Source organism: Garra rufa, chromosome 13, assembly GCF_049309525.1.
Source record: "Garra rufa chromosome 13, GarRuf1.0, whole genome shotgun sequence".
In the NCBI taxonomy this organism is placed as follows: Eukaryota; Metazoa; Chordata; class Actinopteri; order Cypriniformes; family Cyprinidae; genus Garra; species Garra rufa.
In genome coordinates this window covers 30,994,053-31,055,000 of record NC_133373.1, presented here as the reverse complement: position 1 = coordinate 31,055,000, position 60,948 = coordinate 30,994,053, and the positions used below count along the sequence as shown (strand labels likewise).

The 60,948-nt window shown below is 37.4% G+C and overlaps 2 protein-coding genes and 1 long non-coding RNA gene across 3 annotated transcripts in view; 1 reads left to right on the top strand and 2 right to left on the bottom strand.

Annotated features, from left to right (window-relative positions):
- Positions 1–730: 730 nt before the first annotated feature.
- Positions 731–16,587, bottom strand: emilin1a (elastin microfibril interfacer 1a). Its single transcript, XM_073816884.1, has 8 exons — positions 16,093–16,587; positions 8,456–8,575; positions 7,486–7,616; positions 4,378–6,414; positions 4,164–4,280; positions 3,450–3,467; positions 3,213–3,347; positions 731–3,127 (listed from the first exon to the last, which is right to left on the bottom strand). The coding sequence occupies exons 1-8, from the start codon at positions 16,242–16,244 to the stop codon at positions 2,796–2,798; spliced, it is 3,042 nt and encodes a 1,013-aa protein (XP_073672985.1). The 5' UTR covers positions 16,245–16,587; the 3' UTR covers positions 731–2,795.
- A 34,956-nt stretch (positions 16,588–51,543) lies between these two features.
- On the bottom strand, positions 51,544–58,467 carry LOC141283462 (uncharacterized). Its single transcript, XR_012338154.1, has 3 exons — positions 58,359–58,467; positions 53,203–53,336; positions 51,544–52,474 (listed from the first exon to the last, which is right to left on the bottom strand). It is a non-coding gene; the product is annotated as an uncharacterized lncRNA (long non-coding RNA).
- The window catches only part of LOC141283460 (stathmin-4-like), a 7,578-nt gene continuing 5,067 nt past the window's right edge, over positions 58,438–60,948 (top strand). Inside the window, exons 1-2 of the mRNA XM_073816746.1 lie at positions 58,438–58,559; positions 59,601–59,656. Of these exons, the coding sequence (XP_073672847.1) occupies positions 59,644–59,656 (13 nt within the window). The 5' untranslated portion in view covers positions 58,438–58,559; positions 59,601–59,643. The remainder of the gene's footprint in view (positions 58,560–59,600; positions 59,657–60,948) is intronic.

Sequence of the window (60,948 nt, the reverse complement as noted above, 5' to 3'; positions counted from 1 at the left end):
ATCTGATAAAAACGTTTCACAAGACTACATTCAATGTAAAACATTCAGATTCTCTTACCTACCTTCGGTTACTAAAATCCACAGTATGTTAAGTAAATGTTCCGTTCAACATGTTTCCAAGCGTGTCTCTTTCTGTGCTCGCTGTGTGTCTCTATGGCAACAGCACGCCATGAACTCTTATACAAAGCTTCTTCAAGAAGTAAATTCCGCCTCATTGTCCCCGCCTCTTTTTTGTATTTAGAAGCGGCCCAAGATAGAATTACCACACTTTTACGTGATCACTTGACCTGGGTTGAGTAGCCTGAGGAGAAACGGAGTATCAGTTCTCATGGAAATGTCTTCAAGCGTGTGAGTAACTTTTTGTATGAGTGACAGTAAGTGACATCTATCACAAAGAGAGTCTTCCTCAAGCCATGCTCATACGGGATATGGTTCTCTCACCATTAAGTCGAAGTCATGCATAATTTAACATGTTATCACTATATCCCGCGCTCATTCATTTTCAAGAAAGGGGTACGGTTCAACAAGAAAATATTAAGATTGTCCATTAGAGGGCGCGAATTCAACATAAGTGGTAGCCCGCGCTTTTTTAGCCAATGAGAGAACACAATCTGCTTTTTAAGTTTTGTGATTGGCTAGTGTGTCTTTGGAGCTTTTGGTTACTGGGAAGGGTAGCAACTGCATAAGCTGAAAAGCAGAAAATAACTTATTAACACAAAAGAGATTTGTGAAAAACATTTTAATTAAAAACTAGCATTGCAAACATACTGTATATCCAATATATAACATTCAGCTTTGAAGACGTTATGATTATGGAAACATTTTGTGCTGAGAGGACTATTTGGATTGCACAGCAGTCAGATACACTTTATTTGCATAATTATAATACTGTTTTGTAATGCCTGTAGTGATTAGATGAAACCTAAAAATGTCAGATTTGAACATATGTGACCCTGGACCACAAAACCAGTCATAAGGGTCAATTTTTTAAAATTGAGATTTATACATCATCTGAAAGCTGAATGAATAAGCTTCCCATTGATGTATTGTTGATTATGATAGATAGGAAAAATTTTTACTGAGATACAACTATTTAAAAATATGTAATCTGAGGGTGCATCAAAATATTGAGAAAATAGTTTTGATATATTTACGGTACAAAATATCTTCATGGAACACGATCTTTACTTAATCGATTATAAAACGATAATTTTGACCCATACAATGTATTGTTGCCTATTGCTACAAATATACCTGTGCAACTTATGACTGGTTTTGTGGTCCAGGCTCACATATGGTTCAGGTTATGCCTAGACAGCTGATATAACCTGGTCCCAATTAGAAATTAAGAAAATCAGCTGTCTTACCACAAAATGAAACATTCTGAAGTAAATACCTTTTAAGGAATTCCTCTCTTCTGAGGGTTAAAATGGACTAAATGGTCTCACAGTACTAGACTCAGTGCAAAGTCCTTTAAAATCCCTTTGTATTAAAGAAAACATTAGGCGTAGACCACCAAGACAGCTAAGGGCACACAAATACATGTCTGGCAAAGATACAGATTCGGAGCTGTGAGATTTAGTCTATTTAGAGAACATCTGCAGTCCAAAGAGACTAAATAAAAATCCATTGACAAAAAGATGGCCGGGATGAAATCTTTTCTGCATCTAGCACAAACAGCTTTGAGAGTTTTCTTTGGAAGAGTCACCAGAGAATGGGTTACAGAAGCTTCCTGATCTATAGCCTCTGGCATGTCTAAAAATGTCCCTCTCTGCACAGCCTGCTTGATTTGAATTCATCCTTTTATAGTTGCTTTTCCAAATTTGGAGATTAAGTGAAGAAATGTGCCCCAAATATGAAACGCAGTGAGGAAATGGGAAATATTAGAAAATATAATGTGTAGTATTTATTGTATCATCTTTAAAAAACCTGAATGGAGCCTATGAGGGGAAAAAACATCTTTCCTCGTTTTAAATTGAAACCACACCAATAGTACACATAGATGTTTTCTTGTGGTCTCTGGATTCCTTCTTCTTGAGGTGTACTTTAGCAAAGCTTGAAAGGTAGAAGGATAATGGTATACATAGCGATATGATTTATGCTTTTCACATACAGTATGTTGGCTGTGGTTTTTGAGCATTTACTGAGAGCATAAACATAATTTCTTAAAAAAACAAGAAAAAAGTAGTGATTGGATTCATTGAATAACAGATAACAAATCCTAGTTTGACAGTCACTCATTCTGATCTTTTCTGGGCCAACAGGTGATGTGGATGTACACATGGATATGGTGTTAGTTTTTTAGAAATATCTTCACTGCAAAAAATAATTTTCTTACTTAGTGTTTTTTTTGTCTTGTTTTCTAGTATAAATATCTAAACATTCTTTAATCAAGATGCATTTACTTGACAAGCAAAATGACTTGAAAAAGAAAATCTAAATTTTGTTAGTTTTTAGATATTTAGATACTAGAAAACAAGACCAAATACTGATTAAGAAAAACATTTTTGCAGTGTTTGCCATCCTCAATTGCATTTTAATATAAGCAAACATAATATGAAAATATATGATTTGCCATTCAAGAATAAATGTAAAACATAACCCTATAAAAAAAATCTCAGTCCATTTTTCTGATAATAGACAAAAAATATATCCATCTTGTGTTTTCTTATGGCCTGTTATAAAAGAAACCTGCATATTATTTGTATCATAAACCTTATTCAACACTGAATATGTAGAACTGTTCTTCAAAAAAGTTTTTACATCTGACATTGTCCATGAGTCTCAGATGGGTCTTACAATATGTCGTCTGTTTCCTCATAGAGCAACATCCCACTGAAGATCGTAAGGGGCTCCACAGAGTGGGCAAGTTTACCTGTGACCAGGTCAATGCAGACAGTATCTCCCTCCTGGAGAGGAAGTATAATATTGAAGATGACCAGGGAGCCAGGAGTGTGCCGTGCCTCTGCCATGGGTTTCTCAAGCCCCTCGGGCTGATAGCCTGCTGAATCTCCACGGGCAATTCCATAATTGGATTTAGACAAGACTGCCTCGATCTTGACGTTCTTGTGACCTGTCAGGACTGCACTGAAGAAGTATCGCCCCTTCACAGGTGCAGTGAACATACCTGTCAAAATACATATAGTGAGAGAATTGTATGATTATGACAGTCCTTAATTTACATATAGCATGCTTGTCTTTAACGTACATACCTGTCTTTGGATTGTAGGCCTTTCTTTCATTGACAAAGACCTTGTTGAAGACAATAGTTCCTGCATTGGGTTGCGGTCGTGTGAGTGCTGCTGAGAATGACAGTCTTGGGACGTTTGCATCCTCTCCAGGAGGTCCTGGTAAGCAGGAGATGAATAGAGATATAATTATTTACTTTTAGAAATAAAATTTTATTAGTAGAACATTTTTGTGGCAGTATTAATAGTAAGAACACTGACCTTGTTCACCTCTGAGGCCTACATAAGAAAAAAAAAAGAAATTTGTCATTTGTAAATATGTTGAGGTATTATTGTGTAAAAAATATATACACTGCTGTTCGAAAGTGAGATTTTTAATGTTTTGGTTTAAAGACATTTCTTATGCTCATCAAAAATCCACAAAAAGCAGTAATATTGTGAAATATTATTTGAATGTAAAATAATGTTTTCTATGTGAATATATTTTATAATATAATTTATTCCTGTGATGCAAACCTGGATTTTCAGCATAATTACTACAGTCTTCAGTGTCACATGATTCTTCAGAAATGATTCTAATATGCTGATTTATTATCAATGTTAAATATTTTGTTGGAACCTGTAATACTTTTTTTCAGGATTCTTTAATAAATAAAAAGATAAAAAGAAGAGCATTTATTTCAAATGGAAGGGTTCCAAAAAAATATTGATAATGAACATAATAAATCAGCATATTAGAATGATTTCTGAAAGATCATGTGACACTGAAGACTGGGGTAATAGCTGATGAAAATTCAGCTTTGCATCACAGGAATAAATTATGTTTTAAATATATTAAAATAGAAAACCATTATTTTAATAATGTAATAATATTTTACAATATTCTTTTAAAAACATGAAAAATCCTACTGATCCCAAACTTTTATATATAACTATAACTATATATTTATTTATTTTCTTGTGTCATTCATTTACCTGGGGGTCCTACTGGCCCCACTTTTCCTTGAGGTCCTTCTCTGCCTGGAGGTCCTCGTGGCCCAGGTGGTCCTTTGGATCCCTTCTCTCCTTGAGGACCAGGCAATCCAGGAGGTCCTGAGAATTGGTCCAGAATACATTGCTTGGTTTTTTACATTCAAAAACAACTTAAAGTGGATATATTTTACATATTCATAACACAAATGTAACATACCAATAAAGTCCTGTTCAGTGAAGCTCTGGAACTCCTTGAGAACATTCAGTATGGAAGAGTTGAGGTTGTTCATTTTGCCATGAATAGTCTCTAAGTGAACTCTGTGAATGCTGTTGATGGCCTCGCCGTGAGAGATAACTGTGGAGTTTAGATCATTAACACATGTCCAAAGCCCAGAGACATGCTTACCCAGGCCATCTTTGATTGTCTGAAGGTTCACAGACAAGGAATCCAGTCTACCGCAAACATCCTCCATCTTCGAGAGCCTCTTATCCAGCCCTTCTCGAGAAAGTTTGCATTCTCCCATTTCAATCATCAAATTGCTGTTAAAGCTACTGATGCCATCGAAACGCACTTTACTGTCTTCTTTGTGCTTGTTCAAATCATCCTGAATCTCATCTAATTCTGAGTAAATTCGTTCCTTAGACGAGTCTAGATCTGAAATAGAGTTGCCATGCCCATGTATGGTGTTCCTGAGGCCTTTCAGAGTGTCATTGATGGAGCTGAACGTTTGGATTATGTCTGTGAGCTCACCCTGAATAGATTTGAGGTCTTTGCCAAGCTTGCGAGTTATGGTATTTTGATTATCTATGTTCCTCTGATGGTCAGCCATGCTGATCACGCATTGGCCTGTGCATTTCTCAACCTCTTCTTTCAGTTTGCCCACTTCCTCCTGGAGGTTTGAGCACACCTGCGAGCAAGCATACTCATCTGCATCTACCTTTCTGCGTAAATCTGTAAGTTCTCCCTGGAACGTGTTAAACGCATGGCTGGTCATGTTCCTTATTGTTTTAAGTTCGCCGTCTATCGAATTGCATATGTCACAATCACGTAACATATTTTCCACATCGGTGACGACTTGGTTAAAGTGCTCTCCATTGTGTCCTGTCAGATCCTTAATTTTTTGAACGTCATTGCTTAGATCGATAATACGGTCTAATAAGGAGTCACCAGACACACTTAAATCCTTTAGTTTGGTGTCAAACCTCTTAATGTCCTCCTCATTGGCAACAACCTTCCATTCCAGGCTTTTCACAGTATCCGCTGTCTCACTCCCTTTCGAAACGCACGTCTCTGTGCATAAATTAATCGCTGACTTAAGCCCGCTGTCGAGATCATTTGTTTTGTTCCCCAACCTGTCCAGATCATTTTTGTGATCATTAATGAAACGCTTCAGGTCTTGGACATCAATCTCCACTGTAGATATTCTATAACCATGATCATCGTTTCGATTGAGGACAGAGTTCTTTATCTGGCTGATCTCTCGCTGGACAAACTCCTTCATACTTGTCTCAGTATGGGAGCATTTTTGCTCAGTTTTTCTCACAGTCCCATTCAGTCTTCTCTCCAGCTCTCTAAGACGGGTGTTCATTTTTTCATCAAGCGCTTTCCCCCGACCGCCATTGCCATTACCCGATCCTCTCAACTCTTTCTCAAGACGTCCTCTAAGGATATCATATGTCTCCGCAGTTGAACTGACCTTCCTCTCAATGGCGCCAAGCCTCCTGTCCAGATCGCTCAGGGAATCACAGCAACTCTGATAGTGTGAAAGCTCCTTCTTGAGCAAGTCTTCAGTTTGTTGGTGGTGCTGCTCCATCACACTGATGTGTTTCTCCAGTGCTCGAATCCTCTCTCGGTCTTCTTGCTGCTGCCTTTGAATGCTCTCCACTCCGGTTTGGCATGACGAGCAAGACAGCACCACCCGCCGTTCCAGCTCTCTGAGAATCTCCTCTTTAAGTGTGCTGTACCGACTGTCCAACTCATTTCCAATTCCATTGCTGCTCACAAGGTGGTTGTTGATGCTCGTTAGGGTTCTGTCATGGACCTGTGTCATGTTGTCCAGCAGGTCCAGCTTGGTTTGGATGCTGTGAATGGTCTCTCTCATTCCTGGCTGGGCAGCATCGGCCAGATTGTTGCCGCCACTGATGCCTTCCCTTTGAGATTCCTCATGTATTTTCTTGTTCATGTTGTGTAGGGTTGTCTGGAGGTTGTGAATTTGTTCCTCAAGTTGTCTCATCTTGTCGCTGTCACTTCTCCCTATGAAGGACATTGATTGTACAAGTAAGTTATTTGACATTTACTAATTCAAATTGAGACCTGTACCAGTCATTCAGGTATGTTAAAATTTTTGACTGGGAGTGCACAGTTGAAGTCAAAATTGATCTTGCAGAATCTGCAAAATGTAAATTAGAGGGATAATACAAAATGCATGTTATTTTTTATTTAGTACTGACCTGAATAAGATATTTTACATAAAAGACATTCACATAATGGTCTACATGAACATTGATTACACCATTACTGTTTTTAATATTTATACCATATGTACGTCGACTTAACATACAGTAGTCACCACTAATAAGCTACTAAATATATTGTAGTAGCCTACTTTTTTTTTGTACAGCTGCTTTGAAACGATTTGTATTGCGAAAAGCGCTATAAAAAAAAAACAGTTAAACTGCCCGCTTTTCTTTAGAAAAATCCTTCAAGTCCCACAAATTCTTTGGTTTTTTTTTTTGCATTTTTGTGTATTTGAACCCTTCCCAACAATGACTGTATGATTTTGAGATCCATCTTTTCACACTGAGGACCACTGAGGGACTCATATGCAACTATTACAGAAGGTCCAAACATTCACTGATGCCCCAGAAGGAAAAACGATGCATTAAAACTTTTAAACAGAATAAATATTTTGCTTAAATATCATAATCTTTTTCATTTAGTACTGCCCTTCAGAAGCTACAGAAGATACTTACATGTTTCCCAGTTTTCACCCCCCGGTTCTTAATGCATTGTGTTTCCTTCTGGAGTATCAGTGAGCGTTGTTGAATAAAGTCGTTATTTTGTTTTCTTTGCACACAAAAAGTATTCTTATAGCTTATTATAATTACGGTTGAACCACTGATGTCACATGGACTGTTTTAACTATGTCCTTACTACCTTTCTGGGCCTTGAATGTGGTAATTGCGTTGCTGTCTATGCAGGGTCTAATTTGTGTTCTGAAGATGAACTAAGTTCTTTTGGGTTTGGAATGATGGGGGTGAGTAATTAATAAAAGAATTTTCATTTTTGGGTGAACTATCACTTTAAGATGGTGTAACGCCATACCTTCTTCACCAGTAGTTCTGCCTCTGCCATCACTGCAATCATCTCCTGAGTAACCGTGACAGCACTTCCATTCCATCTCTGTGACCATTTTATAGGCAACCTTGTACCGTGGTTTTCTATAGGTCCGATACCTGTGGTGTGAGATATTTCATCATATACAGTTCTAGCAAGAGCTGAAACTATGAATACGATCTTTATCTATAGTGTTTTTGCCTTTAAAAGTAAGCTTTTACATATCTGTGACATTTATGAAACTTTCCACTTAAATGTGTCAAGCTTAATTGAGTCATCTTTCAAGACTTTAACCAGAGAGTCTCTAATGGCACTTCTCAAGTAGGCAGAAAATATTTCTTTTCCGTTCTTATCCTTGGCTATGTATCACTTTTTGAAAGCCCACAACTCTGCTAGGCAACAGTACAATAAAGGCCTGTTCTTCTTTTTCTTTGAGCTGTTGATTCTTGGCATGTTTTTGTTATTTTATTCAGTTCAAGCTTTCAATACGTCGTTAAAATCTTTGAAAGTATTTGCTTTGCTCTGGCAAGCCTCTTGTGTGTCTTCTTAACTTTCAAGTGCAGTTGTTGCTATTATTAGAACATTGTTTATACTCCATTTATACTTGTGATGTGGCTTCTGTATTTTATAGGGGACTAGCATTATGGACTTCTTTGAAGATCTCGGATAAATCTAAGGTTTATCGAGACCTGAGAAAAAGGTCAACTTGATCTTGGACTTATGAGTGAATGTGTTCTCTAAAAAATTAGTAAAATAACATTATAACCAGCTTTTTTGGTACATTAGCAGTTTCATCTGAGACAGATTTCTGTCTCAACTTCTCTCATTCCACACATAGTTTTGGTGGACATGCGTCCAGTTGAGTGAGGGACATGTGCCAAACCTTTCCCGTTTGACACTGTCATAACAGCAAGATTAAATGAAATGCAGTTTGTGTTTTTTTCTCATGAATACTTACAAAACCACATGGGAACATTGGCCCCAAGGACAGCGCTGGTATTCAGGTTTCACATACGTCTCCACTCCATCTTCCATTACACAGCTTACAGTCTTTGTTACTACGTAGGCACACCAGTTCCTGTTTGTGTACAAAGCATAGGCAAATTATACTTATTAAGGCATCAATTGAAATGATTTTAGACAGAGCCTAATTAAAAGGCACCCTGTAATTAAAGTACAAAAAATTGCCCTTCAGAACCAAAACTTTCTTCCAGTGACACCCACAAAACCCAAACTTTTCTTCCAATGACACCCACAAAACATCACATAAGTGCAACCAGTTAGCAAAGTCATGGCAGTGTTTCTTATTCAAATTGGCTTTCTGTTCTTTTAGACAATGTGCATTCTTCCATCGACGTGGGTGGAATAGCCTACTAAAATAATCAGTTTCATTTTAGTCAGTCAACAAAATACAGCGCAACCAGTCTAGTCCAGTTTCCAAACTAATGACCCTAATGATCAGAGAATGAAACATGTGTGATTATGTAAGGCTGTGATGTAATTATATAAATAGTCTATAAATAATTGAAATAATCCTGTGATTTTAGTGTCTCAGAGCAGCTTGGTTTACAGTAAATGCTGCTCCGCACAAACTCCAACTCTGCTACTGCTGAAATTGCAACTTATGACAACCCTCTTCCCAAATTTGTAATGAGAGTCTCAATTTTTATTCAGTTGTAAATAGAATTTTTACTTGACCTTATACTATATGGTATATTTATAGATGAATTTGTGCTCAATTTATAAATCTGTCAACAACAGAGAAAAATACTACTACTACTAATAAATACTTGTTTTTATTTTACAGTACAATCATAATATATTTCTATTACTTTGTTTAATTTCTATTTAATTTACTTATGTTGTCCTTATTGTAAGTCGCTTTGGATATAATGTAAAATGTAAATGTAAAATCTTTAATATTTATCATTTAAATGATAACAAAATAGAAAACCATAATTTAAGTAATACTAGTAATAAATAAATCCGCTTAAGCACATAAGGAAAAAAGACATTACGTATTATTTAGCAAGCCTGTAACTGTCACGGATTGGCCAGGTTCCACACCCTCAATCACACCCAGATCACCATCACCGGAATTCTAATCACCGGCACCTGCACGTCATCATCACAGTCACCTACAAATACTCACGCCACACACCACTCTATGTCCGGGCTCGTTCCACGAAAGCGGACTGTAGTGTCACTCTTCCCAAGAGTCTCGCTATCCTATCGTTACCTGAAAGTACTTACCTGAACTCTGTCTCGTTCCAGTTTTCCAAGTTCCTGTTTCCCAAGTTCCAGTCTTCTGAGTCCAGTCCTCCGAGTGTTCCCATCGGCAGTTCAACGTGGTGTGTGCCGTAAGTCATCCTCTGCTCCGTTCAAGGAATCAGCATTCCCTTCTCCGCTATCTGGATCCTGCAAGGAAGGATTTATTCTCATTCAGTACCAAGTTCACTCAGCTCCAACCTCTCATCGTCTGCCATACTCACCTAGGATTGGGTCTTCTCACATCTTCGATATCGCTGCTCTCAATAAATAAATATTATTGTTTCACTTACCTTGTTGTCCCGTCTGCTTCATAACAGTAACCACCTAAATCAATGATTAAAAAAAAAAAACATTTTTGACAAATCCAGGTAATTTATCATAGATATATTATGTTTATTAACATTTCTGACTGTTATAGCACCAGCTGTGGTCCGATCTCCTTAAAACTTTGCACGCTTGTTAAGAATCACCTGTCGCATGTGCCAGGTTTTGTGAAGTTAGGGTTAGGTTTCATTTAGACTTTATAGGCTTTTGAGTATATTTGAACAGGCCCCATTTCTAAATGACCCCATTATAGCTTGCCAAAGGATTAATTAAATTATTTTTTTTATAATTATTGACCTAGAGAGTCCAGAGAACTGCACTGCAGTGGATTGAGCAAAAAACCTATAGGACTAGTTTGCAAAAGTAGTTTTTTTACAATTTCTCAATCATTTACCAAATGGTTTGATTGACTGCAGTGGTTCTAGAAACAAAGTTGTTCGGAATGAGGAGGTCTATTGTATGATATGAATATTTACATTATTTACACCCTTGAAAAATGCGATATCGCATCCCCCCTCTCACCCCCCTTTTTCAAATTTCTCACAGACCTTTAGAACCTGAGTCAAACAGGTCCACCAAGTTTCTTTCTGATAGACGTCCGTTAACCCTAATTGGCCAATTGGCAAATGTCCTTATAGACACTTGTTGCACTTGGACCAAGGCCATGCATACTGATTTTCAGGTCGATAGGACAAACGTTTGTGTAGTTATGGCTGTTTTTATGTTTTTCAGCTCTTACATATGAGTTGTGAGTTTGGCAAAGATATCACATTCCATTCAAAAGTTATAACCATTTTAATAAAGGCAGTCCTGCCCCTTTTGAACATTGTGGTTTGTCAAAAGACAAACATTTATTAATAAGCAAGAACACCCATGTACAAAAATATAAGACAAATTGAATTTATTTGGGTGAATACAGGATAGTTTATAATATTACATACATTTAAACTTGTATAACAAGCATTTTAAAAACAAAAGTAACAGCATAAAATATACAAATGTTTTTTGTTACTTGGGCTTATTTGATGTTTATATCTTAAACATCCACCCATCCTGTGAGAGAATGACTGGAGGGATATCCCCATCCTGCTCAGAGATATACATCTACTCAAGTTCATTCATACTGTATAACAATGGATAATAAAATAGGATAATAATAAAATTAATTTTTTATTCAAGTGAAATTCTAGTGTGACTTCATATGTTAAAGTTAAGTAAGTTTAATGTAGTTTCCCCAACACCTTGGAGCGCTGTATGATTTAAAAACTCATTTTCTGATTAAAGTGATAAATGATACTGTTTTCTCAGGGAGCTTGTTTAGATGGATTGAAACCAGGCTGGAATCCAATGCTTCTGGTTCATCACAATAACTCATTGAGCCTGGTTAATCATTCGTTATCGTGAGCACTGCTGAGACAGGAATGTCTCGATGCATCAACTGCAAGTGCTCTCACACATACAAACAAATGGGGCCTAGACACTGAGAGTACACAAGTTCAACACGGACATCTTCACCACACACAACCATGCTTTTCAAATTCTACACCCACTCAGATTAGGCAGATTAGGTATCTGTTTAAATGTTGAAGTTTTGATAATGTATATTGAATGGAAAATGTAATGTTTGTTTGTAAAACAGTGTGAATATATTTAGTGCACTTGTATCCTACTGTGTATGTGAGGTAGCATTAAGGATGCTATGAAAGAGAACTAAACCAATACTAAAAGTACAAAATTCTGGATGGATTCATGAAAAACAGAATGTGTGAAGAAGCATTAAATAGGACACACATATAAATTGTGGTTTGCGGTATACAACTAAAAGTGTGATGGTGAATAGAACACTGAGCCATTGTTTCAGCTTTATTCTGTGGGGGAGGTAAAAAAAGAAGGACAAAGGCATGGGTCAATGTATACCAATAGGAAAAAAGGAAACTGGTTCTCGGCTTTATCAAATTTGAGAGAGGAAAAGTAAACAAAAAGAGTCACAATGGCTTCTTTGTCTCATATGTACACAAATCCATTTTGGTTTTGTACGAAATCACTCTTAAGAATGCATTCCAATGTCCAGCATTCTTGTATTATGTATTTTTGCTCTCAGTTTAATTCACACACAATGGTTGTTCAGGATTAAATCAGGGTTTTTTTGAGTGTGTGTGTGTGTGTGTGTGTGTGTGTGTGTGTGTGTGTGTGTGTGTGTGTGTAAGAACTCTCTTTGTAAACACTTTCAGTCATCTAATTATTTTACAACACTTTGTCACTGCAACTGTCAGCATTTCATTTTATACCAGAATAAAATTTACTGCTTTAGACATATAAACATGAAGACCCAGACGCAACTGTCAAGCCTGTGCCACTCCAACTCAAGAACATCCAGCTTAAGGTGGCTGAATATAAACACTTTCCCTTGACAGGATAAAAATCCACAGAACCCAATTTGGCAAGGAATGAAGTATCTCTTCAACATCTCCAGTAGAAACAGAACTTGGACTGAAATAATAGTGCACACAAGTACACAGTAACAGTAGGGCAATATATTGCTACACTCAAAAGAGAAACCGTGGGTAGGCCTAATTGAGTTATGCATACAAACAAAGTTCAAATATATCTAAGCAAGCTGTCTAAAGGCAAATTAGTAAATGTTTTCCTTTTGTTTTAGACCAACAGAGGGAATACGTATAATCTAAAGCCTACAGGCCAGCTTTGAAGATTTGCTCTCACGGTTTTCTTCTGCTAGCCTTTTTCATATTGAATGAGGCAACATATCCTTAACCCTTAAAAGCCTACTGTATTATATTTAATACATTTCTGAGGCCTCTAAATTGTCAACATGATCAAACTACTGTACACAATCTACTATATGCCTTCTGTCATCTGATATTGATAGTTTTTTTTTTTTTTTTTACAGCCTTTTAACACCCACCTTTAGTTTTTGATAGATTTGTCTTTGTCTTTGTCTATTATATTGTCATATTGCAAGATGGACATTTACTGGACTGCAACAATGTGTGTTTTATTGCATTATATGTTTTGCACTCCACAATAAAACTATAGAGCTTTGATCATAAAACTAGCATTTAAATAGTATCATAATAAGTCATATTACTGGGAGATAAAGAATGACAACTGATATTTACATGCATTTTTGATTTAATTGATTTACATTACAAGCCATCAGAATTATATCTTACATTTTGGGTATATTCACTACCAGTCAAAAGTTTTTGAACAGTAAGATTTTTTATGTTTTTTTAAAAGAAGTCTCTTCTGCTTACAGATCCTGCATGTATTTAATCCATAGTAGAGCAAAACAGTAAAACTGAAATGTTTTTTTCTATTTAAAACAACTGTTTTCTATTTGAATATATTTTAAAATGTTTATTTCTGTGATTTCAAAGCTGAATTTTCAGCATCATTACTCCAGTCACATGATCCTTCAGAAATCATTCTAATATTCTGATTTGCTGCTCAAAAAACATTTATTATTATTATGTTAAAAACATTGGAGTAGAATTTTTTCAGGTTTCTTTGATGAATAGAAAGTTCTGAAGAACAGCCTTTATCTAAAATATAAATATTTTGTAACATTATAAATGTATTTAACATCAGCCTTTGAATGGTATATAGTGTATAATGTTACACTTTTTATTTCAGATAAGTGCTGATCTTTGGATCTTACTATTAATCAAAGAATCCTGAAAAAATGTACTCAACTGTTTTAAATATTGATAATCATAAATGTTTCTTATACAGAAAATCAGCATATTAGAATGATTCCTGAAGGATCATGTGACACTGAAGACTAGAGTCAAGATGTTGAAAATGTAGCTTTATTCACAGGAATAAATTACATTTTAAAATATATTCTAATATAAAATAGTTATTTTAAATAGTAAATTTTACTGTTTTGTTGTACTTTAGATCAAATACATGCTGGCTTGATAAGCAGAAGAGATTTCTTAAAAAAAAAAACAATGAAAATCTTACTGTTCAAAAACTTTTGACTGGTAGTGTAAATAACATAAAACAACAATTTTAATTGTATTATGTCTATTTTTACTTTCTTATATCATATTATATAAAGTATGCATTATAATTTTCTTCTTAAAGTTCAATAATAATAAATAATAAATAATAATATAATAAATAATAATAAAGTTCAATCTTAAAGTTCAATAAACTGTCAGTAATAAAATAACACACTGAAAATATATATAAACAGGGTTATTGTGCAGAACCACAGGAATTCATATCCAAAACCACATACACTTTCTCACAGTTAAGACTGTTCAAAATATCTCCACACAGAGATATTAGCATTGGCTTGGTCAGTGTCCCTACATTGCTTCCGTATCATATTGACTTGTTATATCCAATATCAGAAATGTTTGCAATTATGGTTTAGATGTATGAAAGTGTGTATTTCCTATCTGAAATCTAAATGATTTAGATAAAAGCTGAGCTCAGCAAACTGTTTTGCGAGATGCTTACACATACTCCCAAAAAGCAAACACTGTGTGCACATGTTTGCCAAGACCACTTACATACATGTTTACACTTTATATCAATCACAAAACTAACAGTTTCTGCAACATCATAAGATTTGTCGTAGCAGGAACTACTTGTTTATGATTACAGGTAATGCACTGCAGTGAAAGATAAGCATTTGAAAAAAACATACTTGTTCAAAGGCAAGTTATGACGGCACTATGTATATATATATATTAAACAATTTATTTTAAAGCATTTGAAATGCATTTCATATTTTGGACTTTGCTCTTGTGAGTAAAATTAATATGAACTATGGGACAGTTAATATCTGTTTTAGACTCGCATCTGTTTTGCAGAAACAGCTTCGCAACATATTCGTCAGCAAAAAAGATTTATTTTACTGTCAACAGACACGTTTGTTCTATTGGATTGAAAGCATCTGTGAATACCAGCTGTTTATAAGGTATAATCTGGACTGGAAGTTTTAATACAACTCAATCAGAAAACTAGAAGGGCAGCTAATATCATCCAAGATATCGAACAGACAGGAAACACGCTGTGAAGGAGGATTTCAGCTACCACAAGTTGTCTAATATTTCACACATCTGTAAAAACAAAGCAGAGTTCAAACAGACGGTCTTAAGCTGTGGTGCCAGCAGGGGCCAACACATTCTTTCCCAAACCAGTGTAGTGCAGAACTTCTTTACTCCACTGGGCTGTGCTAGTGCCAGGATAAGTGCACTTAAGGTCTTCACCGTTTGGCCTCCGTCCCATTGCACATGCATTGACGTCTGCTCGGTAAAGCCAAAAAAGGGAAGACCTGTCCAACAGTAGCGCACTCACCCAGGACGAGAGTCTGCGGTTCCATATTGACTAGAAACTAATAAACTCAGCACAGTATGATCTTAGATTTGCAACATCTGCATAGCCAGCTCAGTGTAAGACAGGTGTGACACACACCACGTGATCTTAAATAGCAATGATACATGACTTTATAAAATGCTGTGAGAGTTTACCATATATGATAAGCATACGTGAACACCATGAAAAATAAAGTCTCTACAGAATAGCCCAAACCAGCCTATTTAGTTTACAAAACAGCACAAATAGCCAATAATGGTATACATAATTAAGAAATAAGTAATAATGAAATAATTAAAAATACACTACCTGTCAAAAGTTTTTGAACAGTAAGATGTTTTTAAAGAAGTTTCTTCTGCTCACCAAGCCTGTATTTATTTCCAAAATAACTGTTTTCTATTTGAATATATGTATGTAATTTATTCATTTGATCAAAGCTACATTTTCAGCAATAATAATACAAATCTTACTGGTATATATTTTTGTAGACTATAATAGATAATCGAAATATATCTCTAAATCAGTTCATTTATATGTTACCACAGAAAGGAGTAGATTCTAGTTTGCATGACAAAACATTTTTATTGTATTATTATTTAAATGATTAAATGATCAACTCTGACTTGTGTTGCTAAAATGAAAACTTACCTGTGTCTGCTGGTCACCTTAGATCCAGCTGATACAGCCTGACTTTCATCCACATGTTGATTGTATCGTGACGCGTATGTTCCTGCTCCCCATTTATCTCCGGGCAAAATGAGCGCCAATAGAGTTAATAAGTAAACAAAATATAGTGCCATGACTTATGAGTAAAAACAGGTTTTTTAAAAAGCGACCGTTTGAAAAAGTACATCCAACAGTTTCGACGTAGAAAATGCGCTGAGTGCGCACTGAGTGCAGTCCAACAGCCCCGCTAACTCTCCACTGATGTAGGCTACTTCATAAAGTTCTGTGTAAGTGTTGTCTAAGTTTATGCACCTTTGTCATCATTTCGCAAAGTGTTCATTAATCTTAAAAGATGCCTTCAGTTCACCCAAGACACACGGTCCGCAGTCAAACGCTAATGAGAAGCGTCCGGTTTTTTTCTTCATCGTCTGCGCAGTCATAATGTGAAAACTGCCTTGAAATGATGCGGATCCAAAACTCCCGTTACTCTCTCTCTCGCTCTCTCTCGCTCTTTCGCTCTCTCACTAGGACACTCCTGGATTTTTACTCTTGAGTATGAATTCGTCTCGAATCATAACAGGCCGACAATAGTTATCTATTTAAGCCTTCTGTTGTCTTTTAAGTAAAAAAAAAAAACATACTATAAATATTACACTGTTTTTGTAACCACCAGACTTAAACTTAAATGACATTATCAAGGCTATATTGGCTATGCAAACGCATTAAAAGCATGTAGCCTACTTAATAGAAAATTATTTTTTTATTTTTTTAAGTGTTTATCTGTGTCCTTCAGGCATTGAAATTTATGAAAGCCTGGTTCCGCCACTGAATAAAAAAAGGTAATTTCTCGCAATTGAGAGTTTACATCTCGCAATTCTGACTTTTTTTCTCTGAATTGCGTGATACAAATTCTCAATTCTGACTTTGCAAGTTATTAAGTCAGAATTGTGAGATATTGTGAGTTTATGTCTCACAATTCTGGGAAAAAAGTCAGAATTGTGAGTTTTTAATGTTCCAATTCTGACTTTTTTTCTTGCAATTGTGATTTTATATCTCACAATTCTGACTTTATAACTTGAAATTGCGGGTTTGTATCTATAAAAATTGGCAGTAACCTTTTTTACCTTTTATTCAGTGTTGAAAACGTCTAGGTTACATATGTAACCCCGGTTCCCTGAGGACAGGGAACGAGACGCTGCGTCCTGGTGGACACTTTGGGAACTGCCTCCAGCATGACCGGTTCTGAAGCAAGCTATAGAACAACGACAGTGAACTTGACACTGGCCGGCGCTAGCCCATGACGTCATCAACAAGGCGCCTACTAGTATAAAACGGGCGCCTGTGAATACATCAACCATCTTTTTGTCTGATGGAGACATAAGCAGGGCCCGAAGCATGGCTACGAGACGCAGCGTCTCGTTCCCTGTCCTCTGGGAACCGGGGTTACATACGTAACCTAGACGTTCCTTTCCGGGAACTCTACGCTGCGTCCTGGTGGACACTTTGGGAACGTCTATACCAACGCCGCGAAGAAGGAACATCACCCCTGCTTCAGCGAAAATTCGCTTGGGCCAGAGCCCGAGCTCAACCTCGCAGGTCAGCTCAGGGCGTCATAGCTAGCTCGGCTACCCAAGCACGGAACTCTCAGAGTGGAGGCCCTAAAGGAGAGGACCTACTACACTCAACGCTACAGAAAGTAATGAAGTTTAACAACGAAACCTTCATACTAAGCGGAGTTCTAAAGAACGGAGGCTTCAGCAGAATGACTCTCTAAACGAGAGGAAGCCTGACAACGTTCTGTGCCAACAGGTAAATAAATCTAAGAGTGCAGATCTAAGACCTAACTATACTCAACACTGGAGGTAATCAGTGAGGCTGAATAGCCTATACGACAGACTACCTGAGTGGAGTTTCTGGAGAGTGGAGGCTTCATCGAGAGGAAGCCTAGCAACACCCTGTGCTAGCAGGAAAAAGCTCTAAGAGTGGAGGTCTCATGACCTAGCTACACTCAACACTGGAGGTAATCAGTGAGGTTCAACAACCTATGCAACAGGATTACCTGAGTGGCGTTTCTGGAGAGTGGAGGCTTCAGCAAGAACACTCTCTAAACGAGAGGGAGCCTGGCGACACTCAATGCTGCTAACAGTGCTACCTGGATTGGAGTTGAAAAAACTAGAGGTTTTGGAACCAACTCGAAGATGGGAACGAAGGATTTCCCTGCGTAACCCACACCGTATAGGACTTCAGAAAAGGACCCGACACACAGGGGGGACCTTTACCATAAATATGGATTTCAGAAAGTGCCTAAGTAGTGCACTTACCACTCATGTGGATTTTAAGGAGTGCTCAACGACTTGCGTGAGTAATCACCACTATTGTGGGTTTGAGGAGGTGCCCAGGCATAGCGAGGGAAATCACCATCTTGCAATCTCTAGGCGGTAGCAGGGCCTGAAAGCGGAGCGAGAGGAAGCCTACGACGCTCAATCCTATGGAAACTCTTAGAGTGGAGGTCTCAGTAAAACCCTCTAAAGGAAGGGAGACCTGACTACACTCAACGCTTGAGGTAATGTTACAAGACTCACAGATGAGCTCAAATGCTGAAAGCAGAGCTTGTATAGTGGAGGCTTCGAGATTGCGTCTCTAGAGAGAGAAGCCTACGACACTTGGTTTTTGGTGAGTGGAGAATTAGCACTCCCCCAAAAACGGTCAGCGAGGCACACAGGGGCCTACCAGCTGCCATACTGTGAGAGTGAAGGTCTTAGTACTGTGGCTCTGACAGAGAGGAGACCTATTACACTGTGCTATCAAATGGAGTTGAAAAAACTAGAGGTTTTGGAACCAACTCGAAGATGGGAACGAAGGATTTCCCTGCGTAACCCACACCGTATAGGATTTCAGAAAAGGACCCGACACACAGAGGGGACCTTTACCATAAATATGGATTTCAGAAAGTGCCTAAGTAGTGCACTTACCACTCATGTGGATTTTAAGGAGTGCTCAACGACTTGCGTGAGTAATCACCACCATTGTGGGTTTGAGGAGGTGCCCAGGCATCGCAAGGAAAACACCATATATTTTTTCGGGCGATAGCAGAGCCTGGAAGCGGAGCTTTTGGAGAGGGGAAGCTTCAGCAGAACGGCTCTCTAGAGCGCGTAGAAGCCTATCGACGCTCAACCTTAAGGAAACTCTTAGAGTGGAGGTCTCAGTAAAACCCTCTAAGGAAGGGAGACCTGACTACACTCAACGCTTGAAAGTGACAAGGCTCACAGATGAGCTCACATGCTAAAAGCAGAGCTGTGCATAGTGGAGGCTTCGAAGTTGTTTCTAGAGAAACAAGCCTACAACATCTGGTCTTGGTGAGTGGTTGGGTTAGCACTCCACCAAAATAATTAGCGAGGCATAAAAGTGCCTACTAGCTGTATGACTGCGGCCTGCATTTCTGGAGAGCGAAGGCTAAACAGAAACACTCAAACTAGAGGGAGCCTGCGACACTCAATCCACTGGAAAAAGCTCTAAAGAGTGGAGGCCTTCACCTAATGACTCTCAAAGAGGGGAGACCTGGCTACACTCTACGCTAAAAAGTACTAAACTCACATAAGAGTCCACCAGCGGGACTCCATAGAGAGGAGGCTTCAGGAAAACATCTCTGAAAAGAGAGAAGCCTAACTACACTCAGTTTTGGCAGAGGGGCTTAGCACGATACCAAAAAATAATGGTTAGCGAGGCCCAATGGGGCCTACCAGCTAAGTACTGTGAGAAATAGTCTACTAAAAAGCGGAGCTTTAAGGAGAGCGGAGGCTTCAACGGAAAGCATCTCTTACACAGAGAGGAGGCCTAGCAACGCTCTGTTCGCCCTAGAACCGAAACTCCCAAGAGTGGAGGTCTCACTTGTATGATACAAAGATACACAGGGAAGGGACCTGACTACACTCATGCCTAAGGGAAAATCTTAGCAGGGTTTCAGAGAGCGGAGGCTTCAGCAGAGCTATCTCCTTCAGCTCGAAGAGGCCTAACAATGCTCACAGGGCTTCCTGTGGGAAACATTTCTAACTATGTATACGTATGTATAAATAATGTCTAAGCCGAGCTCAACATAGCGGAGGCTTCAAGAAAACTCGAGAAGGCGAGGAAGCCTAACAACGCTTTACCCCATATGGGAGTATTACAAGTGGAGGTCTCGACACACTGGCTAAAACACGAGGGGAGACCTGGCTACACTCGACACTTGAGGGCAGTAGAGCCCAATAAGGGGCTCGAATACTACAATAAGTCTCACCCAAGCGGAGCTGGTAGACGAACAATACATACATATACACATAAAAGTTTTATTAAAACGTATATAGTTCACATACCGGGCCATCAGACTGAGTATCAATCTCATCATCGGCCCAGCCCCAGAGTCTTTAGCGAGGGGAAAGGGGCAGGCAGCCGAACAGACGTGAGGGGAAAACAGGAGAGGAGACCCTAGGTACCCGATCCAGGCCTGCCGCCACGCCTGCGCTGGATCGTTTCCCTTAGATCCCCCCTCCTATTACGCGCATCACGCCTCCTCTGAGACCGACTCCTCCCAGGGGGAGGGCCTTGAGTGGCCACACTAGCAACCTGGCCCTGTCTCTGGCCCGTAGACCAGGACGGGCCGGGCTTTCCCCTGTGTTCGGGTGAGGGCGTGGACCGACGAGGTATATATGATCTGAAAGCCGCTGAGCGCGCCTTCGCCTCCCTGAATCTATCGACCACCGCCTCGACGGATGTGCCGAACAATTCGGAAGGCGAAACCGGCGCATCGAGGAGAAAGCACTTTTCTTTCTCCCCAATGTCTGCCAGGTTCACCCACAGATGTCTCTCTGTGGCCACCAAAGCCGACATGGACCTGCCCACCGCGGTCGCTGTCTGTTTGGTGGCCCTCAGAGACAAATCCGTGGTGTGGCGCAGCTCAGCCACCTCCTCCGGGGAAAGCCCCAGACCTCGGTCCAGATCTTTCAGTAGATCAGCCTGGTACGCCTGCAACACTGCCACCGTGTGCAGAGCAGCACCAGCCTGACCCACTGCCGCGTATGCCCTGCCATTCAGCCGAGGTGTTTCCCTCAAAGGCTTGGATGGCAGGGTCGGAGCCTTCAGCATCGATGTCCCTCCGGCTGAGAGATAGTTCACAAACGTCTGCTCAATGGGAGGCATCGACGCATATCCGTGCTCGCGCATTCCCTCGACATCAGCATAATTCACATGCTGATACCTGTGAATGCAGGCCGAATATGGTCTGTCCCATGCCTTCTCGATCTCATTATGCAGATCGGGAAGGAATGGGAGGCTCACGGGAGTTGGCTTGTTATGGCCGGGAAGAAACCGCTCATCTAATCTACCCTGAGCGGCTTCTTCCCTTGCGCGCTTCCACTGGAGATCCAGTCGGGCAGCCGCACGGTCCATAACAGACATCAACTTGCCAGAGCGCGCGTGCTCTTCACCCAAACAAAACACACAAAGGTCGTGTGCGTCATCTGGTGTCAGATTTCTCTGACACGGATCCGCACACTTCCTAAACAGTTTCTCTCTAGGCATCGCTGTACTTACTCGCTTAGAACAAAGACTCTGAAGACAAAAAGATGGTTGATGTATTCACAGGCACCCGTTTTATACTAGTAGGCGCCTTGTTGATGACGTCATGGGCTAGCGCCGGCCAGTCAAGTTCACTGTCGTTGTTCTATAGCTTGCTTCAGAACCGGTCATGCTGGAGGCAGTTCCCAAAGTGTCCACCAGGACGCAGCGTAGAGTTCCCTCCGGAAGGGAACTGGCTTCCATGGAAATTTGACCCATATTTGGGGGGAAAACTTTTCAAACAACTAAACAACCTTTCACCTTTGGCTGTTTTTGCAGTTTTATTTATTATTTAATTTATTTACTAGTAAATTAAATATTTACCTGGGGTTTTCTAAACTATTTGACGCCTAAGGCCCCACAGTATGATGATCCCCTTATACAAGAGGCTAAAATATACAGACAGATGTATTTTTGTGTGCATAAACTCATTTTGTGTCATTGTAACATTTTTCTAATAATGTATAGAACTGAAGATAAACATTTTCAATTAAATTCATATTTATTTGTAAAGCCTGTATTGTGCCTATATATATTTATATACACTGCCATTCAAAAGTTTGGGATCAGTATTCTTATGCTCATCAAGGCTTAATTTATTTGATCAACAATTCAGAAAAAAACGGTCATATTGTGAAATATTATTTCAATGTAAAATAACTCTATGTGAATATATTTAAAAATGTAATTTATTCCTGTGGTGCAAAGCTGAATTTCATCATTTACTCCAGTCTTTAGTGTAACATGATCCTTCAGAAATCATTCTAATATGCTGATTTATTATCATTTTTGAGAACCATTGTGCTGCTTAATATTTTGTTGGAACCTGTGATACTTTGTTTCAGGATTCTTTAAGTTAAAAAGAAAAGCATTTAAAAAAAAATGTAAACTACCTTTCAAAATTTTGTGGTCAGTAAATTTTTATTCTTTTTTTTTTTTTAAAGAAATTAATACTTTTATTCATCAAGGATGTGTTAAACTGATAAAAAGTAATAGCAAAGACTCATATTGTTAGAAAATATTTATATTTTGAATAAATATTGTTCTTTTTAACTCTTTATTCCTCAAAGATGAAATCCTTCTGAAGGATCATGTGACACTGAAGACTGTATTGGCTGATAAAAATTCAGCTTTGCATCACAGTAATAAATTATAAATATATTTTAAAATATATTAAAATTAATATTAAAAAACATTATTTTAATAATATAATATTTAATAATATTTAGTAATAATATTTCACAATATTACTGTTTTTTTTTCAGTATTTTTGATCAAGTAAATGCAGCTTTGAATAGCATAAGAGAATTCTTAAAAAAAAAAAAAAAAATCGTACTGATCCTAAAATTTTAAACAGCGGTGTGTGTGTATGTATATATATATAGATAGATAGAATTTTCTGACCCCAGTTTGAAATCCCTCTGAAATATACAAAAGGGAAAGAGGAAACCCAAGCTGTCCCAGTTCTTGCCTTGACTTCACTGGATAGTTTCCTCAGATCTCAAGGTTGCTGAGATAGCATCCCATATAATTGCTGTGATCTCAAAGCAATGCCGAAGGGAGGATCCAGGCTTCTAAGAGACATGACCTAACCTAACCTACCCTAACCATCAAAGACTGTTTCGGTCTACTGGACCAGAATAACACCCTCAGCAAATTTTCATCTTTAGCATCAGTCCATGTCAGAGTTCATCTGGTGAGTCACACTATACATCAGCATTAAGGACTATAACCATTTGTAGGTGTTTCAGTTGTGACGGTGCTAATGTAAGAACTCTGGCGGACAGAAGTTCAAGGTTAGTTTGAGTGAGGTCTTTCTTCTTGGCCAGACGTGAGGAAAAAGTGTGTGAATGCATGCGTGGTGTGTTTCGAACTCCATTCCATGGTTTGATCTCTGTACTTAAAAGTATTTTATTTTTACCAAACTCAATTGCGTCAGATAGATTCAAATCTCTATTCATCCAAGTCTGTCTACCACAGAAAGCTGGAGACACTTGTGATTTTTTTCTGAAGAATGTTAATATTCATTGCATTTTAATGTCATCCAACCTCAAGACAGCATTTTCCAGTTTCTATTTGACTGTTGTCTGCCTTATAAGCTTATTTTAGCCAGTATTAAACTTGTTTTAGCCAACACTGGATCTTCCCAACTTTCATTTTGAAACTGAAAGCACTGTTAAGTCCCTGGACTTTGTACAACATTAAAATTAAAATTCCTGAGGGGACGGTTTATTTGCAATCAGTGAACAAAAGCAGTGGTACACAATATTTAACAAACTGTGGGTGTTGTGGCAGTCACATACTTCTTATGGTTTCACAGAGACTTCTGAGAAATGCTAAAGACACGGGTTATATGGTAAATTTAGAGACTTTGCATCTTAAAGGGATAGTCCACCCAAAAATGTTGATCTAATCACCCCTCATATTAATCTAAACCTGTATGCATTTCTTTTCTCTGTGGAACACAAAAGAAGATATTTTGAAGAATGAAAACCAATTTTTTATTTATTTTTTTTTTTTTGGAAAAACCAAATGGTTTTTGGACCTGCTGACTTCCATAGTATGGACACAAACACACAGTGGAAGTCAATGGGACCCAAAACTGTATTCAGAAAAATCCTTCAGGTCCCCCAATTTCCTTAGTTTTTCAGCATTTTTGCGTATTTCCAACAATGACTGTATACTTTTGAGATCCATCATTTCACACTGAGGACAACTGAGAACTGGGGGGTGAAAACTTTTTGAATTTGAAGATCAGGCTAAATTGAATTTATTTTGTCTTCTGGGGAACATGTAAGTATCTTCTGAAGGGCAGTACTAAATTTAAAAAAATATGATATTTAGGCAAAAATAATATACACATCCTTGTTCCATTCAAAAGTTTACACCCCTGGCTCTTATTGCTCTTATTTTTTTATTCTAGAACATCAGTGAGCATTTGAATCAGTTGTGAAAAGATGCATCTCAAAATTATACAGTCATTGTTGGAAAGGGTTCACAAAAAAAAAAAAAGAATTTGTGGGACCTGAAGGATTTTTCTGAAGTGGGCAGTTTAAATGTTAGGACAAACAAGGGACTCATGAACAACTATCACAACACAAAAAAGCTGTGGATCATTCAGGTAACAACACAGTATTAAGAATCAAGCGTATGTAAACTTTTGAACAGGGTCTTTTTTATAAATTCAACTATTATTTTCTCTTGTGGACTATATATAAACATCTTTTATGTGAAATATCTTATTCAGGTCAGTACTAAATAGAAAATAGCATGCAATTTGTATGATCCCTCTTATTTTGGTCAAATAATTAACATTTTGCAGATTCTGCAAGGTCTATGTAAACTTTTGACTTTAACTGTACATTGCTACTCATCTCGTGCGCTCTCATGAATGTGCAAAGGATAGAGCAACATATACGTGAATAAATTATGACACCATTTAATTTTTGGAATTTCATTTCATTTTCACAAACCCATTAATCAAATGGGTGTAAATTCTACACAGCAGCCTCCTTTCCCTGAATCTGCTTGTTCTGAAGTTCAAGTGTGTTTACATTCTTTCTGTCTTGACCTGCCATCCTAACACCTTGTCTTGTTTGGTTTAGTTGTATGTGTTCTCTGTATGTTGTTATTTTACACTTAGAAACACCCCAAGAATGCCAGTGATTGCCACCCACCTCCAGTATACGTTTTACAAGATCACAAGAGTTTCAGTATTAAAAAAAAAAAAAAAACAAGTTTGTGGCTTCTGAGTTTAACAGGAGGCATTAAACCCCAGTGCACTGCTCCTGGAGTCCCTACACACATTCCAAAACTTAACATAAATACATTCAATCAACCTCAATGACAGCTGCACTCCCCTCAAGAACACGGTCCCATTAAAACCAGTCTCTGGGATTTGATTCGTTGCTTCTAAGATTAGCACCATGTCACTGTGTCTGTCTTTAGCTAGAAAGGATTTTCACTGTGTCATGACATTGCTGCTCGCCTCCTCAGACACTGGATAATCCTCAACTCATGATTTAAGTAAGTAGCCTTAAGTGTTTACATATAGACTTCACTGAATGTCAAATAAGTAAGACTCCATATAAGCCTACCCATATTTTTACTTATTTACTGTACTTAAAGTACTATAGTTCACCCAAAAATGAAAATTACCCCATGATTTACTCACCCTCAAGCCATCCCACATGTAGGTGTATATGACTTTGTTCTTTCAGATGAATACAATCAGAGTTATTTTAAAAAATGTTCTTGCTCTTCCAAGCTTTATAATAGCAGTGAATGGCTGTTGAGATTCAATAATTCAATAGTCCAATAAGTGAATCCATCCATTATAAAAAAGCACTTCACATGGCTCCAGGGGATTAATAAAGGTCTCCTGAAGTGACTTGATGCTTTTTTTTAAAGAAAACTATCCAGAAAGAGCAAGGACATTTTTTAATATAACTCAGATTGTATTTGTCTGAAAGAAGAAAGTCATATACACATAGAATGGCTTGAGGGTGAGTAAATCATGAGGTTCCTTCATGAACTATTCCTTTAAGTAGCCTACATTTTAGTATCTCAATATTATTTTAAAACTGGGAAACCTTTAATTTTACTTTACTATTTTAATGCATAATATTCTATGCCCATGTGTTATTTATTAGTAGATGTTTAATTAGAAGGATAATTTACAGTCAGCTTACATTATAAAATACAATTCAATCCAATTTTGTGGAAATACTCATCTCTGAGACATTGCTACTACAAACAAAACTACAGCCACCTTTAACATATGCGTGCTGTATCCAGCCACACACATGCACCAAGATCACATTAACCTGTTTAATTGGCAATTACATACACTGCATGGTTTACATGTGAAGGCTTAATAGAAAACCGCTGTGATAAAAACAACTGTTTTCATTTATGAGAATGCTATATTGCTTTTAATGTTTACCATCTGCACTCAGGAGCAGTCACGCGGTTAGTGGTCACAAATGTTGGTTGTTGCCATTGTTCTCATGTGGGAAAAGCAAACCTTGACTATGTTTTTGCTTTAAAACAAGCATACGGTTTTCTATTAATGTTGGAAACGCAAAGCGAAACATTTCCAGAGTATTTTGTGGCTTACGCTTATACGACCTTCTAATGATCCTGAGAGAAGAAATACACAACTGTTGATTCTGGAACTAAATAAAAATGAAAACCACCAGCTCATGTTAATAGTCTCCAGTGAAGATCTTGTTAAACGCTGAAAAACTCTCATGTTTTGTTTGCGGTCTTTCATTGTACCTTTCCACAATGCATTTTTGCCAGGGTCAAATTTACCCCCAACAGTTGGTTACTCGCCCTCATGTTGTTCCAAACCTGTAAGACCTTCATTTATTTCCACAGCCCAAAATGTAGGTATTTTTTATGAAATCCGATAGCTTTCTGACCCTGCATAGACAGCAAAGCAACTGCTACGTTCAAGGCCCAGAAAGATAGTAAAATAGTACATGTGACATCAGTGGTTCAACCGTAATTTTATGAAGCTACAAAAATACTTCATCAAAAATATCTTAAAGGGTTAGTTAATGAAAATTAGCCCATCATTTACTCACCCTCCAGGCATCCTAGGTGTATATGACTTCCTTCTTTCAGACAAATCCAATCAGAGTTATATTAAAAATTATCCTGGCATTTTCAAGCTTTAGAATGCCATAGACAGGAGTTTCTCTTCACCAGTCCAAAACAAGTCCAATAAAGTGCATCAATCCATAATAAAAAGTGCTTCACGCAGCTCCGGGGGAGTGAATCAAGGCCTCCTGTAGTGAACTGATGCATTTTTGTAAGAAAAGAAAAATATCCATATTTATAGATATCCAAACGTAAGAATCACTTAAAGCTAGGTTGCGTCGGAACGCGCGAATTACATAAGACGTAGGCTTTGCACATGCGCCGTTTGGAAGTGCCGAACGCGAACCCACCGTGGAGGTAAACTCAGCACCGGTCACAAAATAGAAAGGATTTGTAAAGAAAAATGTTGGATGATTTCAGTATAAATCAATAGGAGACTAGTTTTCCTTTGCTACACTAAGAAAATTTTCCTTCCTTTGCTCCTGTAAACAAAAGTTGGTTTGTGCGAGACTCATTGGAACAACGACCAGCCGGCGCAAGCTAGATTAAAGTGATTCTTACGTTTTAAATATGGATATAGACCTTTTTCCTGAGTAAACGATGAGCGCCTCCATTACGAATTCTAACGTCAGATTGAATGCTTTTCTGTTCCGGTTTCCATTGGAACCCATTCAAATAGCGTCCATCTGTTTTTAATGTAGCTAACGTCCGCTGCTTCGTGTCATCTACACACTCATTAAAGTGAGGCACTGACAAATGACGGTCATTGCGACATTGCCAAGTGATGGCGCTATGGAGCCATGTGCTTTTTAAAAACATTTTAATAGGTTTAACATCAGTTTATTAGCTCAGAATATACCCTAATTTGACTAGAAACAATGCAGACCGGAAATGCAAAGCATTCTTTCAGTTAAGAGTCGGACTTACTTCCGTGTTCAGGAAAAACGTCTATAAACGCATCGATTTGCTACAGGAGGCCTTTATTCACCCTCCGGAGTGGCAGAACAATTTTTGATATAACTCCGATTGGATTCGTCTGAAAGAAGGAAGTCATATACACCCAGGATGCATTAAGGAGTAAATTTTATTTTTGGGTGAACTAACCCTTTAAATTGTGTTCTGAAGATGAACAAAGGTCTTACGTATTTGGAATGACATAAGGGGGAGTAATTAATGACCAAATTTTAGGGTGAACTATCCCTTTAATTATGTACATTTTACCAGAATGATTCAGTTTTGATCAGATCATTTGACATGGCACAGAGGCGAAACACTGGTTTGGTGTGGTCTGCTGAGTTCCTCCGCATTTTCGACGGCTGTGTCTTTGAACCAACCAGAGCAGCGGCGCTCCACTGGTGTTCACTGTGTTCCCAATGAACCATAGAGGGCTGGGGGTTTAATGGCGGTATGAGTTAAGAAAGCAAAGGGATGAGGAAAGAAAGCCCTCCTTTGTGCAAGTGGATGAGGGGAAAGACCATCCACGACCTTCTACTTCCACCCCCGCCCCAACACCAGTTCTTGCTTTACTATCGTTTTGGCCTAACACAAACAACCACAAGGTAAATTGAGGAATGAGCACTGAAACCCTTAAAAGCCAAACATGCTTCATTTTGGGTTAAGTCTTAAATGAAAGGAAACAATGCATTTATTAAAAGGAAAATATTCGCAAACCAATCTCAAACAAGATGTTTTTGAGTAAAATCCAGTCCAATTCAGCAGAGTGCATTAAAAATTATTATACCAGTTGAGGCACCCAAAGCAAAGAGCCTTATATTAGAAAGACTTGAATGGCCTTCATTTGCAACAGGACACTGCAGTCACAACGACCATGTGATACTTTGTTTTCTTTTTTCCTCCACCTTAAATTAAAAGGTGGGAGTTGGCTGTACTCCACTGCATGGCTGGTATAAAGGCCAGTATTCATAAGCTCACACACACACAAGCTGTCAAGAAGTGTCAACATCCTCACGAAACTGCATAATACTGGGTGTGAAAGTGAGAAGTGGTCCCCAGTTCATTACAAGTAACTGTAGTCGTTGTGTGTCATGACTAGAAAGTATTTTGCAGCTTAAAAAAAACGCCATCTTTTACTCACGCTCACCGTAACTCTGTACGCCTAAAAGAAGTTCACTTTCAGAACAAAAATTTACAGATAATTTACTCACCCCCTTGTCATCCAAGATGTTCATGTCTTGCTTCAGTTGTAAAGAAATTATGTTTTTTGAGGAAAACATTTCAGGATTTCTCACCATATAGTGGACTTCTATGGTGCCTCTGAGTTTGAACTTCCAAAATGCAGTTTAAATGCAGCTTCAAAGGCCTCTAAACTAAAATCCCAGGGTCTTTTCTAGCGAAACGGTTATTTCCTAAATTTTTTTTACAATTTATGTACTTTTTAACCTCAAACACTTATCTAGCTCTGCATGAACTCTGTGTATTCTGGTTCAAGACAGTTAGGGAATGTCGATAAACTCCCATCTCATTTTCTACCCCAACTTCAAAATCGTCCCACATTGCTGTTTTACCTTTTTTGTAAAGGGCGTTTGATATTCTTTGCACATTCACTTTGTAAACACTGGGTTAGTACTTCTGCAGCGATGTAGGACGATTTTGAAGTTGGGGGAGAAAATGAGATGGGAGTTTTTCAACCTACCCTAACTGTCTTGAACCGGAATACACAGAGTTCAAAAATTGACCTTTATGATGGTTTTGTGGTCCCAGATATTATACTTTGTTTTGGGTATTCGTATTTTATACCCAAGAGTGTCACACTAGATTAAAACCAAAAGTGCGCTAGTAGTGTCTGTCCCAAATATTTATTAACATTCCCAGAAGGGAGAGGAGTGTATAGCGCTCGAGCCTGAATTTATCTTGCTTTATCGTCCTAGTTGGGCGTTCTGCCAAGGAATGGCACATCCAGCCTTGTAAACTGGAGGAGTTGTGCACCTTTAGTTTTGATATGTTCCTGACAGCATTCCAGCAACAAATCAATACACTGGCTATAGAATGAGAATGTGGCTGAAACCGCTGAAGCTTATGTGGCCTAGTTGTAAACTTGTACTTATTGTAGATATCAGAGTTCTGTGTTGCACAGTTTGTGATTCTTCTCACCAAGGTCATTATTTACTTATTTACAGTACTGAAATTGCTGGGTTTAAAGTATATTTGCTTTTTGTAATATCTTAAGCGACCAAACAAACAGTTTACAGCAGGTCACAGGGCTTGTCATGTTCTATGTCAAAGTCAGGGTGAGGATCTTTCTGGAGAGGAGTGACAGTTGGAAATAGGTAAGAATGTGAACCAGCAGCCTTCCTGCTTATCAGCAGATATCCAGAGCCATACGTGATCTGTTTCTATCCAACCTGAAAGCTATTTACAGCTGGCCTTTCCTGTAAATAAGCTGAAAGCTTTAGAGGCGCCTCTGATGAAAGCAAAGGCATCTTCCCCCATCTTTTTCTGTTTTTGTCCATAGTTTTCCAGATAATTGTCTGAAATACAGTTATTTTATTATAAAAAAAATTCCACAAATAAATTGTTGCACTAACTAATTTGTTGCATTAAACATTCTTTATTTAGTCACATTCACTACGTTAGCTTATTTCGCTATTTAAAATGCTGTTTACTCAGGTAGCAAGATTCTTGCCCTAGAAATCCTGGTTGTTTGGCCAACCACAAACACCTTTTTTTGCACTCTTCTCCTTGATTTGTTATAACTTTTGGCAGTCTATAGTAGTTTTTCCCAGTCTGACCGATTATTACAGCCCAAAACATGACAATAATTAACGGTAATGACAATAATTAACGGTATAATGACGGTATACCTGGCACTTAGGTGTTTGTATTGTAAAAAATGATCAAACCAAGCAATATTTTGATGCTACCACAGTTTTTCATCCTAGAAATGGCTCTGCATATTAAGTTGGTAATAGAAAGTGTTTAACATTGACCGCATCAATTCTGTCATTAATTACTCACTCTCATGTCATTTTGTTCACCTTTGTGCATGTTTGGAACAAAAAATAAGATATTTTTGATGAAATCCAATAGCTTTCTGTAGGGGTGTAATGATATTACAAACCGAACCGAAATATCGCGATACACCAACCACGATAAGTATCGCGAAACTCTCGTGGCGTACCGCGGTACTGTCATGCCCCTTGCTGCCCAATTGTTGAGGTTGACATCACTTGTCTAACTAATTTAACCAATTTAAACATCTTTATTTGATCTCATTTGATAAATTGTATTAGTAATGATGAACTTTTGTTCTAAATTTAGTTCTAAATATTATATTCTAAAGTTAGTATTTTCCAATTGCATGTCATATCATGTGACTTGAGTGAGCAATCAAACCTGGTTACTACTCGACATTAACGCTTGTCCGGGACCAGTGGATTTTATGAAAGGGACTCAAGTGAACGAGTATTTTACTGGCCCGACCGGACATCAATGACAAACAATAACTAGCGCAGCAACGAAACTTTGGTGAGCATAATTCTGATTTTATTACTTAAGATGACTGAAAACAGACAGTATCAAGCTGGTGCAGGCAACCTGACTCACAGAAAATCAACACTAATATAGGCTCAACAGCATACACAAAGAAACAAGCATGAAACATACTGCGGTAGAAAAGCACCATTACGATTGCAAACGTGACATTGATTTTATACAACAGTAGTTCAATAAACTAGTAGTTTATATTAACTGACTTGCATATTAGACACATCAACCGTTTTTGCAAACGAAATAGTTCTAAGCAACAGCAGAAACTCCTTGAATCTCCGAGCAACACAGCGTTATTTCAGTACTGAATGATTTAGCACTTTTTAATGAATCGAGTCAGTGAACGAACTGGTTGAATCCATCTGTGGCTGAATCCGTGACTCGCTCATTAAGACAGTGACTACTGCCACCTATTGGTGGTTCGGTTTTATATTTAAAGGTATTGCATTTTTCCAATATTTTAGATTGTTTAAAAAAGTATAACATAGTGCAATTTTACTGTGTAAATGCATTTTTTGGAACCCTTTATCTTCATTAAACAGTCTAAGTAAATACAGTTTTATATATTTTTTTTAATATTCAGTTTTATAATATTCTAATTTGATGTATTGATAATTTAAGAATTTGATGTGAATGATGACACATACAGTTAGTAAGGTTAGGAAAATGAGGTTAAAAAGGTGTCCTAGAAATCAATTTAAGGCAATTATCACAAATATTCAGATTAAAGTAAGACCTTATAGAGTAGTGATGAGACTATTGCTTCAGAATGGATTAATTTACAGCAAAAAAAGGGATTTTTTTGCCCCGGATAAGTAAATTTTTCATTTGGACAAGTGAATGTCTAATTTACTTGTCTGAAGGACAAGCCCATTTCAAAGCTTAATGTTAATAAAGAAAAAGTTTAGTTGTTCTTTTTATTAAGTGAATCTATTGTTCCTTAGCATTGCAGTCAAGAAACTGAACCGAACCGTGGCTCCAAAACCGTGAACCGAACCGAATCGTGCCTTTGGTGTATCGTTACACCCCTATTTCTGACCCACATTGACAGCCACGAAATAAAGACAGCAGAATAAAGCCGTTATTTTTGTTTTCTTTGCACACAAAAAGTATTCTCGTAACTTCATAAAATTGTGGTTGAACCACTGATGGATTATTTTAACAATGTCCTTACTTCCTTTCTGGACCTTGAATGTGTCAGTTGCATTGCTGTCTATGCAGGGTTTATCAAAAATATCTTAATTTGTGTTCTAAAGATGAACAAAGGTCTTACAGGTTTGGAACGATATGATGTTTGTTGATTTTTAGGTAAACTATTACTTTAAATTTGAGATTTGTTGTTTCTGTAATACTGTTTGCTCTATTATCTCTAATTTCTGCTATTGTCACAATGCATAATATAACGCTGCCAAGTGCACATTTAATCACACAGACATCAGATTGGAGACAATTATGACTGGTGACTGATTTTACTTGCCTCTTTTATTCCAGGGGCCCCATAGCAATGCCAAAAATGTTCTTTGAAAAAGAAATAATAGAAGTTGGCCTCACATCTACTCAAATGGTCTCAAGTGCTTGATTTTTCAGGACAGAAAATTAATCTGTTGTGCCTTTCTCATTTAGTGAGAGACTCATATGTTCTCACTCCCATCACACCAATCACTGTGACGAATGTCAGATTAAGAACAAAGGCACAATCATATAACACCTTCCATCTTGCAGCATTTGAAGTACAAATGGTGCTCGGCAAACCATATAAATCTGGATTTTCAACTGGCAGGAGTTAGATTTGGAAGTAATTTCAAACCACATTATGTTTAATGCGACTGCTTTTCTAAATGTTAAACTAGGCAAAAATGACAGATTCGGGTTATACATTTTTGGTTATAAAACAAACTGCTAAATTGCTGCCCTTAATTAGGTGGTTTTACTTCTAGAAAAGTTGTCCTCAACCTTATTGTCTACAGGAGATTTTTTTAATTCAAATATTTACGAAATATGTGTGCAATCATATGTAATGGGTTTTAATGTTTATTTAGCAGCACTTTTTCCTCCCACTCAGTTTGAAGAACCAGAAGTTTTAATTCCTCATTGCATTTTAAGCCAGGCAGCTCACCTTTGTTGGTTTTGGCACTCGCTGGGCGCTTATGGTCTTATTTCTTTGGCTTCTGTTTGAGAGCACCCACTCTGTTTTGTTTGCTTTTAAATCTTCAGCAGTGGAAGTAGCTAACCGAGAAGCTTTAAAATGTCTGTCAAGTGAATGCCTCTCATCTTCTGATACTTTCTTTGTAAGTGTACTCTAACCGCTTTTGTAGTGAGTTAACCCCATTAGATCACCCTGACATGTGTCCCTTTGGGTAGCATCAAGGCAGTGGGGTTAATTCTATAAGGCACACTTTCATTCATTGTTCTCCCCCAAAGCTCATGAATTTCCCTATAGAGTCTAACTAGCAGTAAGCTGCATTTCCCCAATCTTCTGCAAGTGTCACGCTTTGGATGATTTATAGGTTCCCTGCACCTCTTGTAGGTCCCTGTGGGCTGATGTAAATTGATGACTTGTGCATGGAATGCTGTAGTGACTGACTGTCCTTCCTCTACTTTTATCATAAAATGCAGTTAAACTAGGCTTAAAACATTACTTGGGTGATGAATTGGCTGCAGTTTATTGTAAAGGAAAAGTTCAAAGACATTATCTCGGCTGGAGTAGCTTTATGGAAGTTGGGGTGGCCAAATCTGACACAGGAATCAGGTACTGAATCAATACTCTTAGGAGTCAGGCCTATTTTTTATGAATGACCAGAACTAACTGACTATAATCAGTTTAGCTTGTTACCATCTGCTTTTCTATTGCGAGATATGGGGGCGATTAGAGGACAGAGGTTAAAGTATTATCAAAGTCTCGTGCCATGTTTTATGTAATGTGCTGTCAAGCATGCGAGCCTGTTCCTTTGATCCATGTAAACATTTGCATCTCATTTTTTAATGGACGCTTTTGGCAGTATGCATATGTTTTGCTTATAACCTATTGCTGATTAAAGACCAATTACTTCTGTCTAACAGCTCTGCCATTTTTTTTTCTAATGCTGCATAAACAGCCTTGCGGTCAGACAACCTACATTAATAATGTAAAGGAGCACAGACTGTATTTGGAGGAAAATATTATTGTTGGAATAGGATTTTAAAGTAAGTAGTTTCTCCCAAAAATTAAATACAATATCTTATTCCATCTGTTTTTACAAGACTGAAGGTTTGTTTGATTCTTGTGTTCAACAAAGCTGTAAACTTTTGCATGCTGGTGTCTTAGTTGATAAATATTTAAGATTTTATATTCAAATATCTGCCATAGATCCAAATATTCAGACATGCAGTATGTCTGAACATTTTAAATCTATCATTGTTTATCTACAGTAAGTTTTTTTTTAAAGAAACTAATAGGTTATATTCAGAAAGGATGCGTTAAATTGATCAAAAGTGACAATAAAGTCACTAAGGTCAATTCTGACTATTTTCTCGCAGTTGCAAGTTTGTATCTTGCAATTCTGAGTGTTTTCTCACAGTTTTCTCAGAAATGTGAGATATAAACTCACAATTCTGAGAAATAAAGCCATAAACTATTGCGTGATATAATCTCACAGTTGTGAGAAATAAAGTCAGAAATGCAAGATAAAAACTTTTTTTTGTGTGCAAATTTAACTTTTTCTCAGAATTGTGAGATATAAACTTATTTAAGGGGGAAAAAAGTATGATATGTTCTCAGAATTGCGAGTTTATATCTGATTTATATTCATTCTGACTTAATAACTCCCAATTGCGTGTTATAAAGTCATAATTGCGAGATATAAACTCACAACTGAGCCTTCTCAGAATTGCGACTTTCTCAGAATTGCAAGTTTATTTCTTGAGACATAATCTTGCAATTCTGACTTTATAACTCACAACTTATTTATATCAAGTGTTTTAATTCTGATTCTTTTAATTTAAAGTAGATTTAATGTAGTGTAAGTCTGGACTTGTGTGTTTTTGTTCTGTTAGGGTCAACACGTGACTTAGAGTTCCTGCATTTAGTTTCTAAGCTTTAATCTCTTTGTTGCTCCCTCGTGAAATGGGAATATGGCCCTTGACCTTCCCACTTCCACTTGCCACAATTTATAATGTAGCACCAAAGGAAACATGTGTCACCTCTTATATGCACATCCACATTGTCCAGGACTGAATTCATGGAGGCGAGTGATGTTACATAGTCTTGATCGCACACAAGAGCCAGATTTACAAAACTAAATCTCTAGTGACTATGTTAGTAACATTGAAAACATTGACTGTAATGAAATTTTCATCAAACTGCCTCGTTTTACAAAAAATTTTCCCTCACATTTAAAGAAAACATGCGTCCGTGTTTCTCAGAAATCTGCTGGCTCATCCCACAACAACATAAGATAACACAGACATTCTTTGGAAAACAGAGACACTTATAATTCATCCTGACTAAATAACCAGTTACTTTACTGAGTCTAAAACCCCCACTGTAAGAAATGCTCTCTGTTTGCCAAAGGACAGCACAGACAGATGGACATTCTCACAGCTCCATTAGTTTTGTTCTATCTCTGAGGTTTAAACTTGTGGGAGCTGGTGAACACAGTTTTAGTGAGAAAAGACAGATGCAATCAGATGATTCACAACAGAAGCATAAAATTAATATGTCATATCCCATACAGTGGGATGACTAAGGTGTGATAGATTGCTTTTATTTAAAATGTGGTATGTTAAATCTGATTTTGAAATGTTTTACAATCATTCTTTCATCTAGGTCAGAAATTAACGAGGGCTTATGGCAAAAATGCCACTGAAATGAACAAACAGGCCCCATAAATTTAAAATGAAATGTGAAAATAAATAAAAAAGTGTTACATTTAGATCCGCTCACACAACATCAGATTGCTTTTACATGCAGTTTTGTGCAGCATTGAGCCCTATAACCAAGCAAATGCGTTTTTGTTGAACTTAGAAATGCATTGGTCAATCAGAGCCGTTTAGATTATTCAGCACTGAAAGAATCATAGATTCAGTGATTAAAACTTAGTTTTTGAGGAAAACTTTTAATTTTTTCTCCATAAAGTAGACTTCTATGGTGCCCCGAGTTTGAACTTCCAAAATGCAGTTTAAATTCGGCTTTAAATGATCTCAAATAGGTTTGTAAACAATCCCAGCCGAGGAAGAAGGGTCTTATCTAGCAAAACGATCTGTTATTATTATTATGTTTAAATTACAATTTAGTTCAAGACAGTTAAGGTATGTCGAAAAACTCCCATCTCATCAGTTTCTGTGAGGATACGTGCATTCCTACCAGGACTCGTTTAACTTTCAACAATGACAAACCATGGTTCACTGCAAAACTCAGACAGCTTCGTCACGCCAAAGAGGATGCTTACAGGAAAGGGGACAGTGTCTTGTATAAGCAGGCCAAATACACACTGGAAAAGGAGATCAAAGTGGCAAAGAAGAATTATTCCGAAAAGATAAGGAATCAATTCTCTTCCAGTGACTCTTCATCAGTGTGGGACAGCCTGAAAGCCATCACTAACTACAAGACACCATCCCCCTGCATGGTGGAGAATCAGCAACTGGCAGACGACCTGAACGAGTTCTATTGCAGGTTTGAAAAAACTCCATTCACACCTCCAACAAGAGATGTTCGCCAGGTCTTCAGACAGAACAAAAGAAGGAAGGCACCAGGCCCTGATGGTGTGACACCAGCCTGTCTGAAAACCTGTGCTGACCAGCTGGCCCCCATTTTCTCACTAATCTTCAATTGGTCTCTGGAGATGTGTGAAGTACCGAACTGCCTCAAACGTTCGACAATCATTCCCATTCCAAAGAAACCCAAAATAACAGGACTCAACGACTACAGACCTGTGGCACTAACATCTGTCGTGAAGTCGTTTGAAAAACTGGTTTTGGCTCATCTGAAGGACATCACCGGACCCTTACTGGACCCCCTGCAGTTTGCTAATCGAGCAAACAGGTTCGTAGATGATGCAGTGAACATGGGTTTACACTTCATCCTGCAGCATCTGGATAAATCAGGGACTTATGTGAGGATCCTGTTTGTGGACTTCAGTTCAGCCTTTAACACCATCATCCCAAACCTCCTCCTTCCCAAACTATCTCAGCTCTCCGTGCCTACAGCTCTCTGTCAGTGGATCAACAGCTTCCTGACAGACAGACAGACAGCAGCTAGTGAGGCTGGGAAAATTCTCATCCAGCACCCGGACCATCAGCACTGGCGCCCCTCAGGGTTGTGTCCTCTCCCCACTGCTCTTCTCCCTGTATACGAATGACTGTACCCCTAAAGACCCCTCTGTCAATCTCCTGAAGTTCACAGACGACACCACACTCATCGGCCTCATTCAAGACGGTGATGAGTCTGCTTACAGACAGGAGGTTAAAGAGCTGGCTGTCTGGTGCAGTCATAACAACCTGGAGCTCAACACGCTCAAGACTGTGGAGATGATTATCGACTTCAGGAGAAACCCCCCTGCTCTCCCCCCACTCACCATCATGAACAGCACTGTTAACAGAGTGGAGTCATTCAGGTTCCTTGGCAATACCATCTCCCAGGACCTGAAGTGGGATGTTCACATAGACTCCATTGTGAAAAAGGCCCAGCAGAGGCTGTACTTCCTCCACCAGCTGAGGAAGCTCAACCTGCCACAGGAACTGCTGAAACAGTTTTACTCTGCGATCGTTGAATCCGTCCTCTGCACTTCAATTACTGTCCGGTTTAGCTCAGCTACCAATTCTGATCTCAGAAGACTACGTCGCATAGTCCGGACTGCTGAGCGAATCATTGGTACAACCCTTCCTACCCTTCAAGATCTCTACTTATCCAGAGTGCGCAAAAGGGCTGGCAAAATCACTCTGGACCCGTCACATCCAGCACACTCGCTCTTTGAACTGTTACCATCTGGTCGGCGCTACAGAGCACTGAACACCAAGACGACCAGACACCGGAACAGTTTTTTTCCCCAGGCAATCCATCTCATGAACACTTGTCAGTAAACGTGGAACATGCAGCACTATTATACACTTTATTAATCTATTCAGTATTTATTAATACCTACTTATATCCAAATTTGCACCCTAATATACCTGTACCTAGCAATGGCATATTGTGTTTTTGCTATTTTGCACTTTGCACTTTGTCTTGTGTACTTGTATATTGTTCTTTTTTATAATCTATGTCTTGTCTTGTCACTGTCACTCTATTGCACTGTGGAGCTGCTGTCACTAAAACAAATTCCTAGTATGTGTAAACATACTTGGCAATAAAGCTCATTCTGATTCTGATTCTGATTCTGATTCATTTTCCCCCTCAACTTTAAAATTGTCCTACATCGCTGTTTTACCTTTTTTGTTAAGGGAGTTTGATTTTCTTTGCATGTTTTTGCATTTTGCAAATACTGGGTCAGTACTTCTGCAGCAGTGTAGGATGATTTTGAAATGATTTTTGCAGTTGAGGGAGAAAATAAGATGTGAAAAGAGTTTTTCGATATACCCTAACTGTCTTGAACTGGAAAAACAGAGTTCAGGCAGAGCAAGACAAGACAAGCGTTTGAGGTTGAAAAGTATATAAATTGTAATAAATAAAAAAAAATAATTAGATAAGACCCTTCTTCCTCGGCTGGGATCGTTTACAACCGCATTTGGGATCCTTTGAAGCCGCATTTAAACTGCATTTTAGAAGTTCAAACTCGGGGCACCATAGAAGTCCACTATATGGAGAAAGATCCTGAAATGTTCACCTCAAAAACATAATTTCTTTACGACTGAAGAAAGAAAGACATGAACATCTTGGATGACAAGGTGGTAAGTATACATTATCTGTACATTTTTCTGGAAGTAATTGGATAAATTTAAGTATTTGACAATAAATACAACATAGTGGGGTAATTATAATAATAAGGTAATAATTGTCCTCACAAATAAAATAAAAAAATGCCACAGAAATAAATTCCAGGGGGCAAATATTGCCCCTTAATGGAAAAGTAAATTTCTGACCCTGACTTTATAGATTTTTTTGTCCCAGAAACATACTTTTAACTGTTTTTACAGTTTTGTGTTTTCATTAATTAGTGTTCTTATTTTCACCTCATAAAATTGACACACATTTCCACATCTGAACAGATTTACTTGAACCTAAACTAATTGTACTGTAAAATTAATCTTTAAACCAATTTCATTTAACTTAATAAAATAGAGTTCCACAATAAACAAACATTTCTGTTGCTTTAGCTCATTTTTTATTAAGAAACCTTATAGCAAATGGCTAAAATCATGCTTTTAGTCCACACTGTTGGACATGTTAAATTACTGGACACATTAAACTAGCCAGAGTTGAACAGAAGTGTTATTAAAAGAGTTTATATAAAGTCCACAAGGCCAAAAGTTCCCATATAGTTGAAAAAACAAGATATTTTTTCTTGATTTAAAACTGTATACAGCCTTAAATCTTTCTGATGGGTTGGATATTCAGAGTCTTAACCTGTGAACGCCTGGGAAAGTCAGAAAAATGCAGCTCTTGTAGGTCGATCCAGGAGAACACTGAACATGCACTTTAAAACTTGACAGTAGGAACGTCAGTGTATTTAATAATTTTATGGTTTGTTAGATGAAGATATACTTCCATCGCAACATTCAAATGACTGTCGCTAAGCCTGTGTTCGTTCGTCTGTATTTCATGTCGTGAAAAGTTACACATGGATTCTGTTTCTCCCATCCAATAAAGAAAATACTGCAGTGCTGTACTTTTAAGGCAAAGTCTGAATACTCCAATAATGACCTGCCAGTCACATTTATATATACGTCGCTTGTCCTCTTAATGTTATCCTTTACGAGTACATGTTTATCAGCTGCAGACGGTGCAGCGATGCTGCCTTGTAGTAAAAGAACGCTTTGAATGCTTCACATTGACGTTGACCAGGCCTACTCCTGTCAAACTCTCTCAATTTGAGCTGTTAATTATACAGCGTTGTGTAGCTGTACATGAGCAAGCGTCGGCTCTGAGAGGCTCTAAATGATTTTACTGTGAATGTGCTGATTCTGATCTACCCACTAACAAGTCACAACTACAACCTTAAGGTCAGTGTGAAAGGAAAATACATCCAATTAGACTTTTAACAATCATTCTCTTTATGATTCCTAGTGAGTGGGCACTTGTGGGTTTAATGCCAAGGTTGGAGCCAGTCCCGGGTATCTCTTTTATCTAGGCAGAGAGTTTCATTCACTGTAACTGATTGTGTGTTAGACACTGAAACTTTCCAAAGTGTATTTTGTATTCGCATTCACACTCATCTAGAAAGCAGAAAGGGTAGGAAACATAAACTTTGCATACAACATCTATGCCAGCACCCAAGAACGTTACGTACAGGCTGCAAACTGCCTGGTGGCTAAAAAGGCGAAGGCTTAGATGGAAAGAAATATGAAATTTCTTGGGTGGAGCTGTGCATCAAGCGCTGAGAGTCTTTCAAATAAAGAGCTCTTTTTGCGGCCTCTTTTCTAAACTCGGCAAAGCGCATGCTTAATCCAGCATTCCTTTAAAACTGGGCTCATATAACGGCATTTAGCCAGGGGCCGATATAAGCAGTTTAACTTTGAGATCCAAATCTCTGGAGCTTAGCCAGTGAAGACACTGTTCACTGTTTAAAACCTCCAACAGCCAAAGTACAAAGTGACATGACATAAAACTCATAGAAAAAAAAATACATTATTATGTAATGAATGTAATAAAAATCTAATGAATAAAAAAATAATGACATTAAATATAAAAATCATAGAAAAATGTGCACAGCACAGGCAGTAATGTCTTTTTTTAATCAGTCAGTCAGAAAAAATCCATGAGCCTGCCCGTTTGAGATCCATCTTTTCACATTAAGGACAACTGATGCTTCAAAAGGAAACACAATGCATTAAGAGCTGGGGGTGAAAACTTTTTGAATTTGAAAATTTAAAGTAAATGTAACTTGTTTTGTCTTCTGGGAAACATGTAAGTATCTTCTGTAGCTTCTGAAGGGCAGTACTAAATGGAAAAAAAATGATAAAAATTATGTACACATCTTCATTCTGTTCAAAAGTTCTCACCCCTGCTCCTAATGCATCGTGTTACCTTGTGAATTATCAATGAGTGTTTTAAACTTCTGTAATAGTTGCATATGAGTCCCTCAGTTGTTCCCAGTGTGGAAAGATGGATCTCAAAATCATACAGTCATTGTTGGAAAGGGTTCAAATACACAAAAATGCTGATAAACAACCAAAGACTTTGTGGGACCTAAAGGATTTTTTTGTAGAACAGTGGACAGTTGAACTGTTCAGGACAAACAAGGGACTCATGAACAACTTAAAAAAAAAAACACACACAGCTTTTAACAATTTTATTTTTTTGTGGACTATATGTAAATGTCTTTAATGTGAAATATCTTATTCAGGTCGAGACTAAATAAAAAAATAACACTTTGTATGATTCCTCTTATTTTGCTAAAATAATGGAAATAAGTGCAGGCTTAAACCAAATGCTGCACCATCGATTTTATTCCCACAAAAAGTCTAAACTCCTCTGGATATCAAGTGAAATCCGTGCTGAGAAACTCCTTCAGTGGCTGCGGTGTCATGACAAGCGTCAGCATGTTTACATCCTGCCAGGATGGCATCTAGCGTTTCTTGTCTCTGCCATTTGTAAGCTCTTTCAGTAGCTGTGGTCTACTAAAAGCCTCAAAAGCATCAGGACTAAAGTGGAGAGAACAAAGACGCAGGTCTTTAAGAAGTTTTATACATCCACAGGCATCTTCCCATTTTTTCCCTCCTATTCTTATTGCTAGGAAAGCAGTGAAGACTTACATCGCTTCTCTTATTGCCTTTCGACTAAAAATTTCAACCAAAAGCCACACAATGTGGTCATCGTATCAGTATTTTCCGAGTTGTGTTGCGGTAAAAATAGCAACACGTAGTGCCAGTAGTTCAGAGTGCAATCATTTGACATCATCAAAATAATGGTGCCCCCCCCCCCCCCCCCATAGTCCAAAAAATTTATAAAACAATGTGGAATTATATATAATAAATAACGTAAATCTTTCATTGGTTTTCTACTACATATTTCAGTGAGACACATCATCAAGCCATACAGTAATACCTGGGGTTCCCGTTAAGAAACGTTTAAGTGATTATATAATTTGTCAACAAAAAAATAGTTTGGTACTGTGGCGGGAGGGGCAAACGACAGACACAGTGGGTGTGGCGTCAGGCCTCGGAGAGGCTTTTATTAAACAGAAAATAAGGGAAAGTGAGTCCATAAAGTAAAACAGTGTCCAAAATAAAAGGGGAGTCTGGTGTCCTCGGGTGCTGGGGCAGCGTGACGGAACGGTAGTGTTCAGAGGGGAAGGGTCCAGGAGAGGGGCGGAGTCCGGCGGCCGCGGGCGCTTTCCATACTAGCGCCGGGGTGCTAGGGCGGCGGCATCTCCGGCAGGCTCATCCCTCTCGAGCTGTCCGGCGCTGGGGCGGCGGCTTCTGGCGGCCTCAACCGGACCGCGGGTCCGGCGGCTCTCCAAACTCTTGTGGCGCGGGATTCCCTCTTCACCCCCTCCTGGACCCGCGAGGACACCAGCGTGCATGCACGGGGGAAAGAGACCGGTCTCCCGAGGAGAGGCGCGCTCGGGATTTAAACAGCGGCGGTGATGAGGCTTCATTTACATCAGGTGTCCCCATCACACGCCGCCAGCCCGAGCCGATTACACGCCCCTCCTCTCCCCTACACACCCACTCCCGTCGGGAGCCTGGAGAAGGGCGGCGAATACGGGACGGGGTGGTGATGAAAATTAGGGGGGCGGGCAGACGCCTCGCCACATTCCCCCCCCCAAGCGACATCCCCGTCCTAAGGTCGCCGCCCACGCAGGAGTGCTACCTTCCTCATCCAGGCTCCAGCGGTCGGAGTGGGCGGGGATTCCTCTCCAAGGCAACGCTCCCTCTCGCCGCGTACCGGAACAGGGACAGAAAAACCGGTATTAGTCGACAGCCTCAACCAACCGCAGGATAAGTGACTAACTGAAACATCACTTACCCTTCTTGCGGCTGGGAGGCCGTCTCCGTAGTTCTCCGTCCCCGTCCGGGTCTTCACGAGCTTTGGCGAGCGAGAGGGGATGACGTCATCAGGTGTTGCCCACTGCGCTGTCTAAGCCCCGCCTTGCCCGCATTCTCCACCACTGTGGCGGGAGGGGCAAACGACAGACACAGTGGGTGTGGCGTCAGGCCTCGGAGAGGCTTTTATTAAACAGAAAATAAGGGAAAGTGAGTCCATAAAGTAAAACAGTGTCCAAAATAAAAGGGGAGTCTGGTGTCCTCGGGTGCTGGGGCAGCGTGACGGAACGGTAGTGTTCAGAGGGGAAGGGTCCAGGAGAGGGGCGGAGTCCGGCGGCCGCGGGCGCTTTCCATACTAGCGCCGGGGTGCTAGGGCGGCGGCATCTCCGGCAGGCTCATCCCTCTCGAGCTGTCCGGCGCTGGGGCGGCGGCTTCTGGCGGCCTCAACCGGACCGCGGGTCCGGCGGCTCTCCAAACTCTTGTGGCGCGGGATTCCCTCTTCACCCCCTCCTGGACCCGCGAGGACACCAGCGTGCATGCACGGGGGAAAGAGACCGGTCTCCCGAGGAGAGGCGCGCTCGGGATTTAAACAGCGGCGGTGATGAGGCTTCATTTACATCAGGTGTCCCCATCACACGCCGCCAGCCCGAGCCGATTACACGCCCCTCCTCTCCCCTACACACCCACTCCCGTCGGGAGCCTGGAGAAGGGCGGCGAATACGGGACGGGGTGGTGATGAAAATTAGGGGGGCGGGCAGACGCCTCGCCACAGTACCTAAATGTCTTTAGGAGGCAATAGTTCCCTAGTCAGTTGTATTGTCTGCAGCTCTGTGATAATGAAGCCATGTACAGTCAAAATCATAATATTATTCAATTATGTGTTCTTTGCAGGCAAACTGTAATTAATGACTTTGGTTTTAAATGCATTTGTGGGAAAGGGGAGAGATAGAAATGATGAAAGGCAGCAGAACAGTACAGTCTTTGTTCAATGTTATGATGCTCTGTACAATCCTTTCCTGTATGACACTAAAGACCCTGATCAGCGCTTTTCCCTCTGTCACCCATCATCTTCCTCCTCTCCATCTGTCTTTCCCTTTCAGGTTCGCCCTAATCCTGCACCATACATTCCACACAGGCACATTGCTCTGCTTAAAGACCTTTATGGAGCTCATAGTCTTTGAGTTATGATCCATATTGTTTGCAGTAGCTGCAGATTCCCAGGATGAGCAAGGAGGATAGGAAATATAAAACCTATAAATTTGTTTTCTTTTTATGTGTAGCGGTTACACGCATTTTTAACCCTTCATCAGAATGTGCATTAGGAATGTGCAATGTGTTTTATGGTCAAAACAACACCTAATCTAATCCAAATGTCCACAAAGGTCTCATTGGACCCATACATTTTGGCTCCTGTTGTGTTTTTATTTCTCCATCTACTATAAATCAAAACAAAGTTTCGTATGCACTTATTTGTCCAAAAATACAGTAAAAACAGTAATATTATTACAGTTTAAAATAACTTATTGTCTGCAGCAATTACTCCAGGCTTCAGTGTCACATGATCCTTCAGAAATCATTCTAATATGCTGATTTGATGGTCAAGCAATATTCACCCTGTTTTATCTTCATGGTTTACACATTTAATTAAAATGGTCAGCGCTGTGATGCAATACAGTTAAACTCAAAAGTTTACATACACCTTTCAGAATGAGTCAAATGTTAATTATTTTACCAAATTAAGAGGGATCATACAAAATACGTTATTTTTTATTTAGTACTGACCTGAAAAAGATATTTCACATAAAAGACGTCCACAAAAGAAAATAATAGTTGAATTTATGAAAATGACCCTGTTCAAAAGTTTACATACACTTGATTCTTAATACTGTGTTGTTACCTGAATGATCCACAGCTGTGTTTTTTTTTTTTTAGTTTGTTTAGTGATAGCTGTTCATGAGTCCTTTGTTTGTCCTAAACAATTAAACTGTCCGCTGTTCTTCAGAAATATTCTTCAGGTCACACAAATTCTTTGGCTTTTCAGCATTTTTGTGTATTTGAACCCTTTCCAACAATGACTGTATGATTTTGAGATCCATCTTTTTTTTCACACCGAGGACAACTGAGGGACTCATATGCAACTATTACAGAAGGTTAAAACTCTCACTGATGCTCCAGAAGGAAACACGATGCATTAAGCAGGGGGGTAAAAACTTGAATTTGAAGAATTTAACTTATTTTGTCTTCTGGGGAACATGTAAGTATCTACTGTAGCTTCTGCAGAGCAGCACTAAATGAAAAAAAAAACATGATATTTAGGCAAAATAAGAAAAATGGTTCCGTTACAAAGGTTTACACCCCTGGTTCTTAATGCTTTGTGTTTCCTTCTGAAGCCTCAGTGAGCATTGAATCTTCTGTGATAGTTGCATGAGTCCCTCAGTTGTCCTCAGTGTGAAAAGATGGATCTCAAAATCATACAGTCATTGTTGGAAAGGGTTCAAATACAAATAAACAAAAACAAATAATTTGTCAGACCTGAAGGATTTTTCTGAAGAACAGCAGACAGTTTAACTGTTCAGGACAAACAAGGAACTTATAAACAACTATCACCAAAAAAAATATACACATCTGTGGATCATTCAGGTAACAGCACAGTATTAAGAATCAAGTGTATGTAAACTTTTGACTGAGGTCATTTTTATAAATTCAACTATTATTTTCTCTTGTGGACTATATGTAAATGTGAAATATCTTATTCAGGTCAGTACTAAATAAAAAATAACATGCATTTTGTATGATCCCTCTTATTTGTTAAAAAATTTACATTTTGCAGATTCTGCAAGGTGTATGTAAACTTTTGACTTCAACTGTACAGACCTGAATGTTTTCATATCCATCATATACTGTGGTTTATCCATTTAGAACAGCTGGCAGACTCTTACATGCAACATCTGTATGTCATAGATAGGTCAAACTGTTGTAGATACTGGCTGCATGGTTCCTGTACTCCATGGGTTTCCTGTCCCTCCCTATAATCTGTCTATAAACAGCTTGCTTTGCTCTCACATCCAGTCAATGAGAACCTGCACAGAATACAGATGTGGTAATGAGTTGACCAATTTACTTCCATCTCAATTAGGGAGTTCCTGTCTTATCTATCTTTGAAAATCCAGGATAGCACTTTTGCGTCTGAAAATTAAGGATTTTCTTTTCCCTAGAGACAACAGTGAGCATGGGGGGTTTATAGATTGCACTGAGTTTGGGATTCCTGCCTCACACTGCCAAAATGAGTTTGTATATGGGCCTGCAGGCAAAATGATATTCATCTGAGGAAATTATAGCAAGATATCTCTGCTGCCATGAGGCTGTTTGAGATAAGGCAGCCCGTGCCAGTCTTCTTATTTTACAGTGAACTCAGCATTTTATATAGCCTAGTTTACAGTGAACTCAGCAGTTGCTTTGCTTAATCTATTATTCATACACAGCTTCAATTATCAAAGCTACTTAGCAAGTGGAGAGATTCTTGATGCTCTTTTATGATGCAAGGAGGCTTTTAGCATTTGCTTATTTATTCCAATTATATTCCAGATATATTATAAGTGATTATCCATGTTAATTAGATTTATAACTCAAGTCAGATACAGTTAAACTGGAAGTACACTACCAGTCAAAAGTTTTTGAACAGTAAGATTTTTAATGTTTTTAAAGAAGTCTCTTTTTTTTTTACCAAGCCTGCATTTATTTGACCCAAAGTACAGCAAAAACAGTATTTACTATTTAAAATAACTCTTTTCTATTTGAATGCATTTTAAAATGTAATTTATTCCTGTGATTTCAAAGCTGAATTTTTAGCATAATTACTCCAGTCACATGATTCTTCAGAAATCATTCTAATATTCTGATTAGCTGCTCAAAAACATGTATTATTATTATTATGTTGAAAACAGCTGAGTAGAATTTTTTCAGGTTTCTTTGATGAATAAAAAGTTCAGAAGAACAGCATTTATCTGAAATAGAAATATTTTGTAGCATTATAAATTAATGCTACAAAAATTATACTGACTCTAAGCTTTTGAATGATATAGTGTATAATGTTACAAAAGCTTTTTATTTAAAAAAATGCTTTGAATCTTTCTATTCATCGAAGAATCCTGAAAAAAAATTACTCAACTGTATCAAATATTGATAATAAAATAATAATTAATGTTTCTTAAAGAGGAAATCAGCATATTATAATGATTTCTGAAGAATCATGTGACACTGAATACTGGAGTAATAATGTTGAAAATATAGGTTTGGATCACATGAATAAATTACATTTTAAAATATATTAAAATAGAAAGTAGTTATTTTAAATAGTAAAAATATTTCACAATATTACTGATTTTGCTGTATTTTGGATCAAATAAATGCAGACTTGGTGAGCAGAAGAGACTTCTTTAAACATTAAAAATCTTACTGTTCAAAAACTTTTGACTGGTAATGTATCATTAAAAAAAGGTGCCAAGTAGTTATTTAAATAAGATTTTTTCATACAATTTTCCTTTCTGTTTTTTGTTAAAACTGCTCTCCTCCTATGACTTCTTGTAGAGAATTCTTAAGTAAGGATGACCGGTTTCCACAAACAGTGAAAGAAATGTCCTTTTGGACAGAAAAGACAGAGTTTGTATGTTTTTGGTTTTCCCTTCCTGCCCATTCCTGTCATCGTTGGGCCGCAACCTGAACAATGGAAGAGGGTTACATCTTATTTGATTTAGTGGATGGGAGTCTTGTTACACAAAACACACACGCGCACACACTTTACACCTCAGGCTGAAATGATCAGATTCCACACAGAGGCTTTGGAATGAAGTATAAGATCTGGTTTCTATTAACCCTGATCAAGAGGCCAGTGTCACAAGTCATGAGGGTGAACTGAGCTACCTGAACCCCAAAAAAGATCCCATGTCTCAACTTAACAATATGATCTGCTTCTGGTCCTACTTTTAAATTTATTTCAACAATCCATTTTTAACATTAATGATAATAAGAAATGTTTCTTTAGTGTTAAATCAGCATATTAGAATGATTTCTGAAGGATCTTGTGACACTGAAGACTAAAATAATCTGCTGAAAATTCAGCTTTGCCATCACAGGAATACATCACATTTTAAAATATATTCAATTAGAAAACAGTTATTTTAAGTTGTAAACATATTTCACAATATTACTGTTTTACTGGTTTTCTTAAAAGAAATGCAGACTTGGTACGCATAAGAGACTGTACTAAAAGCATTTCTAAACAGTTTCTAAATCCAAAAACAGGATCAGATAGCTGTGATAATACGTTTAATTTATACAAAACAGGTGCTTCTGTCTTATTGGTTAAACCTAGATCTCCAACCCTGCTGATTAGAGTCTCTTGAGAGGCCGAGAGGGCAGTGTGTCACAGGGTGGTACATTGTCCACAGTCACCCACCGCGGTGGCCCTCATGACATTTCTGCTTAGATTCTATAGGAGTCTGTGGGTGGAGTTACTCTGGTTGTATACATCAGTGCTCCCTCTTTTCTCTGGAACATCATTGCTCTTTGTTAGTGCTTTTCTCTTTGTTCTGCCATTGAAAAGCTGATTGCAATTCAAAAGATCAAAAAGGAAGAAAGAAAAATCACTGAATGGTGACCTGAAGGTGGTATTTAATGAATTTGTTTTTCTCAACCTACCAGACTAAGCTCTTGAATGACTGAGACAGCTTAGCAATAGTCAAAAATGTGGTACATTGACTTTCCCCACTAGGGGGAGACAGATTTTCATGAGCTCTCTGCAGGAGATGCTTAATTATCAGTACACTATCAAATACATACTTATGCATACTAAATGCATTTATGAAATTTTTAAATGTTTCTTTATATATGTGACCCTGAACCACAAAACCAGTCATAAGGGTACAATTTTTAAAACAGTTTTTACATTTTTTATACATCATCTGAAGGCTGAATACATTTGTTTGTTAGGATAGGACAATATTTGGCAGAGATACAACTATTTGCAAAATCAAGACAAGAGAAAATGGTTTTATTTCAATTTAATAATAATTTTAAATGATAAAATACTGATAGAACCTTTAAAAAACTTAACATGAAAAGTGCTTCAGATTTATATACTAAAACTTAAAAAAACAGTAATATCCTGAAAGAAATAATATTATAATTTGAAACAGCTGTTTTCTATTTTAGTATATTTTAGAATGTAATTTATTCCTATGATGGAAGCTGAATTTTCAGCAGCCATTACTTTAGTCTTCAGTCTCACATGAAATCATTCTAATATGCTGATTTTGTGCTCAAGAACATTTAAAATAGTGGTGCTGTTTAATATATTTTGTGGAAATTGCAGTACATTTTTCATTGAGTCTCTGCTTAAAAGAAAGTTCAAAAGGACAACTTTAATTTGAAATCGAAACCTTTTTAGGGTTATAAATGTCTTTACTGTCACTTTTAACCCTCTGGGCCTCCTCATTAAGGGGTCACACTTGGCTCCCTCGCGGTCAAAAGTGACCGAAGCCTTAAAAAGTAACTTTTTTTTTTCTTCAGGAAAATCAATTAAATATATTTTTGTTCAATAATATTTTGTAATTATTATTTAGAATTTTGAGCATTTTTTATGAATCTATGCAATATTTATACAGTTTTAATGAGCAATTTTTTCCCAGTAGAATTATATTTTATATTATATTTTTTAATTAATTATGTATTTATTATTTTTCAATAAATACAACATTTCACATTAAAATAGAGTAAAAGCATTTAAAATCCATTTTTTTAACGTGAAAATTGCACCATCTAGTGGCATAAAAAATAAAAACTTGTGTAATGCCATGTAAACTCCTGTATCTCCCTATATACATATATACAGGGGCTTTGGGATTCCTATTGTTTTTTTTTCTTTTTACTGTTTCTTCATTTTATTAGGCTTTGCATTTAGAAATATATTCAGACATTCTAAAAGATAAATTTTGGCAAGGTTTAGATATTTTTTTTGATTGGATAAATATCAGGTTTTGCATTTTTCTGCTTATTTCTAAGTGTGTCTGTGTGTGTGTCTGTGTGTGTGTGTGTGTGTGCGCGTGTGTGTGCGTGTGTGTGTCAGTTCTGTACTTTTGTTATTTTAGAGTGTCAGTCCTTGCTTGCTGAACACTTCTTTTCAGCACAGTTGCTCATTTGTAGCTTGTATTACCAAAAGATTATCTGAATTATCACATTTTTTCGTATTTCCCATTCATTTCCTATGTCGGTCATTTTTGACCGCGAAGGAGCCAAGTGTGACTATTTTTTTTTTTGACCCTTTAACATATCCGAATCATGTCACTGATTTTTTTTTGTACTCACATAGCTAATGCAACAAAAGTCACCAAGTGTCATCTCATTCTGATGAAGCTACGATTTTTAAAAATTCAAAACATAAAATTTTTCGGTCAAAAATGACCGAAGAGGCCCAGAGGGTTAAACAATTTAATGCATCCATGCTGAAATAAATCGGCGTACACTACCAGTCAAAAGTTTTTGAACAGTAAAATTTTTAATATTACCGTTAAATGCAACAAGTCTGCATTTATTTGAAAGTACAGCAAAAACAATAACATATTTTTACTATTTAAAATAACTGTTTTCTATTTGAACATATTTTAACATATCATTACTCCAGTGACATGATCCTTCAGAAATCATTCTAATATTCAGATTTTCTGCTCAAAAAACATTTATTATTAATATTATTATAATGTTGAAAACAGTTGAATACATTTTTTTAGGTTTCTTTGAATAGAAAGTTCAAAAGAACAGCATTTATCTGAAATAGAAATCTTTTGTAACATTATAAATGTCTTCACTATCATCACTTTCGATTAATTTAAAGCATCCTTGCTAAATAAAAGTATTAATTTCTATCATTTATTTCCCTTAAAAAAATATACTGACTCCAAGCTTTTAAATGGTATAGTATACATTTGTATGTTACAATAGCTTTTTATTTCAGATAAATGCTGATCTTGGGATCTTTCTATTCATCAAAGAATCCTGAAAAAATTTACTCAACTGTTTTAAATATTAATACGGTAATAATAATTGATGATTTCTGAAGGATCTTGTGACACTGAGGACTAGAGTAATGATTCTAAAAATTCTGCGTTGATAACAGGAATAAATTACATTTTAAAATATATATTTAAATCGAAAGCAGTTATTTAAATAGTAAAAATATTTCAAAATGTTAGTGATTTTGCAGTACTTTGGATCAAATAAATGCAGGCTTGGTGAGCAGAAGAGAATTCTTTAAAAAACATTAAAAATCTTAAAACTTGTAAGTGTAATACATGTCTTTGTGATATAAAACAGTATGATATGATAATGTGCACGAGGTGCATGTTTTTCCAGACGTCTGTGTCTACAGTGAGTGATAGAGGGGGAGAAGGGGATGCTGTGATCCAAGTTGGCAGAGTGGAAACATCAAGGCCTGTGCTGGACATGGTGATGCTTGCAATCTGCAAATCTCCTGCCCGTCTGGTATCTGACATGATAGGGACATGAAACACAAGCTGCTGAATTTCCCATCATCCTCGACCACCCCCATTTCAGCAAATTATTTTCAGTTTTGTGCATACTAGGCCTTCTAAACAACAATGAATTGTAAGCATAAAATATGATTTATTGTAGGCATCAGGCCATTGCTGCTAAAAATCAAAGAGATCAAGAGAGATCTAAAGAAACTTGAGGAGATCCTGTCTATAAACACTTCATTCCTGAATGCAATTCAATTCACCCATAAACTATGACCTTAGGCAGTGACCCATAATAACTTAATTCCCCCGTAACCCATTTTATGTGAGTAATAGGGCATTTCCAGACCACCTTCATGTGTTTTACCTGCTAAGGCCACAGACAGGAGGAAGTCATAATGAACATCTGGAAAAAGCGTTCTGAGACTATACAAATAATCTTATGCAAGGCACTTAATTCCTTTTTATGTAAAAAAAAAAATCCTATTGGATGGAAATTTTGCTTTGTCACAATAGAAATGGCTTTATATATACAGAAACAGGGACAGTAGAAAAAGCAAAGAATTTCACTTTGTCTGAGGTTAACCACTCAGAAAGTAAATAGATCAGATTTAATAAAGTCCAGGCCTATCTCTGACCTTTTCAGTCAGTTTGTTTTTTATTTTTCATTATTACAGTGCACTGGGTTTAACCACAACTGAAACAAATAGGCTGGTGTTTGTGTTGGCCCTGAAATTACCTTAGAAAAGTTTCCGGTCGGTTTCATGATTTCAGACGTTTAAAAACTCTGTAGCGAAGCTGCCAATAATCCAAAGCTGTCAATAATTTCCAGACAGTTGTAGATGGTGCAAGACTGTGTCCATGGCAACAAGCCTGAGAAGAGAGAAGAGAGCATCTGGCATGTCAACAAGTCCAAGAGTGGTAAAAACATGGGATGGAGGGGATAGTTAAATTCCTTATAGGCTATTCACACGCGTTTTTCCGTTCCACTGCACTACTTTTACATTGTTTTTCTATGTTAGCACACACTAGATGGATGTGTTTGACCGATGTACTTGCATCTTGCTTCATCAGCTTGGAAAAAAATTGTTCTGAAAGTGATTATCACTGTTATTGTTCCTCTGTGCCGTTATACAGTTGCAATCAAAATTGTTCAACCCCCTTGACCTGCAAGTCATTTTGCTGCAGAGAACAAAATTTTGCAAAAACAATTCAACAAAGGCATTAGTACACTATTAGAGAACGTTAATTAATTAAAATTTGAGTAATTCTGAAAATTGTTGATGAATAATGAAAAAAAATCTAATTGGCTCTAAACATTCATGTTCAAAATTGTTCAACCCCCAAAAGTCAAGTTTGGTGCAGAATCTTTTATTCTCTAAAACCACCAATAAACACTGCCTGTTAGCACTTACAAGCTTCTGTCACCTCTCTACTGCAATCGTGGCCCATTCTTCACCTGAAAAAGCTTTCAGATGACTCATAATCTTTGGTTTTCACTTTGCCACTGCTTTCTTCAAATTCAGCCAAATATTTTCAATGAGAATTAAATCTGGATTCTGAACAGGCCACTCAAGAACATTCTGTGACTGATCTCTGAACCAAGCATAAGTAGATTTAGATGTACAGTATACTTGGGATGATTGTCCTGCAGAAAAGCGTTGTTCATTAGCTTCAGTCTTTGGACCAAAGGCATCACATTTCTTGCCAAAATTGGCCTGATACTTCGAAGAATCTATGATGTCTTACATACATTCATGATTTCCACTTCCTGTAACAGTAAAACACCCCCATAACAGGACTGGTCTACCTAAGTGTTTGACGGTGGAGATGGTGTTCTTCTGCTCATAAGTCTTGCCTTTTTTGCACCAGACATACTGCTGATCCATAGGTCCAAAAAGTTCCAGTTTAGTCACATCACTCCATAAAACATTCTTCCAGAACTCCACAGGTCTATCAAAATGTTTTTTAGCATATTCAGTCAGCGTTTTATGTTCTTCTTGGTCAAGAGTTGCATTTGGCAAGATGAAAGCCATGCTTGTCTTGTGTTCATCTTATACTCTGCATTGAAATGTTTTTTCACCTTTCATTGGGTCATATTGAAAGTCTTTGGCTGTGCATTGCAGGTTTTTCCACAGTTGTTCTGATCAAACATTTTATGATATTGTGCTTTTGCTTCAACACCCTCAAATGTTTTCTGGTACAACACATTTTAAGCTAGGAACTTTTAATGTCTTGGAAATCTTCATATGGCCTTCTCTATAGCTTTTGTGTGAGCTCTGTTGACTTTGTCATATCAGCTACTCAAACCTCTTTGTTCTGCTAACTGTAAGGGTGTCCCAATACTTTTGGCAATACAGTGTAGTTCACCCAAAAATGACACAAATTAAGATATTTTTGATGAAATCCGAGAGCTTTCTGACCCTGCATAGACAGCAAAGCGACTACCATGTTCAAGTCCCAGAAAGGTAGTAAGGACATTGTTAAAATAGTCCATGTGACATCAGTGGTTCAACTGTAATGTTAAGAAGTTTTACTTTTTACTGAATACATTTTGTGAGCAAAGAAAACAAAAATAACAACTTTATTCAACAATTTCTTCTCTTCTCTGTCAGTCTTTGACGTGCATTTGTGACAGTACCACGCATAAAATTACAATTGGACCACATAGACTATTTTAATGATTTCCTTACTACCTTTCTGGCCCTTGAACGAGGTAGTACTGTTGCTGTTTATGCAGGGTCAAAAAGCTTTCGAATTTCATAAAAAATAGCTTAATTTGTGTTCCGACAATGAATGAAGGTCTTATGGGTTTGGATTTGGAACAACATGAAGTTGGGTAATTAATGAAAGAATTTACATTTTTTTGTGAACTAACCCTTTAACTTAAAAAAAAAAAGTTTTTTTTTTTCATTCTGCTGCATCCTGTGTTTTTAAAAGCAAAAATGCATTTCGTGTGAATGGCCTCTAGAGTTCCAGAATTTATTATGGTTGGAGTATTTAAGAGTATTTCTTGCAAATACTCTTCGCTTTCATAGTCTAAAGCTTTGCATAATAGGCAATGTCTGAGTATAGATCAAAAGAAAAGGCACATTTAGTATGCACTAAGATCCCCCGTTTTAATTACAAATCTCTAAGGAAATAAAAATCCATTTCCTGCCCTTTAATCTTATCCTATCAGTCTTTCTCCCTCCCTTTCTCTCTTTCTCTCTCTCTCTATCTCTCTCTCTCTCTCTCTCTCTCGGTGTCCACTGCTGTCCAGTCCCATTACATCACTGATGTCATTCTTCTGATTAGGGATCTCAACCTAAACACTGGAGAGAAAGAGAAATGTCTAAAAACAAAATAACCACCCTAACCAGAAGAAAATTACCAGAACTAACAAAAGCTAAGTAGTGGGTCAAAAAATGTGGTTTGGCTGACTATGAAAACTGCAATACGTAATCATTCACTGAAAGCCACTGCAATTGGATTTAAAGATGCTATCTTATTGGGCAAGTAGAATCAATATATGTGGGTGAAGTCATCAGAAGACACGGGATAATGTCAGATTACATATTCACAGCTCTACCTTAGTGAGTCATGCTTTGTGTTGGATAGTGTGTTTATTTGTTTTTATAGGCAAAAATGTACATAATAGACAAAAGTAGTAGGCAGAATATTGATGCAATGCAAAATAGCAGGTGTTTTTCATCCCAAACTGTTTACAGTGAGTGTGTGCAGGGCTGAGAGAGCAAGACTGTGCTTCCAGTAACTGTCTAATTTCTGTCACACCTCAGTGGGATTGAATTAGGGTTTTTATTCATTATGCTTCCACTGTTCCCTTTCCACAAGATCAATACATGGAGAAGCACCTGGGGACCGTCTCTGGGGTCCTAATTTTAAGACCACTAGTGAAAATGCTTTTTTTTTTTTTTGCCTTTGTCTAATTAACGCAAAATATTTTATTACAAATTACGCGCTTTGTGTTAAATCAAATAATACTTTTGGACCATACTGTATGTAAGGGAAAGCTTAAGACCGTGCTACACTGAAGCATTAATTATATCATCATATCTCTTATTGTGATGATGTCCCTCGCTTATTCCAGTCAGTGTTTCAGTCATTAGATCAGGAGCGCTGACTGAAAATCTTTCCTGTTTCTGTCAGAGCAATTTGGTTTTATTACATTGCAATGCGATACAGAGGCACACCCCTTGCTTGAGTCCATCACTCCCTAACAAACGTATTTAGAGCTTCCTGACATGCCTTCAATTTTTTGCCTTCTTCTCTTGTTGCACTCTTTGTGAACTGATATCTGGGTGAAGTCATATATTGTAGGATGGGTATGGAGTTCTGTAGCAGTAGAAGAAGAGGCAATGGTTCATAAATGTGACAGATGCAATATAAAAATATAGTTTTTCATATTATATTTGTATTACTTGTCGTAATATAATATAATACAATACAACTCCATTCTATAAACCACAGGCGGGGATATCATTCAGTTTGGAAAAATATGGGATAAAGTATCTAAATAAATCTAAGAACATTTTTTTCATATTTTATTTTTATAATTTGTCATAACATAATATAATATAATAACATCATTCTATAAACCACAGGTGGGGATATAATTCAATTTGGAAAAATATAGGATAAAGTACTGTAACAGTAGAGAAATGTCTGATTTAAATAAATTTTAAAATACATTTTTAATATTGTTTTTATTTGTCGTGATATAAAATAAATAATATAATAACTCCATTCTATAAACCACATGTGAGGATATAATTTATTTTGGAAGCATACATGATAAAGCACAGTACAGCAATGTCTAATCTAAATAAATGTTAAAATATATTTTTTCATATTTGTATTATTTGTCATAATATAAAATAATATCATATCATATCATATCATATAATATAATAATATAACTTAATTCTATAAACCACAGGTAATATGGAAAAGTACTGTAACAGCAGAGCAATGTTTTTTTATTTGTCATAATATAATATAATATAATATAATATAATATAATATAATATAATAACTTCATTCTATAAAACACAGGTAATATGGAAAAATATGGGATAAAGTACTGTAACAGTAGAGCAATGTTTTTTTATTTGTCATAATATAATATAATATAATATAATATAATATAAAACTACATTCTATAAACCACATACAGGAAAATACAGGATAAAATACAGTAGAGCAATGTCTAATCTAAATACGTTTTAAAATATATTTTTTCATATTATATATATATATTTTTTCAATATAATATAATATATATTTTTTCTATAAACCACAGGTAGTGATATAATTTATTTGGGATAAAATACAGTAGAGCAATGTCTGATCTAAATAAATTTTAAAATATATATATTTTTCCATATTATATTTTTTTATAATTTGTCATAATATAATAAAATATAATATAATACAGTAGAGCAATGTCTGATCTAAATAAATGTTAAAATATATATATTTTTCCATATTATATTTTTTATAATTTGTCATATAATATAATATAATATAATATAATATAATATAATATAATATAATAATATAAATACATTATCCAAAACCTGAAGTGGGTGTTATAATATTATTTGAAAAGAAAAAATATAATATCTTTTTGGAAAAAAATGTTTTGTCTTTACTTTTGTTGTATTATAATTACTAATATTTCTTAATATGTTTATACAATTATTTGTGATATTATAGTAAAGTAAATTATAATCTCTGTCTTTGTGTAATTCTTCTTGTCATCTACAGTATGTGTTGGACACACATACACATCCTCTATTTTGCATGGACACCTGCAGTAAGACACAAAGAGTTAACACCCACCGTCCTTCACTGTGATGGAGAAATGCTGGCCCACCGCGCTCTGCCACTCACCTCGTCCAATAGCAGCGCTGGAAGATGATGTCATGCGGTAGGAGGGGTGCTGCTGCTGATGCTGCTGAGCTCTTGTATCCGAGGAGCAGCGGGCTAGAGCAAAAGAGAGGGAGGTGAAAAAGAGGATATCAGGGAGAGAGAAAGAGACAGAAAGAGAGAGAGAGGGGGGAGACAGGGACAACACCTCATCAAGGAGAAAAGGTAAGTGCGGGCATCACAAAATATGCTCTAACGGTTTTGTTATTTGACTTGCATCAAATACAAAAAAAAGGTTACCTTTGAGTTAAGATTAAATATGCTGCACCAGAAATCCAAAGGGAACTCAGTGTTCTTACAACATGCTCATGCCTTGTATAATGTATGCGAAGCAACTTTTACATGCATGAAAATGTGAATGTATTGGCAAATATTTCAATTGTATCTGTATCTGTGTGTATAGATATGCACTAATGTGTTAAAAGATGACATAATTCAATAGTGCATTAGATTATGTCATTCAAAAGACAAGAGTCAGTAAACAACCTTTCGCACACATACGCATTGACTGCAGTGATTACAATTGGATTTGGGTTCATTTTGTTACTTATTGCGTTTTGTGTTAATGTTGTCATTTGAGAGCGGTTTTCTAGCTTGACATTATGAATATATGCCATCTGAGACAACAATTATTTAAAAATGTCGTATTAGTGTGTTTTGTAATGGAGATGTGAGAATATATTAACAAATACAGTAACAGACAAGTGATGAATAACCAACTATACATGCAGTAAGTGTGTGTTTAGATAAAAGTAGTGTGTGTTTATTTATGAGCAGGGCAGGGCAGGGCAATGCTTTTCTCTCAGTGGTGTGTCTCCGTAAGGTTACATATCAGTTTTGCTCGTGGTTTTAGGATTTATGTAATGTTTGATGTTAATTGTTTTCTAAAATGGTTTTGTGTACTGATAAGTGGCAGCTCTGAGGCAAAGAAACAATACAGAGATTGTGCGTGACACTCCCTGCTGCTCCTCATCTGAATTCATGCTCCTCTCTCACCAAGTGTCCCGCCACATCACAACACAACCAGCTCCTTTCAGACATCTCATGCACAATGGATCCGCATTTGACATGAAAGTTACTGTATTTATTTTAAAGAGATATATAAATCATTTGTTAATCATTTTGTGTTTCAAAATGCTTACTTTAGGCCAGAGTGTTTTATCCTTGTGGGGTAAACTAAAACTCTCTCTCTCCGTCTCTAAACAGGACAGAGTGAAGGACTGTAAACTACACACAATACTGCACAAACATGACCTTGGCAGGTAAGCTACAAAAGTCAGCCCAGATTGCCAAACTCCAAAGCATTCATTGTAAAATGTAATATTTGAAGGCCCTGCAGGCTATGATTTTTCCTCTTGTACTTCAGCTGAAATGCTAGTTTGTCTTTTTCAGAAACTATAAAGAAACTAAGAGGAACAAATTTGACATTTTTCATTAAAATTATATCATGATTAACTTCATCAAAATATATATTTAAAAATATAGTAAAAATATAGCTCAGTGGGTTCTGTTTTTTTGTTTTTCCTCCAGAGAACTAAATATCATGCATGTTATATTTAAAGTCCCCATGAAATTAAAATAAAAGTCTTTTTGGCTTTCAGTATGAATATGTTAGCCGTAAGGTTATCTATAAGCTATTGTGCTCTAAAACAAAAATAACATTCGCATTTACAAAATATAAACATTCAAAACTTACAGTCTCTAACTTCCGCCAATATGGATCAATGATTTTGATGACATCACCCTGCACTTCAGCTTCTTATCAAACTTTCTGTCCAATCAAATGCTCTCTAGAATCCGAAGTGTCCCGCCCCCTACACTAAAAATAGACGCTGAAGCTTTAGCTAAAATCGGTCACTTGTTCACAGAATTAGTATTTTCTGTATGGTGAATGGCACATAGTGCACTATATAGGGGATAGGGAATGATTCAAACAGATTCAAATATGCTTTTTAAGTATGGTTTCAGGCTGTGTCACGCGAACCGCCACAGCGTCCACTTGGTCTGCTCCGGTCCAGAGACACGATAGCATGGAGCGAGCCATATGTGGAAATCAACGCAGACCATAAAATGTATTGCATCCATTTGAATTCTACACAATTCTACACGATATGGATGAGATTTAAATACGCTGTCAAATGCGGCTTTACTGAGCTCAACAGCTTTGGCCCACACTGTGATATAAACAAAACGCTACTGGCTATTAAAGCAATGGGGGCGGGACTGCTTGACATATGACTGTCCCGCCCTTTCTTCCTGTTTCAGTTGAAATGACCTCAACACATAGAATAACGCTGCATGTTACAAAGCATTTCAGTGGAACTTTAAGCATATTTTTTATGTTATATACATTATATTGTTAGAATTATATATTTTAAATTCATATAGCTTATTTGAAATAAACCTGTTTCCAAACAGGTTTCCCAAAAACCCATTGGTTAGGCAAACATGTAGTTCCGCCCCCATAATTACACCATTAGTTGATTTTGTGAGAGAGCCACCTTAAAGTTTTCTACTTGGGTAATGCGCAGCTTGTTCCAAAAAGCAGATCGAA

Bases quoted from the DNA above. Each gene is read 5' to 3' on its own strand.
- emilin1a (XM_073816884.1), bottom strand. From the start codon at position 16,244: ATGGCACTATATTTTGTTTACTTATTAACTCTATTGGCGCTCATTTTG. The intron at 4,281-4,377 runs GTATGTTACATT...ACCAATTCTCAG, and splicing joins CACTGAACAGGACTTTATTG to GACCTCCTGGATTGCCTGGT. The intron at 3,128-3,212 runs GTATGTACGTTA...GTATTTTGACAG, and splicing joins GGCCTACAATCCAAAGACAG to GTATGTTCACTGCACCTGTG.